The following is a 72,089-nucleotide window of genomic DNA, read 5'->3' as shown; positions in this document are numbered from 1 at the left end:
TCTGTGTTGTTGTCTGTTCACACTGCTACGCTTTATCTTGGCCAGGTCGCAGTTGTAAATTAGAACTTGTTCTCAACTAGCCTACCTGGTTAAATAAAGGTGTTCTTAACTAGCCTACCTGGTTAAATAAAGGTGTTCTCAACTGGCCTACCTGGTTAAATAAAGGTGTTCTCAACTAGCCTACCTGGTTAAATAAAGGTGTTCTCAACTGGCCTACCTGGTTAAATAAAGGTGTTCTCAACTGGCCTACCTGGTTAAATAAAGGTGTTCTCAACTAGCCTACCTGGTTAAATAAAGGTGGAATAAAAAAATACCTCTGGCTGTCTCTGTGGGGGTGCCACAGGGTTAAATTCTTGGGCCGACTCCTTTCTCTGTATATATCAATGATGTTGCTCTTGCTGCTGGTGATTCTGTGATCCACCTCTACTCAGACGACACCATTCTGTATACATCTGGCCCTTCTTTGGACACTGTGTTAACAAACCTCCAAACGATCTTCAATGTCGTACAACACTCCTTCCGTGGCCTCCAAATGCTTTTAAATGCTAGTAAAACTAAATGCATGCTCTTCAACCGATTGTTGCCCGCACCCGCCCACCCGACTAGCATCACTACTCTGGACAGTTCTGACTTAGAATATGTGGACAACTATAAATACTTAGGTGTCTGGTTAGACTGTAAACTCTCCTTCCAGCCTCACGTTAAGCATCTCCAATCCAAAGTTAAATCCAGAATCGGCTGCCTATTTCAGCACAAGCCTCCTTCACTCACGCCGTCAAACCCACCCTCGTAAAACTGACTATCCTACTGATCCTTGACTTCGGCGATGTCATTTACAAAATAGCCTCCAACACTCTAGTCAACAAATTGGATGGAGTCTATCACAGTGCCATCCGTTCTGTCACCAAAGCCCCATATTCTACCCACTACTGCGACCTGTATGCTCTCGTTGGCAGGCCCTCTCTACATATTCGTCACTAAACCCACTGGCTCCAGGTCATCTATAAGTCTTTACTAGGTAAAGCGCCGCCTTATCTCAGCTCACTGGTCACCATAGCAACACCCACCCGTATCCAGCAGGTATATTTAATGTGTCTTCCCCAAAGCCAACACCTCTGTAAATCTGTAAATAGCCCACCCAACTACCTCATTCCCATATTGTTATTTATCTTTTTGCTCTTTTGCACCCCAGTATCTCTACTTGCACATCATCATCTGCACATCTATCACTCCAGTGTTAATGCTAAATTGTAATTATTTCACCTCTATGGCCTATTTATTGCCTTACCTTCCCAATCTTCTACATTTGCACACAATGTACATGGAATTTTCTATTGTGTTTTTGACTGTACGTTTGTTTATGTGTAACTCTGTGTTGTTCTTTTTGTCGCACTGCTTTGCTTTATCTTGGCCAGGTCTCAGTTGTAAATGAGAACTTGTTCTCAACTGACCTACCTAGTTAAAAAAAGGTGAAATAAAAATAAATAAATAAAAATAAAGACGGGAGATGCAGGTTCAAACCTGGATTAAAACCCCGGTTGGTCACACCTGTCATTAGGGGTTAGCTAGGGGCTGCGATCTACCAACTACAGTAAAAAAACATCTGGTCATCTTGGTAGCTAGGTGCTGAGATCTACCAACTACAGTAAAAAAACATCTGGTCATCTTGGTAGCTAGGTGCTGAGATCTACCAACTACAATATTGACCTGTGGTCATCTTGGTAGCTAGGTGCTGAGATCTACCAACTACAATATTGACCTGTGGTCATCTTGGTAGCTAGGTGCTGAGATCTACCAACTACAATATTGACCTGTGGTCATCTTGGTAGCTAGGGGCTCAGATCTCCCAACTACAATATTGACCTGTGGTCATCTTGGTAGCTAGGTGCTGAGATCTACCAACTACAATATTGACCTGTGGTCATCTCGGTAGCTAGGGGCTCAGATCTACCAACTACAATGTTGACCTGTGGTCATCTTGGTAGCTAGGTGCTGAGATCTACCAACTACAATATTGACCTGTGGTCATCTTGGTAGCTAGGTGCTGAGATCTACTAACTACAATATTGACCTGTGGTCATCTTGGTAGCTAGGTGCTGAGATCTACCAACTACAATATTGACCTGTGGTCATCTTGGTAGCTAGGGGCTCAGATCTACCAACTACAATATTGACATGTGGTCATCTTGGTAGCTAGGTGCTGAGATCTACCAACTACAATATTGACCTGTGGTCATCTTGGTAGCTAGGGGCTCAGATCTACCAACTACAATGTTGACCTGTGGTCATCTTGGTAGCTAGTGACTGAGATCTACCAACTACAATACTGGCCTGTGGCCATCTTGGTAGCTAGTGACTCAGATCTACCAACTACAATGTTGACCTGTGGCCATCTTGGTAGCTAGGTGCTGAGATCTACCAACTACAATATTGACCTGTGGTCATCTTGGTAGCTAGTGACTCAGATCTACCAACTACAATATTTACCTGTGGCCATCTTGGTAGCTAGGTGCTGAGACCTACCAACTACAATATTGACCTATGGTCATCTTGGTAGCTAGGGGCTCAGATCTACCAACTACAATATTGACCTGTGGCCATCTTGGTAGCTAGGTGCTGAGATCTACCAACTACAATGGTGATCTGTGGCCATCTTGGTAGCTAGTGACTAAGATCTACCAACTACAATATTGACCTGTGGCCATCTTGGTAGCTAGGTGCTGAGACCTACCAACTACAATATTGACCTATGGTCATCTTGGTAGCTAGGGGCTCAGATCTACCAACTACAATATTGACCTGTGGCCATCTTGGTAGCTAGGTGCTGAGATCTACCAACTACAATGGTGATCTGTGGCCATCTTGGTAGCTAGTGGCTCAGATCTACCAACTACAATGTTGACCTGTGGCTAGGGAAGCTTTCTAGTGTTGAGTGGTTCGATTTGACCCTTTGGTAAACCCATCGATAGCAGTGAAATACTGCATTTTGCTAATGGAGGATGTCACGTTCTGACCTTAGTTCCTTTGTTATGTCTTTGTTTTAGTATGGTCAGGGCGTGAGTTGGGGTGGGCAGTCTATGTTCCTTTTTCTATAATTTGGTATTTCTGTGTTTGGCCTGGTATGGTTCTCAATCAGAGGCAGCTGTCAATCGTTGTGGGTGATTATATTTTCTTTATATTTTCTGTTTAGAGTGTTTTGCACCTGACAGGAGCTGTGTCGGTTGTGTTTTTTTGTTTCTTTGTTTGATAGTGTTCAGTTTAAATAAATAACATGAACACGTACCACGCTGCGCTTTGGTCCTCACCTTCTTCCACCGACAGCCGTTACACAGGAGTCTAGTGAGTTGTAAAATGGGTCTGCAAGTGTTTCCAAAAATTCCCTTTCTGATTTTTATAGTCTCCGTATTTTAGTGACAGTATTTTATTTTTTTGCCGTATACTGAAGTCTACGAGGGTGCGTTCCCTGAGGTATTCAGAGAACTGCACCCAACATCTGTTATTATTTATGTATTTAAGTCAGCATGTCTCGACTTCAAGCTCCTTTTTGATTTGGTGATGTTGTTCGAAAAACTGAAAAAACAATGAATACAACAGAAATCTGCTGACTTCAAAACCCTCTGAAGGTGAATCGTTGTTTACTTGTCCCAGATTCATGCAGCAACAGAGTGCTCCCGGATAGTCACCAGCTAAAGTATCATGTGGTAAGGAATGATAGTCACCAGCTAAAGTATCATGTGGTAAGGAATGATAGTCACCAGCTAAAGTATCATGTGGTAAGGAATGATAGTCACCAGCTAAAGTATCATGTGGTAAGGAATGATAGTCACCAGCTAAAGTATCATGTGGTAAGGAATGATAGTCACCAGCTAAAGTATCATGTGGTAAGGAATGATAGTCACCAGCTAAAGTATCATGTGGTAAGGAATGATAGTCACCAGCTAAAGTATCATGTGGTAAGGAATGATAGTCACCAGCTAAAGTATCATGTGGTAAGGAATGATAGTGACCAGCTGAAGTATCATGTGGTAAGGAATGATAGTCACCAGCTAAAGTATCATGTGGTAAGGAATGATAGTCACCAGCTAAAGTATCATGTGGTAAGGAATGATAGTCACCAGCTGAAGTATCATGTGGTAAGGAATGATAGTCACCAGCTAAAGTATCATGTGGTAAGGAATGATAGTCACCAGCTAAAGTATCATGTGGTAAGGAATGATAGTGACCAGCTGAAGTATCATGTGGTAAGGAATGATAGTCACCAGCTAAAGTATCATGTGGTAAGGAATGATAGTGACCAGCTGAAGTATCATGTGGTAAGGAATGATAGTCACCAGCTAAAGTATCATGTGGTAAGGAATGATAGTCACCAGCTAAAGTATCATGTGGTAAGGAATGATAGTGACCAGCTGAAGTATCATGTGGTAAGGAATGATAGTCACCAGCTAAAGTATCATGTGGTAAGGAATGATAGTCACCAGCTAAAGTATCATGTGGTAAGGAATGATAGTGACCAGCTGAAGTATCATGTGGTAAGGAATGATAGTCACCAGCTAAAGTATCCTGGGGTATGGAATGATAGTGACCAGTTGAAATATGTTTACATTAATTTATAAATATTGAAAAACATTAATATGAATAGTGAAAATATAGCATCTTTGATGTGGCTATATTTAAAAAATATCTAAATAATTTTGAATATAATATACTCTATGGGCACATCAACATTCCAGAGTCGGATCACTGCTTTGTAGCACTGAAATATGAAACATGATGGAGTCTTCAATAAGGTCTGGCCAAAATTGTATAAATATGCCAAGTGGAGCATGGACCTCCCACCCCATCTGTCTGAAGCAGAGCCACGTCCATACACTCCTCCTCCTCCCCCACCCTCCTTCTCCTCATCTTCCTTCTCCATCTCCAACTCCTCCTCCTCCCCCTCTCCTCCTCCTCCTCCTCTTCCTTCTCCTCCCCCTCCCCTCCTTCTCCTCCTCCTTCTCCTCCTCTTCCTCTACCTTTTCCTCCTCCTCTACCTTCTTCTCTTCTCCTCTTCCTTCTCTTCTCCTCTTCCTTCTCTTCTCCTCTTCCACTTCCTTCTCCTCTTCCTTCTCTTCTCCTCTTCCACTTCCTTCTCCTTCTCCTCTTCCTTCTCCTTCTCCTCTTCCTGCTCCTTCTCCCCTTCCTTCTCCGTCTCATCTTCCTTCTCATTATCCCCCTCCTCCTCCCCTCTTCCTCTTCCTCTTCCTTCTCCTTCTCCTTCTCCTCCTTCTCCTCCTCCTCCTCTTTCCCTACCTTCTCCTCCTTCTCCTCCTCCTCCACCCATCCTTCTCCTCCCACTCTTCCTCTACCTTCTCCTCTTCCTTGTCGCCCCCCTCCTCCTCCTCTTCCTTCTCCTCTTCCTTCTCCTTCTCCTCCCCTCCTTCTCCTCCTCTTCCCCTACCTTCTCCTCCTTCTCCTCCTCCACCACCCATCCTTCTCCTTCTCCTCCCCCTCTTCCTCTACCTTCTCCTCTTCCTTGTCGCCCCACCTCCTCCTCCCCTCCTTCTCCTCTTCCTCCTCTTCCCCTACCTTCTCCTCCTCCTCCACCCATCCTTCTCCTCCCACTCTTCCTCTACCTTCTCCTCTTCCTTGTCGCCCCCTCCTCCTCCCCTTCCTTCTCCTTCTCATCTTCCTTCTCATTCTCCTCCTCCTCCCCATCTCCTCCTCTTCCCCTTCCTTCTCATTCCCCTCCCCTCCTTCTCCTCCTCCTCTTCCTTCCCCTGTTCCTTCTCTTCTCCTCTTCCTTCTCCTCCTCCTCTTCCTTCTACTCTTCCTTCTCCTCCTCCTCTCCTCTTCCTTCTCCTCTCCTCTTCCTTCTCCTCTCCTCTTCCTTCTCCTCTCCTCTTCCTTCTCCTCTCCTCTTCCTTCTCCTCTCCTCTTCCTTCTCCTCCTCCTCTTCCTTCTACTCTTCCTTCTCCTCCTCCTTCTCCTCTCCTCTTCCTTATCCTCTCCTCTTCCCCTTCCTTCCACTCTTCCTTCTCCTCTTCGTCCTCTTCCTTCTCTTTCTCCTCTTCCTTCTCTTTCTCCTCTTCTTTCTCCTTCTCCTCTTATTTTCCTTCTCTTCTTCCTTCTCCTCTTCCTTCTCTTCTCCTCTTCCTTCTCTTCTCCTCTTCCTTCTCTTTCTCCTCTTCCTTCTCCTTCTCCTCTTCCTTCTCCTCTTCTTTCTCTTCTCTTCTTCCTTCTCCTTCTACTCTTCCTTCTTTCTGTTATTAAAAATTGATGGCTCAATTCAATAAACTTCAGTGGTGTCTTCAAAGCTTCAAAGTGAATAGATTCTTCTGTCTTTGTTGGCCTCAGAATAAATCCAACCCCTCTATGAAAGCTGTAAGATTATACAGTGCATACATACAGCATGCATTGCGACCGGCTTGCCAAAGGAGTCGCTAGAACGCGATGGGACAAGGGCATCCCGGGCCGGCCAAACCCTTCCCTAACCTGGACAACACTAGGTCAATTATACGCCGCCTCATGGGTCTCCTGGTCGCGACCAGCTGCGACACAGCCTGGGATCAAACCCAGGTCTGTAGTAATGCCTCTACCGCTGAGATGCAGTGCCTCAGACCGCTGCGCCACTCGGGAGGCCCTCACCCCCCCCCCCCACCATTACATCACTTTATATCCCTAGAAAGTCTGTGTGGTTAAGGGCAACTTACATTTCTCAGCGGGACAGTCAGAGCTTGGCAGGTAAAATACTTTAGTCTTTGAAATAAATAATAAATAAATATATTTATGAAAAATTCTGAAATATACAGCAGCTTTTTTCTTCAATTAATTATCAAGGTGAGATTTAATTTCATGGATCACCTGAAGTTAGAGAAATATCAGATGATGCTTCCGAAATTGCACCCAATTCCCTAGAAAGTTCCCTATTCCTTAGATAGTGCCCTATCCCAATAGTACCCTATTCCCTTGATGGTGCCCTACTTTTGATCAGAGCCCTTTGAGAATAGGGTGCACTACTTTTGATCAGAGCCCTATGAGAATTGGGTGAACTACTTTTGATCAGAGCCCTATGAGAATAGGATGTAGTTTGTGACGAAGCCTGAAAGATCTGATTCTGAACTTTTTCTGAGTGGAACAAGAACTAAAAACTCAGATAGCACAGATTGCATCAAGTGAGTTGTCCTATCAGTCATTAAATCTTTGGCTCCCACTGTTCCGAACATGGTGGTACCTTTGAGACAGTCTTAAACGTCAACACCAGTAAAAATCCACTTTTTTGAGCTAAAAGACGACGGCCAAAGCTTACCCATTTGGTATTTTATTAGGATCTTCATTAGCTGTTGCAAAAGCAGCTGCTTACTCTTCCTGGGCTCCACACAAAACATGAAACATGACATAATATAGAACATTAATAGACAAGAACAGCTCACGGACAGAACAACTACATTTAAAAATGGTACACATAACCTACACACCCACAAGATGGCGCCGATAGAGATGGCAGCTTCGATCCAAGTCCTTAGGAAACGGTGTAGTTTTTTAATGTATTATTTTATCCCAGAAAACCTTAAGTGTTATTAAATACAGGAGGGAAGAACTATTGGATATCAGAGAGATGTCAACTTACCAGCACAACCAGCACTACGACCAGGAATCCAACTTTCCCATAGCAGATTCTTTGTCTGCACCTCCCAGGGAATTTGAACTGATCCAGAGGCCAACCCAAAACAACATCTTCGATAGAGAGTTGTCCTGGAGCGGTCTTCTAGTGAGGCACACACACCATGCACTGCTTCCTAGTATATTAGGGCAAGATTTGCTTTCCAAAGAAATATCCGGGATTGTAACACAGCCATGTTTCCTTGAAACAGACAGAGTATCTTGGGACAGGCTGTCGAAGTCCATACAGCCTTATTCTAAAATTGATTAAATAGTTCAGTCTATACACAATGCCCCATAATGACAAAGAAAAACTGTTTTTTAGAAATCACCCACAATTTTCAGTGCTGTGTATATATCTCCGCAAGCGGAAACCAAAACAGCCATCAAGGAACTTCACTGGACTTTATGCAAACTGGAAACCATATATCCTGAGGATGCATTTATTGTAGCTGGGGATTTTAACAAAGCTAATCTGAGAACAAGGCTACATAAATTCTATCAGCATATCGATTGCAGTACACGAGCGAGTAACACACTCAACCACCGCTACTCTAACTTCCGTGATGCAAGACCCTCCCCCGCCCTCCTTTTGTCAAATCTGACCATGACTCCATCTTGTTGCTTCCCTCCTATAGGCAGAAACTAAAACAGGAAGCGCCCGTGCTTAGGTCTATCCCAACGCTGGTCTGACCCAATCGGATTCAATGCTTAAAGATTGCTTCGATCACGTGGATTGGGATATGTTCCAGGTAGCCTCAAACAATAACATTGACATATACCCTGACTCGGAGAGTGAGTTTATATGGAAGTGTATAGGAGATGTTGTACCCACTGTGACTAGGGGGCACTATTTTTATGTTTGGAAAAATAACGTTCCCAAAGTAAACAGCCTATTTCTCAGGACCAGATGCTAGAATATGCAGATTATTAAACACTAAAGTTTACAAAACTTTAAACTCCCGCTTTTCCCCAGTCTCTCTTTTCTCGTCCTCCTGGTTTTGACCCTTGCCTGTCCTGACCCTGAACCCACCCGCCTGACCTCTCTGCCTGTCCTGACCCTGAACCCACCCGCCTGACCTCTCTGCCTGTCCTGACCCTGAACCCACCCGCCTGACCGCTGACCCTGAGCCTGCTGTCTGTACCTTTGCCCCACCTCTGGATTATCGACCTCTGCCTGATCCTGACCCTGAGCCTGCTGTCTGCCGTCCTGTACCTTCGTCCCCTGTTGCTGTAATAAACATTATTACTTTGACATGGTCTGCATCTGGGTCTTACCTTGATACCTGATAGCAGAGCCGGGTCAGCTGTGCAACGCTATCTCCACCCAGGGAGATACCATCAGTATGCACGAGGAATTGCTTCGTGGCCTGGTTATAGAGAGTCCAAACATTGGCTGAATGCCTTGGTACCTGATAATACGGACCTTTATAGGATTTTATCAAACAAAACTATGCTACATTTTATCTCTGGGACCCTTAGGATGACAAATCAGAACACTATTTCAGAATGTAAGTAAGTTATTCACATTCAGAGGTGAATGTATCAAACCTGTCGAAGGTGAAAAAAGTGTTTTGTTGTTGTGCACTATTCTCAAACAATAGCATGGTATTATTTCACTGTAATAGCTACTATAAATTGGACACTGCCGTTAGATTAACAAGAATTTAAGCTTTCTGCACATGTAAGACACTTACATGTACCGATTGTTTTGTTGTTGTTTAAAACGACATTTTGATCACATTCTGCATATTGAGCACTAACATTGGACGGGACACTGATCCATAATACGTTTTTAAACTGTCTGTCTCTTCATTGTAATCGTATAATATAATAATATTATAATAATAATAATAATAATAGGGATAATATAAATACTATGCATACCAGTCTCTCTTGGATAAAAGCTGAGGAGAGACTGACTGCATCACTTCTTCTTCTTATAAGACACATTAATGTGTTGGAAATTCCAAATTGTTTGCATCGTCAACTTACACACAGCTTTGACACACACACACTTACCCCACCTGACACCAGAAGTATTTTCACTGTCTCCAATTCCAGAACAAATTCAAGAAAGCATACAGTATTATACAGAGACATTATTGTATGGACCTCTCTTCCATCTCATATTGTTTCAAATAACAGCAAACCTAGTTTAAAAAAACCCAGATAAAGCAACACCTCACAGCCCAACTCCTCTCCCATATTTTACCTAGATATTGCATGTATGTCTTGATATGTCAAATCAAATGTTATTGGTACACGTGGTTAGCAGATGTTATTGCAATGTGTAGCGAAATGCTTATGCTTCTAGATCCGACAGTGCAGCAGTATCCAACAAGTAATATCTAAGATATCTAAAATATCTAACAAATTCCAAAAAACAAAACCTAATACACACAATCTAGTAAAGGAAAGGGAAGAGAATTTCTAAGTATGAAATATATGGATTAGCAGTGACAGAGCAGCTATGATGCAATATATAGCAAATAATAGATAGTGAAGGATACTGTATACAGTATATACATATGAGATGAGTAATGCCAGATAAGTAAACATTCTTGATCCATGTATTAAAATGGTCATTGATATCAAGTCTGTAGGTAGGCAGCCACCTCTCTGTGCCAGTGGTGGCTGTTTACCAATCTGATGGCCTTCAGATAGACGCTGTTTTTGTCCTCACCTTCTGGGTGGAAACGGGATGACCAGGTAGTGGATTGGGTATTTTTTTGCCTTCCGGTAACATCGGGTGTTGTAGGTGTCCTGGTTGCCATACCACGCGGTGATACACCCCCGACAGGATGCTCTCAATTGTGCATCTGTAAAAGTTAGTGAGGTTTTTTGGTGACAAGCCACATTTTTTCAGCCACCTGAGGTTGAAGAGGCGCAGTTGCGCCTTCTTCACCACACTGTCTGTGTGCGTGGACCATTTCAGTTTGTCAGTGATATGATCACAGAGGAACTTAAAACGTTACACCTTCTCCACTGCTGTCCCATCGATGTGGATAGGGGGGGTGCTCCCATTGCTGTTTTCTGAAGTCCACAATCATCTCTTTTGTTTTGCTGATGACATTGAGTGAGAGGTTATTTTCCTGACACCACACTCTGAGGTCCCTCACCTCCTCCATGTAGGCTGTCTCGTCGTTGTTGGTAATCAAGCCTACCACTGTAGTGTCGTCTGCAAACCTGATGATTGAGTTGGAGGCGTGCATGGCCATGCAGTCATAGGTGAACAGGGAGTACAGGAGGGGCTGAGAACGCACCCTTGTGGGGAACAAGTGTTGAGGATCAGCGGGGTGGAGATGTTGTTTCCTACCTTCACCACCTGGGGGCGGCCCGTCAGAAAGTCCAGGACCCAGTTGCACAGGGTGGGGTGAGGTCGAGACCCAGGGTGAGTTTGATAAGTTTGGAGGATACTATGGTGTTAAATGCTGACTATAGTCAATGAACAGCATTCTTACAAAGGTATTCATCTTGTCCAGACGGGATAGGGCAGTGTGTTGGCGATTGCATCGTCTGTGGACCTATTGGGGCGGTAAGCAAATTGGAATGGGTCTAGAGTATAAGGCGGTGTGGAGGCGGTATGATCCTTGACTAGTCTCTCAAAGTACTTCATGATGATAGAAGAGAGTACTATGGGGCTATAGCCATTTATTTCAGTTATCTTAGCTTTCTTGGGAACAGGAACAACAGTAGTCCTCTTGAAGCTTGTGGGGACAGCAGACTGGGACACCTCAGCCAGCTGGTCTGCGTATGCTCTGAGGTCGCAGCTAGGGATACCGTCTGGGCCGACAGCCTTGCGAGGGTTAACACGTTTAAATGTTTTACTCACATCAACCACGGCGATGGCGAGCTCACAGTCTTTGGTAGCGAGACGTGTCGGTGGCACTGTATTGTCCTCAAAGAGCACAGAGAAGTTGTTTAATTGGTCTGGGAGCAAGGACGTCGATGTCCGCGACAGGGCTGGTTTTATTTTTGTAATCCGTGATTGTCTGTAGACCCTGCCAAATACATCTTGTGTTTGAGCCGTTGAATTGTGACTCCACTTTGTCTCTATACTGACGCTTTTCTTGTTAGATTGCCTTACGGAGTGAATAATTACACTGTTTGTCTTCGGTCATGTTTCCAGTCACCTTGCCATGATTAATTGCGGTGGTGAGTGCTTTCAGTTTTGTGCGAATGCTGCCATCAATCCACAGGTTTCTGCTTAGGGAAGGTTTTAATCTTGACACTACCCATCCCTTAAGCGGGATAATTGTCATCAGCAACCGCTGAATAGCATAGCGCCCCAGTCAAATAATATTGAAATCACAAGTGTAATATTGCAAAACACGGTTTAGCCTTTTGTTAATCCACCTGTTGTCTCAGATTTTGAAATTATGCTTTACAGCGAAAGCAATCCAAGCGTTTGTGAAAGTTTATCGATCGCATGACAAAACATTAAGTACACTTAGCATCAGGTAGCTTGGTCACGAAAATCAGAAAAGCAATCAAATTACCTTTGATGATCTTCGGATGTTTTCACTCAGGAGACTCCCAGTTACACAACAAATGTTCCTTTTGTTCCATAAAGATTATTTTTATATCCAAAATACCTCCGTTTGTTTGGCAATCAGAAATCCACAGGAAAGAGCGGTCACGACAATGCAGACAAATTCCAAATAATATCTGTAATGTCCACAGAAACATGTCAAACTTTTTTATAATCAATCCTCAGGTTGTTTTTAAAATATATAATCGATAATGTATCAACCACAAATGTCTTTATCAGTAGGAGAGGGAAAAACAATAGCTGTCCAAATTCTGTTGCGCGAGCAAAACTCATAGACCACCTGACGCGATGTTATCTTTCTGGCTTATTTTTCAAAATAAAAGCCTGAAACTATGTCTGAAGACTGTTGACACCTTGATGAAGTGAAAGGAAAAGGAATCTGGTTGATATCCCTTTAAATGGAGCAATGGGAGGCTATGGAACATGGAGTTTTCAAAATAGAAGCCACTTCCTGGTTTGATTTTTCTCAGGGTTTCACCTGTAATATCAGTTCTGTTATACTCACAGACATAAACGCTGGTTGGCTTGACAAAAAAGACGAACAACAATACATCTATAAACATATATTATATAGAGTGGAGAACACTGTGGAGAAGTGTGTGTACCCATTATTAAATCAAATCAAATTGTATTTGTCACATACACATGGTTAGCAGATGTTAATGCGAGTGTAGCGAAATGCTTGTGCTTCTAGTTCCGACAATGCAGTAGTAACCAACAAGTAATCTAGCTAACAACAGCTAACATCATACACACTTCCGGCGCCGACAGAGATGGCCGCCTCGCTTCGCGTTCCTAGGAAACTATGCAGTTTTTTGTTTTTTTACGTGTTATTTCTTACATTAGTACCCCAGCTCATCTTAGGTTTCATTACATACAGTCGAGAAGAACTACTGAATATAAGATCAGCATCAATTCACCATCAGTACTACCAAGAATATGTTTTTCGCGACGCGGATCCTGTGTTCTGCCTTACAAACAGGACAACTGAGTGGATTCCATGCAGCGACCCCAAAAAAAAACAACTCCGAAAAAGAGGGAAACGAGGCGGTCTTCTGGTCAGACTCCGGAGACGGGCACATCGTGCACCACTCCCTAGCATTCTTCTTGCCAATGTCCAGTCTCTTGACAACAAGGTTGATGAAATCCGAGCAAGGGTAGCATTCCAGAGGGACATCAGAGACTGTAACGTTCTTTGCTTCACGGAAACGTGGCTCACTGGAGAGACTCTATCCGAAGCGGTGCAGCCAACGGGTTTCTCCACACATCGCGCAGACAGAAACAAACAACTTTCTGGTAAGAAGAGGGGCGGCGGCGTATGCCTTATGACTAACGTGACATGGTGTGATGAAAGAAACATACAGGAACTCAAATCCTTCTGTTCACCTGATTTAGAATTCAAATGTAGACCGCATTATCTACCAAGAGAATTCTCTTCGATTATAATCACAGCCGTATACATCCCCCCCCAAGCAGACACATCGATGGCTCTGAACGAACTTTATTTAACTCTTTGCAAACTGGAAACCATTCATCCGGAGGCTGCATTCATTGTAGCTGGGGATTTTAACAAGGCTAATCTGAAAACAAGACTCCCTAAATTTTATCAGCATATCGATTGCGCAACCAGGGGTGGAAAGACCTTGGATCATTGTTACTCTAACTTCCGCGACGCATATAAGGCCCTGCCCCGCCCCCCTTTCGGAAAAGCTGACCACGACTCCATTTTGTTGATCCCTGCCTACAGACAGAAACTAAAACAAGAGGCTCCCACGCTGAGGTCTGTCCAACGCTGGTCCGACCAAGCTGACTCCACACTCCAAGACTGCTTCCACCACGTGGACTGGGACATGTTTCGTATTGCGTCAGACAACAACATTGACGAATACGCTGATTCGGTGTGTGAGTTCATTAGAACGTGCGTTGAAGATGTCGTTCCCATAGCAACGATTAAAACATTCCCTAACCAGAAACCGTGGATTGATGGCAGCATTCGCGTGAAACTGAAAGCGCGAACCACTGCTTTTAATCAGGGGAAGGTGTCTAGTAACATGACCGAATACAAACAGTGCAGCTATTCCCTCCGCAAGGCTATCAAACAAGCTAAGCGTCAGTACAGAGACAAAGTAGAATCTCAATTCAACGGCTCAGACACAAGAGGCATGTGGCAGGGTCTACAGTCAATCACGGACTACAGGAAGAAATCCAGCCCAGTCACGGACCAGGATGTCCTGCTCCCAGGCAGACTAAACAACTTTTTTGCCCGCTTTGAGGACAATACAGTGCCACTGACACGGCCGGCAACGAAAACATGCGGTCTCTCCTTCACTGCAGCCGAGGTGAGTAAGACATTTAAACGTGTTAACCCTCGCAAGGCTGCAGGCCCAGACGGCATCCCCAGCCGCGCCCTCAGAGCATGCGCAGACCAGCTGGCCGGTGTGTTTACGGACATATTCAATCAATCCCTATACCAGTCTGCTGTTCCCACATGCTTCAAGAGGGCCACCATTGTTCCTGTTCCCAAGAAAGCTAAGGTAACTGAGCTAAACGACTACCGCCCCGTAGCACTCACTTCCGTCATCATGAAGTGCTTTGAGAGACTAGTCAAGGACCATATCACCTCCACCCTACCTGACACCCTAGACCCACTCCAATTTGCTTACCGCCCAAATAGGTCCACAGACGATGCAATCTCAACCACACTGCACACCGCCCTAACCCATCTGGACAAGAGGAATACCTATGTGAGAATGCTGTTCATTGACTACAGCTCGGCATTCAACACCATAGTACCCTCCAAGCTCGTCATCAAGCTCGAGACCCTGGGTCTCGACCCCGCCCTGTGCAACTGGGTACTGGACTTCCTGACGGGCCGCCCCCAGGTGGTGAGGGTAGGCAACAACATCTCCTCCCCGCTGATCCTCAACACTGGGGCCCCACAAGGGTGCGTTCTGAGCCCTCTCCTGTACTCGCTGTTCACCCACGACTGCGTGGCCACGCACGCCTCCAACTCAATCATCAAGTTTGCGGACGACACAACAGTGGTAGGCTTGATTACCAACAACGACGAGACGGCCTACAGGGAGGAGGTGAGGGCCCTCGGAGAGTGGTGTCAGGAAAATAACCTCACACTCAACGTCAACAAAACTAAGGAGATGATTGTGGACTTCAGGAAACAGCAGAGGGAACACCCCCCTATCCACATCGATGGAACAGTAGTGGAGAGGGTAGCAAGTTTTAAGTTCCTCGGCATACACATCACAGACAAACTGAATTGGTCCACTCACACAGACAGCATTGTGAAGAAGGCGCAGCAGCGCCTCTTCAACCTCAGGAGGCTGAAGAAATTTGGCTTGTCACCAAAAGCACTCACAAACTTCTACAGATGCACAATCGAGAGCATCCTGGCGGGCTGTATCACCGCCTGGTATGGCAACTGCTCCGCCCTCAACCGTAAGGCTCTCCAGAGGGTGGTGAGGTCTGCACAACGCATCACCGGGGGCAAACTACCTGCCCTCCAGGACACCTACACCACCCGATGTCACAGGAAGGCCATAAAGATCATCAAGGACATCAACCACCCGAGCCACTGCCTGTTCACGTCGCTATCATCCAGAAGGCGAGGTCAGTACAGGTGCATCAAAGCTGGGACCGAGAGACTGAAAAACAGCTTCTATCTCAAGGCCATCAGACTGTTAAACAGCCACCACTAACATTGAGTGGCTGCTGCCAACACACTGACACTGACTCAACTCCAGCCACTTTAATAATGGGAATTGATGGGAAATGATGTAAATATATCACTAGCCACTTTAAACAATGCTACCTTATATAATGTTACTTACCCTACATTATTCATCTCATATGCATACGTATATACTGTACTCTATATCATCGACTGTATCCTTATGTAATACATGTATCACTAGCCACTTTAAACTATGCCACTTTGTTTACATACTCATCTCATTTGTACATACTGTACTCGATACCATCTACTGTATCTTGCCTATGCTGCTCTGTACCATCACTCATTCATATATCCTTATGTACATATTCTTTATCCCCTTACACTGTGTACAAGACAGTAGTTTTGGAATTGTTAGTTAGATTACTTGTTGGTTATTACTGCATTGTCGGAACTAGAAGCACAAGCATTTCGCTACACTCGCATTAACATCTGCTAACCATGTGTATGTGACAAATAAAAATTTGATTTGATTTGATTTGATTTGATTTGACTTTGACTAAAACGATGACTCATATCAGATTAAAGATATGACAGACAGAATTGGCCACAGAGTCAGCTAACATCCTCAGTAGCTTTCCATCTAAGTTGTCAATGCCAGGAGGTTTGTCATTATTGATCGAAAACAAAAATTCTCTCCCACTCTAATTTTACAAAATGTAAGAAAAAAAAACAACATTAATAGTTTTTTTTATGCATACATTCGATGTCTCACTGTTTGCTGTTGGCATTTCCTGCCTAAATTTGACCATTTTGCCAATGAAGTACTCATTAAAATAATTGGCAACATCAAATTATTTTTTGATGAATATGCCATTTGATTCATCCCCAATGTATTGATTTAAGTCACTAAGTCATCGTTTTAGTCAAAGTATGATGTTAGCTGTTGTTAGCTAGATTACTTGTTGGTTACTACTGCATTGTCGGAACTAGAAGCACAAGCATTTCGCTACACTCGCATTAACATCTGCTAACCATGTGTATGTGACAAATAAAATTTGATTTGATTTAATAATGGGTACACACACTTCTCCACAGTGTTCTCCACTCTATATAATATATGTTTATAGATGTATTGTTGTTAATTTGATGTATTACTAAAATAAAAGTTCAATAAAATAAGTAATACACTTAAATACTTATTTAAAAAAAAACATCAATAGTGGTAAAGACGGACTTCAAAGAGACCACATTCAAGTCCTCCATCCCCCCACTTAGTCTGACTGCTGCTCTCTCTGGATCCACAACAAACCTCCGCCCGGCCATCTCGAGGTATGAATACCCAGCAAGCCTACAAGTAGACGATGGTAAGTGCTTTACAGCAGAAAGAGACTTGGGACTTGGGACCAGCAGCACAATCTTGTGTAGAGGGTGTTCTAAATACTGTAATTGTAAATAGTGTACACATTTTATTGTTTATTACTTTGTTTGTGGTTTGTGTTGTGTTCACTTATGACATTAGATCAGTGTTGGGCTGCTAACTTGGCCCTTATCTTAAATATTTCACCTCTGTGTTTGGAGACATTGGATCAGCATTCTTGTTGTGTCTCCTGTTAGTACATTTTCTGTAGGGACGCTAATGATCCATAATGTATGATATTCCTGGGAGTGTGTAAACTTCTATTTTTTATTAGAATAGCATTTTTGTATGTTTTCTATCGTTGTTTTTTATTTATTTATTCATTTCGGCCACTTTGAGGCCACTTGGGTACATTTGGGCAAATCGTGAAGGACACCTGGGTGACTTCATACTAAATGTCATGTAACTTGCTCTTATCAGTTTGAAACTTTGCACAAACACTGTTGTCCTCGCGTGTAGATTTTCTAAATCACCTCCAGCTTCCTAGCTGAATGTGTGTGCTTTTCTATTGCATTTCAAAGATGGTTGTTTTTTTTCTTTGTATTATCTTTTACCAGATCTAATGTGTTATATTCTACTACATTCATTTCCCATTTCCACAAACTTCAAAGTGTTTCCTTTCAAATGGTATCAACAATATGCATATCCTTGCTCCAGGTCCTGAGCTATGCAAATTAATTACTTAAAAATCATACAATGTGATTTTCTGGATTTTGTTTTAGATTCCGTCTCCCACAGTTGAAGTGTACCTATGATAAAAATTACAGACCTCTACATGCTTTGTAAGTAGGGAAACCTGCAAAATTGTCAGTGTATCAAATACTTGTTCTCCCCACTGTATGTTTCCTCAAACAACAGGTTATGGTCAATAATATCAAAGGCTGCACTGACATCTAACAGTACAGCTCCCACAATCTTCATATTATCAATTTATTTCAACCAATCATCAGTCATTTGTGTCAGTGCAGTACATGTTGAGTGCCCTTCTCTATAAGCATGCTGAAAGTCTGTTGTTAATTTGTTTACAGAGAAATAACATTGTATTTGGTCAAACACAATTTTTCCCCAACAGTTTGCTAAGAGCTGGCAGCAAGCTGATAGGTCGGCTGTTAGAACCAGTAAAGGCCACATTTTACCACTCTTTGGTAGTGGAATGACTTTGGCTTCCCTCCAGGCCTGAGGACAAAGACTTTCCTCTAGGCTCAGATTAAAGATATGACAGACAGAATTGGCCACAGAGTCAGCTAACATCCTCAGTAGCTTTCCATCTAAGTTGTCAATGCCAGGAGGTTTGTCATTATTGATCGAAAACAAAAATTCTCTCCCACTCTAATTTTACAAAATGTAAGAAAAAACAACAATTATTTTTTGATGAATATGCCATTTGATTCATCCCCAATGTATTGATTTAAGTCACCAAGTGATATGATATATTTGGGCTTGAAATTACAAATCTGAACTGCCCACTTTGAGCAAATCCATTGTGAATGCGCTTTATTTTTCCATGATATGACATACAAATTATTTTCAGCCTACATTTAATTTCAGAAACCTAGAGATGAACCGGGCTCTGAGGAGTGGCATGTCCTCTTCTGGCTGTGATGGGTAAAGATTACAAGAGTACTTAAGGTTATTAAGGCCAGATTAGTCTTACAAATGTTGATAGATCACCAGCAGGGTCAAATAATAAATCACATTTGGTTGTAGAGGGTGCAACATGTCAAAACCTCAAGAGTGAATGTCAGACGGCGTTCATAGCCGAGCATTCAGAGGTCGAGACAGCAGGTGTGGTGTAGAGAGAGAGAGAGAGAGAGAGGAGAAAGCAGGTCTGGGGTAAGGTAACACATCCGGTGAGCAGGTCAGAGTTCCATGGCCGCAGGCAGAACAGCAGAAACTGGAGAGAGAGCATAACTACGATCACACAGGACACCAGATAAGACAGGAGAATTACACCAGATATGACAGACTGACCCCAGCCCCCCCGGCACATAAACTACTCCAGCAAGAGATACTGGGGACTGAGACACTGTGGCCCTGCCCCACGGTACCCCCGGAACAGGGCCAACCAGGCAGGACATAACCCCGTCCATTTTCCAAAGCACAGACCCCACACCACTAGAGGGATATCAACAGACCACTAACATCGGAGTATAGCCCACAAAGGCGGAGTTTAGCCCACAAATATCTCCACCACCACACGAGCCCAATGGGTGATTAAACAGGGTTAAAAAACTCAGGACAACTGAGTTTGGGAGAAGTACGCATGTTCAAAAGAGGAGTGTATTCTGCTTTCTAATTATCATGATCTCATCTTCAAAGAAGTTCATGGAATTCATCACTGCTGAAGTGAAGGTCATCCTCACTTGGGGAATGCTGCTTTTTACTTAGCTTTGCGACACTATCGAAAATACATTTTTGATTATTTTTATTCTCCTCAATCAGAATGGAAAAGTAGGCTGATCAAATAGCAATGAGGGCTTTTCGATATTGCACATTATTGTCTTTCCAAGCTAGTCGGAATACTTCCAGTTTGGTGGAGCGCCGTTTCTGTTCCAGGTTTCTGTAGCCTTGTTTCAGGGCTCTGGTATTTTCTGTAGGCTTGTTTCAGGGCTCTGGTATTTTCTGTAGGCTTGTTTCAGGGCTCTGGTATTTTCTGTAGGCTTGTTTCAGGGCTCTGGTATTTTCTGTATAGCTGGCATCTTGGTTCTTGTGACAAATGTTTTTAGCAGTGTTTAGGGTATTACGCAAAGTTAAGTTTAGACCCTGAAACTCTGACTTTCTTGGGTAATTGGAAGGAGTCTGGAAGCGCATCTTAGAATCTTTGCGTTGCCCAAGAATTTATAACGCACCTCTTGATAATCCTTGGTTGGGGTCTGAGACAATTATTTGCTGTGATTGCAAACATAACAACATGGTGGTGTGATAGTCCTGGATTATGAGAAAAACATTTAGATCTACAACATCCACAGAACAAAACTAGATCCACGGGATGACTTGGGCAATGCGTAGGTCCTGAGACATGTTGGATGAAACAAACCGAGTGATGATGGCTCCTAAAGTCTGGACTTCTCTATGTGAATATTGAAGTCTCCTAAAATGTGAATATTATCTGCCACGAGGTCCGATAGGAATTCGGGGATCTCAGTGAGGAACACTGTACATGGCCCAGGTTGTCTGTAAACAACAGCTGTAAAAAGTGTTTGATTAGGCTGCATAGATTTCATGACTAGAACCTCAAAAGAGGAAAACTGTCTATTTTTTTCTCCTCCGTGAATTGCAATTTGCTGTCATAAATGTTTAGTAACACCTCCACCTTTACGTGATGCTTGGGGGATATGGTAACTGGTGTAACCAGAAGGAGAGGCCTCATTTAAAGTATTAAATTCATCAGGCTTGAGACATGACTACAACTTAGTGGAGAAAACCAGTTGAATGTTTCTACCGACTGATTGAGCGACACCGGGTGAATATACCTACTGTATTTCTTCCCAGAAGCCATGAGAAAATTGTCCGGCTGTGGGTTGCTGGGGGGTTAACACTACGGGTTTCAACATTTTTAATGTCACCTGCAGTACAGTGAAGTACAGTGAAATGCCTTTCTTGCAAACTCAAAACCCCACAATGCAGTTGTAACGTTCGTCGTTGGTGGAATTAGACCAAGATGCAGCGTGGGGTAGGTTAATCATATTCTTTAATGAAAACTAGAAAAACAAGAACGCGAGCACCAACGAAATGTACAGCCTTGTAGGGCTCAACAGCAACAATACAAGGACAAGATCCCACAACTTAGCTGGGGAAAAAAGGCTACCTAAGTATGATTCCCAATCAGAGACAACGATAGTCAGCTGTCTCTGATTGGGAACCACACTCGGCCAAACACAAAGAAATACAACACATAGAATGCCCACCCAAATCACACCCTGACCAAACCAAATAGGGACATAAAAAGGCTCTCTAAGGCCAGGAGTAATCAATAACAATGTATTACTTGTAATCAATAACAATGCATTACTTGTAATCAATAACAATGCATTACTTGTAATCAATAACAATGTATTACTTGTAATCAATAACAATGCATTACTTGTAATCAATAACAATGCATTACTTGTAATCAATAACAATGCATTACTTGTAATCAATAACAATGCATTACTTGTAATCAATAACAATGCATTACTTGTAATCAATAACAATGTATTACTTGTAATCAATAACAATGCATTACTTGTAATCAATAACAATGCATTACTTGTAATCAATAACAATGTATTACTTGTAATCAATAACAATGTATTCGTTTTAAAAAAACACAGGGGAATTAATAAGAAATGTGTATTTACTGGTGACCCACTTTTTAAACCTTTCCTTACATTGACCTTGCTTTACGATTGCATCTGAAGCAGGGCTTGCAACTCGGCTATCCTCACCTTAAGGCAATAGTTCTCCTGTATATTACGAGTACAGCGACTGCCAAGAGATTATGTTACTTCGCTTTTCCAGCTGCAGGAGGTACTGCAGATCCAAGCCAGATAAAGCGTATGAGGTGAAAAAGTTTTATGAAAAAAAGACAATAGTAAACTTGTTTATAAATACAGAGTTTTATTTAAAACAGTTATTGAAAGTAAAAGGACAGAATGTTTGGCAGGTAGTCAAGTAGCAACAAAAAGACAATGTAGAAGAGTGTTACCACCTACGTGTACCAGCATGGCATTGGAAGGGGACCTGCGTAGTTCTGGTACCAGTTCCGACCGACATCCGCCTATAAATCGATCTGTGGACAACGTAAATCGAAAAGGCTCAAAGCGTTGAGCAGTAACCCTGACTGTCGTGGACACAGGAGTATGTCTTGCTTGCCTGTGTGAAGCAGGAAGCAGGATGTGAAGTCCGACAGCACTTGAAGCTGGGATGTCCCTCATACCATTTAATTTTCTCTTCCGACTGTCCATCAACTCCAGGCTGAACACTATGAAACTTGAAGCTGGGATGTCCCTCCTACCATTTCATTTGCTCTTCCGACTGTCCATCAACTCCAGGCTGAACACTATGACACTTGAAGCTGGGATGTCCCTCTTACCATTTCATTCGCTCTTCCGACTGTCCATCAACTCCAGGCTGAACACTATGACACTGGAAGCTGGGATGTCCCTCCTACCATTTCATTTGCTCTTCCGACTGTCTATTAACTCCAGGCTGAACACTATGCCACTTGAAGCTGGGATGTCCCTCCTACCATTTAATTTGCTCTTCCGACTGTCCATCAACTCCAGGCTGAACACTATGACACTGGAAGCTGGGATGTCCCTCCTACCATTTAATTTGCTCTTCCGACTGTCCATCAACTCCAGGCTGAACACTATGACACTTGAAGCTGGGATGTCCCTCTTACCATTTCATTCGCTCTTCCGACTGTCCATCAACTCCAGGCTGAACACTATGACACTCGAAGCTGGGATGTCCCTCCTACCATTTCATTCGCTCTTTCGACTGTCCATCAACTCCAGGCTGAACACTATGACACTCGAAGCTGGGATGTCCCTCCTACCATTTCATTCGTCTTCCGACTGTCCATCAACTCCAGGCTAAAAACTATGACACAGCCACTACCAACACATATGCCTGGAATCCTTACACCGTAGCTGAAAGAGTGGTTTTGTCACTGTAGCACATTCAGAGATCGGTTTATAGCCACAAATATAAAATGTATTCATAGATTTTTTATCTTTTTTAGATCTTTTTGTCTTAGCTGGACACAATTGACATGAGATGAAAGGTGAGTTCCTAATGAGTTCAGGAAGCCAAGCTAGAGCTCTGTGAGACATTCATAGCGATTTGGGCTGACGTTTTGATCAAGAGAGACCTTTAGAAAATATGCAGAATTTCTCTAAAACGAAATATACAAATATGTATTTGACAGTTATAAGGAAGGTGAAATCTTATAGATAGTTGTTTTGTAATGTAACGTCAAGCCTGGTTCATACAGTTTTGTTGAATAGGAAATACATCATACTTGCCTAGTTAAAGTAAGGTTCAATAAAATTTAAAATAAATACAATAAACATTAAATATTTCACCGTGTTCTGTCCTCAGCAATTGATAAAAACATGAATTAAATGGTGAGATTTTAACCTTTCTTGGAATATACAGCATTACTAGTTACTGTTTATGGTCCTCTCATGATAAAAACAAACTTTTGGGGATTAAGTAAATTACATTTCCAATTACCTTTAGGTACATATAAAAGATTCAGAAACGGTTGCGAAGTTCTTCCTCTTTGTGACTGAGATGAGCCAAACAGCCTTGTGTCCACTTGGCCTCCTGAGCCATGGAGCTAATTAAAATAGAGGGGGGAAATTTGTTTTTACACCTCCACTTACTTTTGACAGAAAAGCATCATAATCTACTGGATTATTTGTAAATTTTCACTTATTTTCTAGATAGTCTGTATATATATATATATACAGTGCCTTGCGAAAGTATTCGGCCCCCTTGAACTTTGCGACCTTTTGCCACATTTCAGGCTTCAAACATAAAGATATAAAACTGTATTTTTTTGTGAAGAATCAACAACAAGTGGGACACAATCATGAAGTGGAACGACATTTATTGGATATTTCAAACTTTTTTAACAAATCAAAAAATGAAAAATTGGGCGTGCAAAATTATTCAGCCCCCTTAAGTTAATACTTTGTAGCGCCACCTTTTGCTGCGATTACAGCTGTAAGTCGCTTGGGGTATGTCTCTATCAGTTTTGCACATCGAGAGACTGAATTTTTTTCCCATTCCTCCTTGCAAAACAGCTCGAGCTCAGTGAGGTTGGATGGAGAGCATTTGTGAACAGCAGTTTTCAGTTCTTTCCACAGATTCTCGATTGGATTCAGGTCTGGACTTTGACTTGGCCATTCTAACATCTGGATATGTTTATTTTTGAACCATTCCATTGTAGATTTTGCTTTATGTTTTGGATCATTGTCTTGTTGGAAGACAAATCTCCGTCCCAGTCTCAGGTCTTTTGCAGACTCCATCAGGTTTTCTTCCAGAATGGTCCTGTATTTGGCTCCATCCATCTTCCCATCAATTTTAACCATCTTCCCTGTCCCTGCTGAAGAAAAGCAGGCCCAAACCATGATGCTGCCACCACCATGTTTGACAGTGGGGATGGTGTGTTCAGGGTGATGAGCTGTGTTGCTTTTACGCCAAACATAACGTTTTGCATTGTTGCCAAAAAGTTCCATTTTGGTTTCATCTGACCAGAGCACCTTCTTCCACATGTTTGGTGTGTCTCCCAGGTGGCTTGTGGCAAACTTTAAACAACACTTTTTATGGATATCTTTAAGAAATGGCTTTCTTCTTGCCACTCTTCCATAAAGGCCAGATTTGTGCAATATACGACTGATTGATGTCCTATGGACAGAGTCTCCCACCTCAGCTGTAGATCTCTGCAGTTCATCCAGAGTGATCATGGGCCTCTTGGCTGCATCTCTGATCAGTCTTCTCCTTGTATGAGCTGAAAGTTTAGAGGGACGGCCAGGTCTTGGTAGATTTGCAGTGGTCTGATACTCCTTCCATTTCAATATTATCGCTTGCACAGTGCTCCTTGGGATGTTTAAAGCTTGGGAAATCTTTTGTATCCAAATCCGGCTTTAAACTTCTTCACAACAGTATCTCGGACCTGCCTGGTATGTTCCTTGTTCTTCATGATGCTCTCTGCGCTTTTGACGGACCTCTGAGACTATCACAGTGCAGGTGCATGTATACGGAGACTTGATCACACACAGGTGGGATTGTATTTATCATCATTAGTCATTTAGGTCAACATTGGATCATTCAGAGATCCTCACTGAACTTCTGGAGAGAGTTTGCTGCACTGAAAGTAAAGGGGCTGAATAATTTTGCACGCCCAATTTTTCAGTTTTTGATTTGTTAAAAAAGTTTGAAATATCCAATAAATGTCATTCCACATCATGATTGTGTCCCACTTGTTGTTGATTCTTCACAAAAAAATACAGTTTTATATCTTTATGTTTGAAGCCTGAAATGTGGCAAAAGGTCGCAAAGTTCAAGGGGGCCGAATACTTTCACAAGGCACTGTATACACTGCTCAAGAAAATAAAGGGACCACTAAAATAACACATCCTAGATCTGAATGAATGAAATATTCTTATTAAATACTTTTTTCTTTACATAGTTGAATGTGCTGACAACAAAATCACACAAAAATTATCAATGGAAATCAAATGTATCAACCCATGTAGGTCTGGATTTGGAGTCACACTCAAAATTAAAGTGGAAAACCACACTACAGGCTGATCCAACTTTGATGTAATGTCCTTAAACAAGTCAAAATGAGGCTCAGTAGTGTGTGGCCTCCACGTGCCTGTATGACCTCCCTACAACGCCTGGGCATGCTCCTGATGAGGTGGCGGATGGTCTCATGAGGGATCTCATCCCAGACCTGGACTAAAGCATCCGCCAACTCCTGGACAGTCTGTGGTGCAACTTGGCATTGGTGGATGGAGCGAGACATGATGTCCCAGATGTGCTCAATTGGATTCAGGTCTGGGGAACGGGCGGGCTAGTCCATAGCATCAATGCCTTCTTCTTGCAGGAACTGCTGACACACTCCAGCCACATGACGTCTAGCATTGTCTTGCATTAGGAGGAACCCAGGGCCAACCGCACCAGCATATGGTCTCACAAAGGGTCTGAGGAGCTCATCTCGGTACCTAATGGCAGTCAGGTTACCTCTGGCGAGCACATGGAGGGCTGTGCGGCCCCCCAAAGAAATGCCACCCCACACCATGACTGACCCACCGCCACACCGGTCATCCTGGAGGATGTTGCAGGCAGCAGAACGTTCTCTACGGCGTCTCCAGATTCTGTCACGTCTGTCACATGTGCTCAGTGTGAACCTGCTTTCATCTGTGAAGAGCACAGGGCGCCAGTGGCGAATTTGCCAATACAGACACATGCACATTTGTGGCCTGCTGGAGGTCATTTTGCAGGGCTCTGGCAGTGCTCCTCCTGCTCCTCCTTGCACAAAGGTGGAGGTAGCGGTCCTGCTGCTGGGTTGTTGCCCTCCTACGGCCTCCTCCACATCTCCTGATGTACTGGCCTGTCTCCTGGTAGCGCCTCCATGCTCTGGACACTACGCTGACAGACACAGCAAACCTTCTTGCCACAACTCGCATTGATGTGCCATCCTGGATGAGCTGCACTACCTGAGCCACTTGTGTGGGTTTTAGACTCCGTCTCATGCTACCACTAGAGTGAAAGCACCGCCAGCATTCAAAAGTGACCGAAACATCAGCCAGGAAGCATAGGAACTGAGAAGTGGTCTGTGGTCACCACCTGCAGAACCACTCCATTATTGGGGGTGTCTTGCTAATTGCCTATAATTTCCACCTGTTGTCTATTCCATTTGCACAACAGCATGTGAAATTTATTGTCAATCAGTGTCAATAGGTGGACAGTTTGATTTCACAGAAGTGGGATTGACTTGCAGTTACATTGTGTCGTTCTCTTTATTTTTTTGAGCAGTGTATATATATGTATATACAGACACTCAGCCCTCCATATATATATATATATATTTATATTATAAATGGTATAATTGCGTCATATGATAGAACCTTGCAAACTCACTCCCCCCGCCGCCCCAAAGATGAATGGTGTTGACCACTAAAGTTTCACCACACGCTCTACTACTTTGATTGGTGTAACTTTAGCTAGACAACACAAGTGTCTATCCACATAATGAAAAGGCACCGACAAAATAAAATTGAAGGAACTTATACTTGTCATTTTCATTGTGCATGATCATGGGCAAAGTCATTAACGCGTGCGGGCTACATCAAAGAAGATACCCTGGGTGCATCCCAATTATCACTCCTTTTCCCTGAAGTGTAGACTTGCACACTACTTCCAACTAATCTTAAAACATTGGAGGCTGGAGCAGGGTTTCCTAACAAAGTCCCCCTGGCGGTCTGGTTTCTTACCCTAGCCCTTCATAGAGGAATTAAATAATCAAATCTTGATGATGAGTTGGTTATTTGAATCAGCTGTGTAGTCCTATGTCCAAGACTGAGTTTGGGGAACACTGGGCTAGCGGGAGATTCTACCATTAATATTTCATATAAAAGTAATTTCCTTTCAAATCAGGGAAGGGAAGTGCCCTTGCTAACACATAACTATAAAATCGGAAGGGCACAATTGCCAATGTTAGGCTTTCAAAACACGAAGAAGATGCCAGATTCAACAAGCCATGCCACTGTTGTCGCAGAAGTTACAATGTAGAAGACAGAGGACAGGAGTTTCAAAGTCATTCCATGGAGGGACGATTTTTCTGCCTATTGTTATTTCCTTTGAAGTCGTGTCCAAATAAAAACTAGACAACTTGGTGAGGGGAGTTCCTAACTGATCAGTGACATTAATTCATCAATCAAGTAGTACAATCGGCCCTCCACCTCCAGACAATCGGCCCTCCACCTGCAGACACTCGGCCCTCCACAAGCAGACAATCGGCCCTCCACCTCCAGACAATCGGCCCTCCACCTCCAGACAATCGGACATCCACCTCCAGACAATCGGACATCCACCTCCAGACAATCGGACATCCACCTCCAGACACTTGGCCCTCCACCTCCAGACAATCGGACATCCACCTCCAGACAATCGGCCCTCCACCTCAAGACAATCGGCCCTCCACCTGCAGACAATCGGCCCTCCACCTCCAGACAATCGGCCCTCCACCTCCAGGCCTTCGGCCCTCCACATGCAGACCCTCGGCCCTCCACCTGTGATACTCGGCCCTCCATATGCAGAGAATCGGCCCTCCACCTCCAGACAATCGGCCCTCCACCTCCAGACACTCGGCCCTCCACCTCCAGACACTCGGCCCTCCACAAGCAGACAATCGGCCCCCACCTCCAGACAATCGGCCCCCCACCTCCAGACAATCGGCCCTCCACCTCCAGACAATCGGCCCTCCACCTCCAGACAATCGGCCCTCCACCTCCAGACAATCGGCCCTCCACCTCCATACAATCGGCCCTCCACCTGCAGACAATCGGCCCTCCACCTCCAGACAATCGGCCCTCCACCTCCAGGCCTTCGGCCCTCCACATGCAGACACTCGGCCCTCCACCTGTGATACCCGGCCCTCCACATGCAGAGAATCGGCCCTCCACCTCCAGAAACTCGGCCATCTACCACCAGACAATCGGCCCTCCACCTCTAGGCCTTCTGCCCTCCACCTGCAGACACTCGACCCTCCACAAGCAGACAATCGGCCCTCCACCTCCAGACACTCGGACCTCCACATCTAGACAATCGGCCCTCCACCTCCAGACAATCGGCCACCCACCTCCAGACAATCGGCCACCCACCTCCAGACAATCGGCCACCTACCTCCAGACAATCGGTCCTCCACGTCCAGGCAATCGGCCCCCCACCTGCAGACAATCGGCCCTCCACTTCCAGACAATCGGCCCTGCACCTCCAGGCCATCGGCCCTCCACATGCAGACACTCGGCCCTCCACCTGTGATACTCGGCCCTCCACATGCAGAGAATCGGCCCTCCACCTCCAGACACTCGGCCCTCCACCTCCAGACAATCGGCCCTCCACCTCCAGACAATCGGCCACCCACCTCCAGACAATCGGCCCTCCACCTCCAGACAATCGGCCCTCCACTTCCAGACAATCGGCCCTCCACCTCCAGACAATCGGACCTCCACATCTAGACAATCGGCCCTCCACCTCCAGACAATCGGCCCTCCACCTCCAGACAATCGGCCATCCACCTCCAGACAATCGGCCACCCACTTCCAGACAATCGGCCCTGCACCTCCAGGCCATCGGCCCTCCACATGCAGACACTCAGCCCTCACCTGTGATACTCGGCCCTCCACATGCAGAGAATCGGCCCTCCACCTCCAGACACTCGGCCCTCCACCTCCAGACAATCGGCCCTCCACCTCCAGACAATCGGCCACCCACCTCCAGACAATCGGCCCTCCACCTCCAGACAATCGGCCCTCCACTTCCAGACAATCGGCCCTCCACCTCCAGACAATCCGCCCTCCACCTGCAGACACTCGGCCCTCCACAAGCAGACAATCGGCCCTCCACCTCCAGACAATCGGACCTCCACATCTAGACAATCGGCCCTCCATCTCCAGACAATCTGCCATCTACCTCCAGACAATCGGCCCCCCACCTCCAGACAATTGGCCCTCCACCTCCAGACAATCGGTCCCCCACCTCCAACCAATCGGCCCTCCACCTGCAGACAATCGGCCCTCCACCTCCAGACAATCGGCCCTCCACCTCCAGGCCTTCGGCCCTCCACATGCAGACACTCGGCCCTCCACCTGTGATACTCGGCCCTCCACATGCAGAGAATCGGCCCTCCACCTCCAGACACTCGGCCCTCCACCTCCAGAAACTCGGCCCTACACCTCCAGACAATCGGCCCTCCACCTGCAGACACTCGGCCCTCCACATGCAGACAATCGACCCTCCACCTCCAGACAATCGGCCCTCCACCTCCAGACAATCGGCCATCCACCTCCAGACAATCGGCCACCCACCTCCAGACAATCGGCCCCCCCACCTGCAGACAATCGGCCCTCCACTTCCAGACAATCGGCCCTCCACCTGCAGACACTCGACCCTCCACAAGCAGACAATCGGCCCTCCACCTCCAGACACTCGGACCTCCACATCTAGACAATCGGCCCTCCACCTCCAGACAATCGGCCACCCACCTCCAGACAATCGGCCACCCACCTCCAGACAATCGGCCACCTACCTCCAGACAATCGGTCCTCCACGTCCAGGCAATCGGCCCCCCACCTGCAGACAATCGGCCCTCCACTTCCAGACAATCGGCCCTGCACCTCCAGGCCATCGGCCCTCCACATGCAGACACTCGGCCCTCCACCTGTGATACTCGGCCCTCCACATGCAGAGAATCGGCCCTCCACCTCCAGACACTCGGCCCTCCACCTCCAGACAATCGGCTCTCCACCTCCAGACAATCGGCCACCCACCTCCAGACAATCGGCCCTCCACCTCCAGACAATCGGCCCTCCACTTCCAGACAATCGGCCCTCCACCTCCAGACAATCGGACCTCCACATCTAGGCAATCGGCCCTCCACCTCCAGACAATCGGCCCTCCACCTCCAGACAATCGGCCATCCACCTCCAGACAATCGGCCACCCACTTCCAGACAATCGGCCCTGCACCTCCAGGCCATCGGCCCTCCACATGCAGACACTCAGCCCTCACCTGTGATACTCGGCCCTCCACATGCAGAGAATCGGCCCTCCACCTCCAGACACTCGGCCCTCCACCTCCAGACAATCGGCCCTCCACCTCCAGACAATCGGCCACCCACCTCCAGACAATCGGCCCTCCACCTCCAGACAATCGGCCCTCCACTTCCAGACAATCGGCCCTCCACCTCCAGACAATCGGCCCTCCACCTGCAGACACTCGGCCCTCCACAAGCAGACAATCGGCCCTCCACCTCCAGACAATCGGACCTCCACATCTAGACAATCGGCCCTCCATCTCCAGACAATCTGCCATCTACCTCCAGACAATCGGCCCCCCACCTCCAGACAATCGGCCCCCCACCTCCAGACAATTGGCCCTCCACCTCCAGACAATCGGTCCCCCACCTCCAACCAATCGGCCCTCCACCTGCAGACAATCGGCCCTCCACCTCCAGACAATCGGCCCTCCACCTCCAGGCCTTCGGCCCTCCACATGCAGACACTCGGCCCTCCACCTGTGATACTCGGCCCTCCACATGCAGAGAATCGGCCCTCCACCTCCAGACACTCGGCCCTCCACCTCCAGAAACTCGGCCCTCCACCTCCAGACAATCGGCCCTCCACCTGCAGACACTCGGCCCTCCACATGCAGACAATCGACCCTCCACCTCCAGACAATCGGCCCTCCACCTCCAGACAATCGGCCATCCACCTCCAGACAATCGGCCACCCACCTCCAGACAATCGGCCCCCCCACCTGCAGACAATCGGCCCTCCACTTCCAGACAATCGGCCCTCCACCTCCAGGCCATCGGCCCTCCACATGCAGACACTCGGCCCTCCACTTGTGATACTCGGCCCTCCACATGCAGAGAATCGGCCTTCCACCTCCAGACACTCGGCCCTCCACCTCCAGACAATCGGCCCTCCACATGCAGAAACTCGACCCTCCTCCTGCAGACACTCGGCCCTCCACCTGCAGACACTCGGCCCTCCACAAGCAGACAATCGGCCCTCCACCTCCAGACACTCGGCCCTCCACATGCAGAAACTCGACCCTCCTCCTGCAGACACTCGGCCCTCCACCTGCAGACACTCGGCCCTCCACAAGCAGACAATCGGCCCTCCACCTCCAGACACTCGGCCCTCCACCTCCAGACACTCGGCCCTCCACCTCCAGACACTCGGCCCTCCACCTCCAGACACTCGGCCCTCCACCTCCAGACACTCTGCCTTCTACCTCCAGACAATCGGCCCTCCACATGCAGAAACTCGACCCTCCTCCTGCAGACACTCGGCCCTCCACCTGCAGACACTCGGCCCTCCACAAGCAGACAATCGGCCCTCCACCTCCAGACACTCGGCCCTCCACCTCCAGACACTCGGCCCTCCACCTCCAGACACTCGGCCCTCCACCTCCAGACACTCGGCCCTCCACCTCCAGACACTCTGCCTTCTACCTCCAGACAATCGGCCCTCCACCTGCAGACACTCGGCCCTCCACCTGCAGACACTCGGCCCTCCACCTGCAGACAATCGTCCCTCCACCTGCAGACAATCGTCCCTCCACTTCCAGACAATCGGCCCTCCACCTCCAGACAATCCGCCCTCCACCTGCAGACACTCGGCCCTCCACAAGCAGACAATCGGCCCTCCACCTCCAGACAATCGGACCTCCACATCTAGACAATCGGCACTCCACCTCCAGACAATCGGCCCTCCACCTCCAGGCCTTCAGCCCTCCACATGCAGACACTCGGCCCTCCACCTGTGATACTCGGCCCTCCACATGCAGAGAATCGGCCCTCCACCTCCAGACACTCGGCCCTCCACCTCCAGAAACTCGGCCCTCCACCTCCAGACAATCGGCCATCCACCTCCAGACAATCGGCCACCCACCTCCAGACAATCGGCCCCCCCACCTGCAGACAATCGGCCCTCCACTTCCAGACAATCGGCCCTCCACCTCCAGGCCATCGGCCCTCCACATGCAGACACTCGGCCCTCCACTTGTGATACTCGGCCCTCCACATGCAGAGAATCGGCCTTCCACCTCCAGACACTCGGCCCTCCACCTCCAGACAATCGGCCCTCCACATGCAGAAACTCGACCCTCCTCCTGCAGACACTCGGCCCTCCACCTGCAGACACTCGGCCCTCCACAAGCAGACAATCGGCCCTCCACCTCCAGACACTCGGCCCTCCACCTCCAGACACTCGGCCCTCCACCTCCAGACACTCGGCCATCCACCTCCAGACACTCGGCCCTCCACCTCCAGACACTCTGCCTTCTACCTCCAGACAATCGGCCCTCCACATGCAGAAACTCGACCCTCCTCCTGCAGACACTCGGCCCTCCACCTGCAGACACTCGGCCCTCCACAAGCAGACAATCGGCCCTCCACCTCCAGACACTCGGCCCTCCACCTCCAGACACTCGGCCCTCCACCTCCAGACACTCGGCCCTCCACCTCCAGACACTCGGCCCTCCACCTCCAGACACTCTGCCTTCTACCTCCAGACAATCGGCCCTCCACCTGCAGACACTCGGCCCTCCACCTGCAGACACTCGGCCCTCCACCTGCAGACACTCGGCCCTCCACCTGCAGACAATCGTCCCTCCACCTGCAGACAATCGTCCCTCCACCTGCAGACAATCGTCCCTCCACTTCCAGACAATCGGCCCTCCACCTCCAGACAATCCGCCCTCCACCTGCAGACACTCGGCCCTCCACAAGCAGACAATCGGCCCTCCACCTCCAGACAATCGGACCTCCACATCTAGACAATCGGCCCTCCATCTCCAGACAATCTGCCATCTACCTCCAGACAATCGGTCCCCCACCTCCAACCAATCGGCCCTCCACCTGCAGACAATCGGCCCTCCACCTCCAGACAATCGGCCCTCCACCTCCAGGCCTTCGGCCCTCCACATGCAGACACTCGGCCCTCCACCTGTGATACTCGGCCCTCCACATGCAGAGAATCGGCCCTCCACCTCCAGACACTCGGCCCTCCACCTCCAGAAACTCGGCCCTCCACCTCCAGACAATCGGCCCTCCACCTGCAGACACTCGGCCCTCCACAAGCAGACAATCGACCCTCCACCTCCAGACAATCGGCCCTCCACCTCCAGACAATCGGCCATCCACCTCCAGACAATCGGCCACCCACCTCCAGACAATCGGCCCCCCCACCTGCAGACAATCGGCCCTCCACTTCCAGACAATCGGCCCTCCACCTCCAGGCCATCGGCCCTCCACATGCAGACACTCGGCCCTCCACTTGTGATACTCGGCCCTCCACATGCAGAGAATCGGCCTTCCACCTCCAGACACTCGGCCCTCCACCTCCAGACAATCGGCCCTCCACATGCAGAAACTCGACCCTCCTCCTGCAGACACTCGGCCCTCCACCTGCAGACACTCGGCCCTCCACAAGCAGAAAATCGGCCCTCCACCTCCAGACACTCGGCCCTCCACCTCCAGACACTCGGCCCTCCTCCTCCAGACACTCGGCCCTCCACCTCCAGACACTCGGCCCTCCACCTCCAGACACTCTGCCTTCTACCTCCAGACAATCGGCCCTCCACCTCCAGACACTCTGCCCTCCACCTGCAGACAATCGGCCCTCCACCTGCAGACAATCGTCCCTCCATCTGCAGACACTCGGCCCTCCACCTCCAGACACTCGGCCCTCCACCTCCAGACACTCGGCCCTCCACCTCCAGACACTCGGCCCTCCACCTCCAGACACTCGGCCCTCCACCTCCAGACACTCTGCCCTCCACCTGCAGACAATCGGCCCTCCACCTGCAGACAATCGTCCCTCCATCTGCAGACACTCGGCCCTCCACATGCAGACACTCGGCCCTCCACATGCAGACACTCGGCCCTCCACATGCAGACACTCGGCCCTCCACATGCAGACACTTGGCCCTCCCGCTATGACACTCGGCCCTCCTGCTATGACACTCGGCCCTCCACATGCAGACACTCGGCCCTCCACCTGTGACACTCGGCCCTCCACATGCAGACACTCGGCCCTCCAAATGCAGACACTCGGGCCTCCCGCTATGACACTCGGGCCTCCCGCTATGACACTCGGGCCTCCCGCTATGACACTCGGGCCTCCCACTATGACACTCGGGCCTCTACATACAGGCACTCGGGCCTCCCGCTATGACACTCGGGCTTCCACATTCAGACACTCGGCCCTCCCGCTATGACACTCGGCCCTCCACATGCAGACACTCGGCCCTCCACCTGTGACACTCGGCCCTCCACATGCAGACACTCGGGCCTCCCGCTATGACACTCGGGCCTCCTGACACAGAAAAACAGTGGTGCTCCTGACCTGATTAGAATACCCCTGCTCTATGTTTTATAAACACGTCGTTATTGGTGGGAAAGAAAATTGTTTCTTTTTTGACTGCCATGTCAGGACTCTGTCTGAGTGAACTAATATAGGGTGATGGAGAGGAGTATTTCATGTTTGTTTACGTGTGTGTGTGTGTGTTTACGTGTGTGTGTGTGTGTAGGTGATTCTGAGGACATCAAGAAATAGGTAAACAAATATACCACTTATCTACTTTTAACACCTTGCTTTACTCACTGTGTGTGTGTGTGTGTTCTCCATTTTAAGAGTTCAAACACTCTCGCCTCTTCCTGAGAATTTCCATGTTCAAGAAATGTATATCTCCCTCTCTTTTGACAACCGTAGAAAAACACCTCACTGGAAAAGGAAGGGAAAAGCTAAGTTTACGACATCTAAGTTCAATTCTAATGACAGTGCCAATCTCCAGGCTTTAACTTTAGAGCCGACCACAAAGGGTATCAGTTCTGTGCTACCAAGCCGCTATTGGCAATCCTTTCTGCGTCTCAAACAGCATCCTGTTCCCTCTATAGCCAACTACTTCAGACCAGTGCCCGTAGGGAAACCCAAAGGGAAACCTGTAGGGTTCTGGTCCAAAGTAGGGGGCACTGTAGAGGGAATAGCATTTGGGAGGCATTCTCCAGTCTTTCAATCCAGTGTTTCTGGGGACTGAAAACCTGATTGATCCTGTATCGCTGAGGGTATTATTTAAAAGGGGTTGGGGGGGGGGGGGGTTGGAGCTTTATCTCTGGACCGTGTAATAGAAGCTGAAGAATTTCACTTGTTCAATACTCTGAGATACTCTTCTCCTCTCTCCCTGTCCTTTGTCTCCTTTCTTCCCGGGCAGCCAGACTGAGTTAGTGATGTCACAGTAGAGTCTGCGTCCCAAATGGCACCTTATTCTCCATGTAGTGAACAACATTTCACCAGGGCCCACATGGCTCTTGTTAAAAGTAATTCACTATGTTAAGGAATAGGGTGCCATTTTTGGACTTAAGCTAGGAGTTTAAAGGGTTTTCTAGCTTTTTCATCTGTGGAAAAAGGTTGCCGTAGATGTAAAATTACCCCCTCTAAGGTTATTACCTGAATCCCTCAAAGATTCATTACCCCCTCTAAGGTTATTTCCTGAATCTCTCAAAGATTCATTACCCCCTTTAAGGTTATTACCTGAATCCCTCAAAGATTCATTACCCCCTCTAAGGTTATTTCCTGAATTTTTCAAAACCTTTGCTGTGTAGAGACAAAACTAGTGACCCTACTGAGTGGGAACAGTTTCTCTTGTTTTAGAAGCAGAAATTGCTATTTCATTCTTATACTCTGTGCTTTTACTCTGGGTGACATTTTCTACGTGGCATTTTGAGAGAAAAAAAGGACGGCAACAGCTTTTGATTTTAGGAGTCTTTAAGTTTCAGGCATATTACACTATTCATTCATTCCAACACTTCTTCCTCTTCTTCCTCTTCTTCCTCTTCTTCCTCAGATTGAACACAAATGTTTTCCATTTTTGGTGAGTCAACCGTTATGAATTACTTCTACCATATCCAAAGGAAAACAGCAGACATCCAAAACTGAGGTTGAAAAGGACATGTAAATATGTCTTTGGCAGTAGCAGGCAGGCCTGAGCATGTAAGCAGATTTTAGTCATGGATCTTGTTCTGGAAGCAGCTTTGCCCCAAAAGCAAAAAATATTTGTTTGGTTGCTTCATTGGTGAGTTATTTATGGTGTCGTTAGATGCTGTTGTCATAACAACCTACCTGTTATTTATGGTCTCATTATATACTGTTGTCATAACAACCTACCTGTTATTTATGGTCTCATTAGATACTGTTGTTATAACAACCTAGCTGTTATTTATGGTCTCATTAGATACTGTTGTCATAACAACCTAGCTGTTATTTATGGTCTCATTAGATACTGTTGTTATAACAACCTAGCTGTTATTTATGGTCTCATTAGATACTGTTGTTATAACAACCTATCTGTTATTTATGGTCTCATTAGATACTGCTGTTATAACAACCTACCTGTTATTTATGGTCTCATTAGATACTGTTGTTATAGCAACCTAGCTGTTATTTATGGTCTCATTAGATACTGTTGTTATAACAACCTACCTGTTATTTATGGTCTCATTATATACTGTTGTCATAACAACCTATCTGTTATTTATGGTGTCGTTAGATACTGTTGTTATAACAACCTACCTGTTATTTATGGTCTCATTAGATACTGTTGTTATAACAACCTATCTGTTATTTATGGTCTCATTAGATACTGTTGTTATAACAACCTAGCTGTTATTTATGGTCTCATTAGATACTGTTGTTATAGCAACCTACCTGTTATTTATGGTCTCATTAGATACTGTTGTTATAAAAACCTAGCTGTTATTTATGGTCTCATTATCTACTGTTGTCATAACAACCTACCTGTTATTTATGGTCTTTATATACTGTTGTTATAGCAACCTACCTGTTATTTATTTTCTCATTAGATACTATTGTTATAACAACCTAGCTGTTATTTATGGTCTCATTAGATACTGTTGTTATAACAACCTACCTGTTATTTATGGTCTCATTAGATACTGTTGTTATAACAACCTACCTGTTATTTATGGTCTCATTAGATACTGTTGTTATAACAACCTAGCTGTTATTTATGGTCTCATTAGATACTGTTGTTATAACAACCTAGCTGTTACTTATGGTCTCATTATATACTGTTGTCATAACAACCTACCTGTTACTTATGGTCTCATTATATACTGTTGTCATAACAACCTACCTGTTATTTATGGTCTCATTAGATACTGTTGTTATAACAACCTAGCTGTTATTTATGGTCTCATTAGATACTGTTGTTATAACAACCTAGCTGTTACTTATGGTCTCATTATATACTGTTGTCATAACAACCTACCTGTTACTTATGGTCTCATTATATACTGTTGTCATAACAACCTACCTGTTATTTATGGTCTCATTAGATACTGTTGTTATAACAACCTAGCTGTTATTTATGGTCTCATTAGATACTGTTGTTATAACAACCTAGCTGTTACTTATGGTCTCATTATATACTGTTGTCATAACAACCTACCTGTTACTTATGGTCTCATTATATACTGTTGTCATAACAACCTACCTGTTATTTATGGTCTCATTAGATACTGTTGTCATAACAACCTACCTGTTACTTATGGTCTCATTATATACTGTTGTCATAACAACCTACCTGTTATTTATGGTCTCATTAGATACTGTTGTCAAGGCCTCACCACAACGCTTTAAAGTGGTGACTCTTACTAATTAGTGGAAGAATGAATTAGAATGTATCGCCTCGGAATTTTTGTGTTTAAAAAGTCTATAAATATTCATCTTAATAAGAATTATATTATGGAAAATGTATTAAACGTTGTACTTTACGTATGTTGTATGCTAGCAGCATGTATAAGACTGTTAAGTGCATTTTATGGATAGATTACAGAATTTGTTCTAAACTTTTGTTGCCTTCAGAGGGATATTCTGGAACATCACCATTTTATACGTGCTAGATATGAGGTTATTACCTGGAATAACCCCCCCAAAACCCCCACCATTTTACTGTAACAGGATTTGAGATTGTCATTGGATTTGTTTCTTCTTTTCGATAGCAGTATGTTATGTTGTTATGCTGATATTTTTTTTTTTACAGTGATCTATGACTCATGAAAAACTGTTTCCGGATTCTTGATAGAGCCATTACCCCTTGATATGATTGTATTGGCTGGGCCTGCATCCCAAATGGCACCGTATTTCCTACATAGTGCACTATTTTTGACCAGAGACCTAAGTGCCCTTGTTAAGGAATAGGATGCCATATGGGAGGAAGCCTGGCTGTGATGTTTTGATTTTGTCTATAAAACACACCTTAGTTGGTTTTTGCAATCTGCTCATCTCAGGTGATCCTTCCCCTGGTAATTACAGAAAAACGGTCTCCCTCCGAACCCCATATAAAGTACCAGTCAAATGTTTGGACAAACCTATTCATTCCAGAGCTTTTATTTTTTACTATTTTCTAGAATAACAGTGGACACATCAATACTATGAAATAACACATGAAATCAAGTAGTACCTAAACAAGTGTTAAAAAAAGTCGAAATATATTTTATATTTGCGATTCTTCAAAGTAGCCACCCTTTGCCTTGATGACAGCTTTGCACACTCTTTGCATTCTTTCAACCAGCTTCACGAGGTAGTCACCTGGAATGCGTTTTGATTAAAGTTAATTTGTGGAATTTCTTTCCTTTTTAATGCATTTAAGCCAATCAGTTGTGTTGTGACAAGGTGGGGTGGTATACAGAAGATAGCCCTATTTGGTAAAATACATATTATGGCAAGAACAGCTCAAATAAGCAAAGAGAAACGACAGTCCTTCATTACTTTAAAACATGAATGTCGGTCAATACAGATTTCTTCAAGTGCAGTCGCAAAAATATTCAAGTGCTATGATGAAACTGGCTCTCATGAGGACCTGCCACAGGAAAGGAAGACCCAGAGTTACCTCTGCTGCAGAGGATACGTTCATTAGAGTTAACTGCACCTCAAATTGCAGCCCAAATAAACGCTTCACAGAGTTCAAGTAACAGACACATCTCAATATCAGACTGCGTAAATCAGGACTTCATGGTCTAATTGCTGCAAAGAAACCACCACTAAAGGACATCAATAAGAAGAAGATACTTGCTTGGGCCAAGAAACACGAGCAATGGACATTAGACCGGAGGAAATCTGTCCTTTGTGTTGATGAGTCCAAATCTGAGATATTTGGTCCCAACCGGCGTGTCTTTGTGAGAAGCAGAGTAGGTGAACAGATTATCTCCGCATGTGTGGTTCCCACCATGAAGCATGGAGGAGGTGGTGTGATGGTGTGAGGGTGCTTTGCCGGTGACACTGTCTGTGATTTATTTATAATTTAAGGCACACTTAACCAGCATGGCTACCACAGCATTCTACAGCGAAACGCCATCCCATCTGGTTTGCGCTTAGTGCGACTATCACTTGTTTTTCAACAGGACAATGACCCAAAACACACCTCCAGGCTGTGTAAGGGCTATTTGACCAATAAGGAGAGTGATGGAGTGTTGCATCAGATGATCTGCCCTCCACAATCACCCAAACTCATCCCAATTGAGATGGTTTGGGATGAGTTGGCCCGCAGAGTGAAGGATTTGGTTTTTCTAATTGTGTTGTGTTGTAATAAAGGTGTTGCTGTCCTGGTGCTCTGTGGGGTCTGTTGGTGATGGTGAACAGAGCCCCAGGACCAGCTTGCTTAATTAAGGGGTTCATCTCTCTGTAGTTGATGGATTTGTTATGGAAGGTTTGGAAATCACTTTCTTTTAGGTGGCTGTAAAATTTAATGGCTCTTCTCTGTATTTTGATAATTAGCGTTTATCAGCCTAATTCTGCTCTGCATGCATTATTTGGTGTTTGACGTTGTACACGGAGGATATTCTCAATTCTCAACTTGCATGCAGTCTCAATTTGGTGTTTGTTGCATTTTCTGAATTCTTGTTTGGTGAGTGGACCCCAGACCTCACAACTATAAAGGGCTATGGGTTCTGCAACTGATTCAAGCATTTTTAGCCAGATCCTAATTGGTATGTTGAATCTTATGTTCCTTTTGGTGGCATAGAATGCCCTTATTGCCTTGTCTCTTAGATCGTTCACAGCTTTGTGGAAGTTTGTGGCGCTGATGTTTAGGCCAAGGTATGTATAGTTTTTTGTGTGCTCTATGGCAACAGTGTCTAGATGGAATTTGTATTTGTGGTCCTGGTGACTGGAACTTTTTTGAAACACCATTATTTTTGTCTTACTGAGATTTACTGTCAGGGCCCACTTCTGGCAGAATCTGTGCAGAAGATCTAGGTGCTGCTGTAGGCCCTCCTTTGTTGAGGACAGAAGCACCAGATCATCAGCAAACAGTAGACATTTGACTTCAGATTCTAGTAGGGTGAGGCCGGGTGCTGCAGACTGTTCTAGTGCTCTCACCAATTTGTTTGTATATATGTTGAAGAGGGTGGGGCTTAAGTTGCATCCCTGTCTCACCCCACGGACCTGTGGGAAGAAATGTGTGTTTTTTTTGCCAATTTTAACTGCCCACTTTTTGTTTGTGTACATGGATTTTATAATGTCCTATGTTTTTCCCCCCAACACCACTTTCCATCAATGTGTATAGCAGACCCTCATGACAAATTTTGTCAAAGGCTTTTTTTTAAATCAACTAGGCATGAGACGACTTTGCCTTTGTTTGGGTTTGTTTGTTTGTCAATTAGGGTGTGCAGGGTGAATACGTGGTCTGTCGTACGATAATTTGGTAAAAAGACAATTTGACATTTGCTCAGTACATTGTTTTCACTGAGGAAATGTACAAGTCTGCTGTTAATGATAATGCAGAGGATTTTTCCCAAGGTTACTGTTGACGCATATCCCATGGTAGTTATTGGGGTCAAATTTGTCTCCTTTTTTTTGGATTGGGGTGATCAGTCCTTGGTTCCAAATATTGGGGAAGATGCCAGAGCTAAGGATGATGTTAAAGAGTTTTAGTATAGCCAATTGGAAATTGTTGTCTGTATATTTGATCATTTCATTGAGGATACCATCAACACCACAGGCCTTTTGGGGTTAGACGGTTTTTATTTTGTCCTGTAGTTCATTCAAGGTAATTGGAGAATCCAGTGTGTTCTGGTAGTCTTTAATAGTTGATTCTAAGATTTGTATTTGATCATGTATATGTTTTTGCTGTTTGTTCTTTGTTATATAGCCAAAAATATTGGAGAAGTGGTTTACCCATACATCTCCATTTGGGTAGATAATTATTTGTGTTGTTGTTTGTTTAGTGTTTTCCTATTTTCCCGGAAGTGGTTAGAGTCTATAGATTCTTCAATTAAATTAAGCTGATTTCTGATGTGCTGTTCATTCTTTTTCCGTAGTGTATTTCTGTATTGTTTTAGTGATTCACCATAGTGAAGGCGTAGAGTCAGGTTTTCTGGGTCTCCATGTTTTTTTGTTGGACAAGTTTCTCAACTTCTTTCTTAAGTTTTTGCATTCTTTATCAAACCATTTGTCATTATTGTTAATTTTCTTCGGTTTTCTGTTTGAAATTTTTAGATTTGATAGGGAAGCTGAGAGGACAAATATACTGTTAAGATTTTCTACTGTCAAGTTTACACCTTCACTATTACAGTGGAACGTTTTGTCCAGGAAGTTGTCTAAGAGGGATTGGTATTTGTTGTTGCCTAACTGTTTTTTGGTAGGTTTCCACGTTACATTCCTTCCATCTATAGCATTTCTTAATGTTACTCAGTTCCTTTGGCTTTGATGCCTCATAATTGAGTATTGCTCTGTTCAAGAAGACTGTGATTTTGCTGTGATCTGATAAGAGTGTCAGTGGGCTGACTGTGAACGCTCTGAAAGACTAGGTTGATATCAGTGATAAGCTATAGGTGTACCTACCATAGGAGTCCCCTCGAAGCCTACCATTGACTATGTATGTAACGGATGTGAAACGGCTAGCTCAGTTAGCGGTGGTGCAGCGCTAAATAGCGTTTCAATCGGTGACGTCACTTGCTCTGAGACCTTGAAGTAGTTGTTCCCCTTGCTCTGCAAGGGCCGCGGCTTTCGTGGAGCGATGGGTAACGATGCTTCGTGGGTGTCAGTTGTTGATGTGTGCAGAGGGTCCCTGGTTCGCGCCCAGGTATGGGCGAGGGGACGGTCTAAAGTTATACTGTTACATGTACATACCCAGCGTGCGACAGAGCTGCAGGAGTTGTGACCTGTTTTTGTTGGTTGTGTTGTCATACTGTAGTTGTGCCTAGCGGGGCATATGGGGGAGGGAATGCTGTCACCTCCAGGCAGGTGTTGTCCCCCTGTGTGTTGAGGGTGTCAGGTTCTTGTCCGGTTCTGGCATTTAGGTCGCCACAAACTAGTACATGTCCCTGGGCCTGGAAATTATTGATTTCCCCCTCCAGGATGAAGAAGCTGTCTTCATTAAAGTATGGGGATTTTAGTGGGGCGATATAGGTAGCACACAGGAGGACATTTTCCTCTGTTAAGATCATTTCCTCTGCAAATGTAAAATGTTCCTCTTTTGATTAATTTAATGGAGTGAGTTAGGTCTGCTCTATACTAAATTAGCATACCCCCTGAGTCCCTTCCCTGTTTCACACCTGGTAGTTTGGTAGATGGGACTACCAGCTCTCTGTAACCTAGAGGGCAACCAGTGGGTCCGTCTCCTCTATACCAGGATATCAATGTCTGTATTTACGATTTCTTTGAGTCCAGGTTCATGCAATATAGGCCAAAGGCAGATGACCTCAGGCCTTGGATATTCCAGGATGAGATAGTACAAGATTTGTGTTCCATAGTATCTAGTGTTGTTTTCTGTGTGGTTTAGGCCCCAGACCATCACAGTAGGTGTGAGTGGAGCATTTTGAGTATCTCATACATACCTCTTAGGTCGCAGGGCGGGGCTTGGGCTGGTATAATATTGGGGTTTATGTTGAGGTTGGGGTCATGGGGTGGGCAGAAGGGCCATAGGTCTGATATTTTTTTTTACCTTTATTTAACCAGGTACGCAAGTTGAGAACGCAAGTTGAGAAGTTCTCATTTACTATTGCGACCTGGCCAAGATAAATCAAAGCAGTTCGGAGTAAATCAAACATACAGTCAATAATACAGTATAAAAATATGTTTTTATACAATGTGAGCAAGTGAGGTGAGATAAGGGAGGTAAAGGCAAAAAAAGGCCATGGTGTCGAAGTAAATACAATATAGCAAGTAAAACACTGGAATGGTGGATTTGCAGTGGAAGAATGTGCAAAGTAGAGATAGAAATAATGGGGTGCAAAGGAGCAAAATAAATAAATACAGTAGGGAAAGAGGTAGTTGTTTGGGCTAAATTATAGATGGGCTATGTACAGGTGCAGTAATCTGTGAGCTGCTCTGACAGCTGGTGCTTAAAGCCAGTGAGGAAGATGAGTGTTTCCAGTTTCAGAGATTTTTGTAGTTCGTTCCAGTCATTGGCAGCAGAGAACTGGAAGGAGAGGCGGCCAAAGGAAGAATTGTTTTTGGGGGTGAACAGAGTGATATATCCAGATATACCTGCTGGAGCGCGTGCTACAGGTGGGTGTTGCTATGGTGACCAGCGAGCTGAGATAAGGGGGAACTTTCCCTAGCAGGGTCTTGTAGATGACCTGGAGCCAGTGGGTTTGGCGACGAGTATGAAGTGAGGGCCAGCCAACGAGAGAGTACAGGTCGCAGTTGTGGGTAGTATATGGGGCTTTGGTGACAAAACGAATGGCACTGTGATAGACTGCATCCAATTTATTGAGTAGGGTATTGGAGGCTATTTTGTAAATGACATCGCCGAAGTCGAGGATTGGTAGGATGGTCAGTTTTACAAGGGTATGTTTGGCAGCATGAGTGAAGGATGCTTTGTTATGAAATAGGAAGCCAATTCTAGATTTAACTTTGGATTGGATATGTCTGGAAGGAGAGTTTACAGTCTAACCAGACACCTAGGTATTTGTAGTTGTCCACATATTCTAAGTCAGAGCCGTCCAGAGCAGTGATGTTGGACAGGCGGGCAGGTGCAGGCACTGATCGGTTGAAGAGCATGCATTAAGTTTTACTTGTATTTAAGAGCAATTGGAGGCCACGGAAGGAGTGTTGTATGGCATTGAAGCTCGCCTGGAGGGTTGTTAACACAGTGTCCAAAGAAGGGCCAGAAGTATACAGAATGGTGTTGTCTGCGTAGAGGTGGATCAGAGACTCACCAGCAGCAAGAGCGACATCATTGATGTATACAGAGAAGAGAGTCAGTCCAAGAATTGAACCCTCTGGCACCCCCATAGAATCTGCCAGAGGCCCGGACAACAGACCCTCCAATTTGACAATCGTAGCAATCGATATAAGGGGGTCTATATAGGGTGTGGCCAGTGTTTGCTCAGGGCGGTCTTAGCTGGTTGGGGTGTGGCTGGTGATGCTAAGAGTGTAAGTCTTCTTGGTGTGTGTTTTCTTGGTGCAGGTCAGGAGGGGGTCTTGCAGGTCTGGGAGGGTGTCTCGCAGATCTAGGTGGGGTGTCCGTTGCTCTGTTGCTCCTGTGTGAGGGCTGGGGGCGATTGAGGGTGACGTTCTTCATGGTGGAATTGGAGAGTTGGAATTGTTGCCTTGTAGAGATGGACCTGGTCGTAAAGGCTGTTCAAGTCCAATCAGTTTTCTGTTCTTTTCTTTTCATTACACAGAAAGTAAACCAAGTCTTGTTTTTTTTAAAGTTTTTTTTACATCGATTGTGAACGACAACTGTTCCTCTCTCAATCTCAATGCGAAAAATCTTTCCAATACCCCTCCTCGATAACCACTAAGCCTCGATGTGAAATAGAGCATCGTCTATATTCCATATCTCCACGTGGTTTTGTGAACAGGCGTGCTCACAGTGGATGTGGTTTGATGTAGTTAACAATCGAACTTACCTGCTGCAGTGTGTCTCTGAGATCTGTGCTCAGCTTATTTGCCGCCAGTGCAACATACAATATGTCAATATGTTAGAGGGAGAGACCTTCATAACTGGAGTGCAGAGGCCGTCCCGACATAGATGGAGCCCCATCTGTGCAAAAGCCAACCATTCGATCCCATAGAATCGTTTTTTTTCATCAATATAGCACACTGAACATTCCCTATTCCGTTTCATGCTCAGGAATCGTGAGACAGAACAATGTGTCCTTGTGAATAACATCCCCCGACATGTGTAGTGAACAAATTTAATGCACTCGGCCCTCACAGCTAACAGCCATTTGGAGAGCATCAACTGGGGAGTTTGAGTCATTTAGTCTGAGCATAAATTCTAGGTTTAACAGTGTCATCTGACAAAGGTATTTGATGTGAGTTTCTGTGTCTCCCCACACATTGTGCCTCTGCCTCCCTACGAATTGTATTACCCCTCTTTACACTACTGCTACTCTCTGTTCATCATATCTGCATAGTCACTTTAACCATATCTACATGCACATACTACCTCAATCAGCCTGACTAACCGGTGTCTGTAGGTAGCCTCTCTACTGTATATAGCCTCCCTACTGTATATAGCCTCTCTACTGTATATAAACTCCCTACTGTATCTAGCCTCCCTACTGTATATAGCCTCTCTACTGTATGTAGCCTCCCTACTGTAAATAACCTCTCTACTGTATATAGCCTCACTACTGTATATAGCCTCCCTACTGTATATAGCCTCTCTACTGTATATAGGCTCTCTACTGTATATAGGCTCTCTACTGTATATAGGCTCTCTACTGTATATAGCCTCTCTACTGTATATAGCCTCTCTACTGTATAAAGCCTCTCTACTATATATAGCCCCCCTACTGTATATAGCCTCTCTACTGTATATAGCCTCGCTACTGTTTATAACCTCTCTACTGTATATAACCTCTCTACTGTATATAGCCTCTCTACTGTATGTAGCCTCCCTTCTGTATATAACCTCTCTACTGTATATAGCCCCTCTACTGTATGTAGCCTCCCTACTGTATATAGCCGCATTTTCCGGTCGATTTCTCAGCCAAACGTGAAGAACAAACGCAGCTATTTCGCCTACAAAAATAATATTTTTAGAAAAAAGGAACATTTGATATCTAACTGGGAGTCTCCTGAGTGAAAACATCCGAAGTTCTTCAAAGGTAAATTATTTAATTTGGTTGCTTTTCTTATTTTCATGAAAATGTTGCCTGCTGCCAGCAGAGCCTAGCATAGCATTATGTCATGATAAACTTACACAAATGTGTCACGACTTCTACCGAAGTCGTTGCCTCTCCTTGTTCGGGCGGTGCTCGGCGTTCAACGTCACCGGTCTTCTAGCCATCATTGATCCATTTTTCATTTTCCATTGGTTTTGTCTTGTCTTCCCACACACCTGTTTTCAATCCCATTCATTACCTGTTGTGTATTTAACCCTCTGGTGTGCGACGGGTCCTCGTACCCGCGTTTTTTTCATGTCTGTACTTTTTAGTGTTATGGAGCATGTTCTGTTGACATTTATTAAAAGACTCCATTTACACTCCATTTTGACTCTCCTGCGCCTGACTTCCCTGCCACCTATACACATGACGCTGACAGAATCTCAGACTAAAAAATATGAAGTCAGCAGGAGAGGACACTACGCCCATGGAGGTGCAGGAATGTGTCCGGGAACAAGCGGAGGCGATTGACTGTTTGAGCACTGTAATGGATCACATTGTCCAGAATATGGATCGCTGGGAGAGACAGGGAGTTTCTCCAGTGCCACCACCACCACAACCGGAATCTCCCTTGAACGCTTTTTCCCCTCCGGAACCGAAGATCCATTTATCCCTACCCACGGGATACAATGGAGATACTGCCGGCTGCCAGGGTTTCCTCCTTAAGCTGAACTTGTATCTGGCCACGGTCTCCCCAGTACCATCTGACCGTGAGAAGAGTTACGCCCTCGTCTCATGCCTCACGGGAAAGCCCTGGAATGGGCCAGCGCTGTGTGTAGAAAGGAGGATGCGGCGTTGGACCATTTTGAAGAATTCACCCGCCAATTCCGGATAGTATTCGACCATCCACCCGAAGGCAAAGCAGCGGGTGAGCTCCTCTATCATCTGAGGCAGGAGACGAGGAGTGCACAGGAGTTTGCTTTGGAGTTTAGGACCTTGGCTGCCGGCGCTGGATGGAGCGACAGGGCCCTGATCGACCATTACCGTTGTAGTCTACGTGAGGACGTCCGTCGGGAGCTGGCCTGTAGAGACACCACCCTCACCTTCGACCAGCTGGTGGACATGTCCATCAGGCTGGACAACATGCTGGCTACTCGTGGACATCTAGATCGGGGTCTGGTTGTTCCATCCTCCCGCACCCTCTCTCCCGAACCTATGGAATTGGGAGGGATGGTGCGCAGGGAGACCGGAGGGGGTTCCCGCTCAAGCACCATTCATGGTCGCAGAGGTCACACTGCTGGTCGGTGCCGGTTTGGTTCCTCTGGGAATAGAGAAGGCAGGCAGGGCATTCTGGCATCACCCCAGGTGAGTAGGCACCATTCTCATCCAGAGCCCTCTGTTGCACTAATGTTTGTCTCTGTCTCTTTTCCTGATTTTTTTTCCCTGCATTCCCAGTATAAGCCGCTAGTAGATTCAGGTGTGGCTGGGAATTTCATTAATAAAAGTTTAGCTCATAGTTTAGGGATCCCTATTGTTTCTGTGGATATGCCTTTCCCTATTCATGCCTTAGATAGTCGACCATTAGGGTCAGGGTTTATCAGGGAGGTAACCGCACCTTTGTGTATGATAACGCAGGAGGGTCACAAGGAGAACATTAGTCTTTTACTTATTGATTCTCCTGCGTTTTCTGTGGTACTAGGCTTACCCTGGTAAGCTTGTCATAACCCCACTGTTTCTTGGCCACAGAGGGCTCTCACGGGGTGGTCGCGAGAGTGCTCAGGTAGGTGTTTAGGGGTTTCCGTTGGTGCTACTACGGTGGAAAGTCCAGACCAGGTCTCCACCGTGCGCATTCCCCCCGAATATGCCGATTTGGCTCTCGCCTTATGTAAAAAGAAGGCGACTCAATTACCACCCCATCGACGGGGGGATTGTGCGATAGAGCTCCTGGTCGACGCTGCATATCCCAGGAGTCACCTGTCGCAAGCGGAGACGGAGGCTATGGAGACATGTGTCTCTGAATCCCTGCATCAGGGGTTAATTCAGCCATCCATTTCACCCATCTCTTCGAGTTTATTTTTTGTAAAAAAAAAAGGATGGCGGTTTACGCCCGTGCATTGATTATGAAGGTCTTAATAAAATCACAGTGAAATATAGTTACCCGCTACCTCTGATCAATACGGTTATTGGGGCACGCTTTTTATTGGGGCACGCGCCGAGCATGTGTCCCTGGTGCGCAGGGTGCTTGGTCGCCTGTTGGAGCATGATCTATATGTCAAGGCTAGGAAATTGTTGTTCTTCCAACAATCCATCTCCTTCCTAGGGCATCGGATTTCCACTTCAGGAGTGGAGATGGAGAGCGACCGCATTACAGCCGTGCGTAATTGGCCGACTCCAACCACGGTAAAGGAGGTGCAGCGTTTTTCAGGGTTTGCCAATTACTACCGGAGGTTTATCCGGGGTTTTGGTCAGGTGGCTGCTCCCATTACCTCACTGCTAAAGGGGGGCCCGGTGCGCTTCCAGTGGTCGGCTGAGGCGAACAGGGCTTTTGAGCACCTGAAGACTCTGTTTACCTCGGTGCCTGTGCTGGCTCATCCGGATCCCTCTTTGCCATTCATTGTGGAGGTGGACACATCCGAAGCTGGGATAGGAGCAGTGCTCTCTCAGCGTTCGGGTACGCCACTGAAGCTTCGCCCCTGTGCTTTCTTTTCGAAGAAGTTCAGCCCGGCGGAGCGAAACTATGATGTCAGGAAGCGAGAGCTGTTAGCTGTCGTAGAAGCCTTGAAGGTGTGGAGGCATTGGCTTGAGGAGGCTAAACACCCATTTCTCATCTGGACTGACCTCCGCAATCTGGAGTACATCCGGCAGGCGAAGAGACTGAATCCTCGCCAGGCAAGGTGGGCCATGTTTTTCACTCGTTTGTGTTTACTCTTTCTTACAGACCAGGCTCCCAGAACGTTAAGGCAGACGCATTGTCTCAGCTGTATGAGACAGAGGAGCGATCCATGGATGCCACTCCCATACTCCCAGCTTCGTGTTTGGTGGCGCCTGTAGTGTGGGAGCTGGACGCGGACATTGAGCGGGCGTCACGTGCAGAGCCCTCTCCCCTTGATTGTCCAACTGGTCGTCTGTACGTTCCGTCTGCTGTCCGTGACCGATTGATCTATTGGGCTCACACGTCACCCTCCTCTGGTCATCCTGGGATGGGTCGGACGATGCGCTGTCTTGATGGGAGGTACTGATGGCCCACTTTAGCTGAGGACGTGAGGATTTATGTTTCCTCCTGCTCGGTGTGCGCCCAGTGCAAGGCTCCTAGACACCTGTCCAGAGGAAAGCTACAACCTCTACCCGTTCCTCAACGGCCGTAGTCGCACCTGTCGGTGGATTTTTTGACTGATCTTCCACCTTCACAGGGTTACACCACGATCCTGGTCGTTGTGGATCGGTTTTCGAAGTCCTGTCGTCTCCTCCCTTTGCCCGGTCTCCCTACGGCCTTACAAACTGCAGAGGCTCTGTTCACACACTTTTTCCGGCACTATGGGTTGCCTGAGGATATAGTGTCTGATCGGGGTCCCCAGTTCACATCAAGGGTCTGGAAGGCGTTCATGGAGCGTCTGGGGATCTCGGTTAGTCTTACCTCAGGTATTCACCCCGAGAGTAATGGGCTGGTGGAGAGAGTTAACCAGGATGTGGGTAGGTTTCTGCGGTCTTATTGCCAGGATCGGCCGGGGGAGTGGGTGAAGTTCGTGCCCTAACCTTACCCCTTTTCAATGTGTATTAGGGTATCAGCCGGTTCTGGCTCCTTGGCATCAGAGCCAGACCGAGGCTCCTGCAGTGGACAATTTGGTTTCGGCGCGCTGAGGAAACTTGGGAGGCAGCCCACGTCCACCTTCAGCACGCCATAAGGCGCCAGAAAATTGGTGCAGACCGTCGCCGCAGTGAGGCCCAAGTGTTCGCACCAGGGGACAGGGTCTGGCTCTCGACCCGAAACCTGCCCCTCCGCCTGCTCTGTCGGAAGCTGGGTCCGCGGTTTGTGGGGCCGTTTAAAGTCCTGAGGAGAGTGAACGAGGTATGTTATAGTTTACAACTGCCCACTAATTACCGTATTAACCCCTCGTTCCATGTGTCTCTCCTCAGGCCGGTGGTGGCTGGCCCGCTCCAGGAGGCTGAAGTGCGTGATGTTCCTCCGCCTCCTCTAGACATCGAGGGGGTCCCGGCGTACTCTGTTCGATCCATTTTGGATTTGAGACGTCGGGCGAGGGGCCTTCAGTACCTCGTGGACTGGGAGGGTTACGGACCTGAGGAGAGATGCTGGGTTCCGGTGGAGGACGTGTTAGATCCTTCCATGTTATCAGAATTCCACCGTCTCCATCCGGATCGCCCTGCACCTCGCCCTCCGGGAGCCGCGCGTCATGGGTGGGGGGGGTGGGTGGGGGGGTACTGTCACGACTTCTGCCGAAGTCGTTGCCTCTCCTTGTTCGGGCGGTGCTCGGCGTTCAACGTCACCGGTCTTCTAGCCATCATTGATCCATTTTTCATTTTCCATTGGTTTTGTCTTGTCTTCCCACACACCTGTTTTCAATCCCATTCATTACCTGTTGTGTATTTAACCCTCTGTTTCCCCTCATGTCTTTGTCAGAGATTGTTTCATTGTCAGTGTTGTTTATTTGTTGTGTTGGTGCGCGAGGAGCATGTTCTGTTGACATTTATTAAAAGACTCCATTTACACTCCATTTTGACTCTCCTGCGCCTGACTTCCCTGCCACCGATACACACGACGCTGACAAAATGCGTCTAGCGTTAGCTGTAAAGCATATTTAGAAAATCTGAGATGAGAGTGTGATTAACAAAAGGCTAAGCTGTGTCTCAATATATTTAATTTGTGATTTTCATGAATAGGAACATTTTCCAGGGACATTTATGTCCGCCGCGTTATGCTAATTCGTTTGAGGCGATGATTACGCTCCCACATGCGGGATGGGTAGTATCAAGAAGTTTTAACAGGTAGAAACAGAGAGACAGAGTGAACATTAACAGGTAGAAACAGAGAGACAGAGTGAACATTAACAGGTAGAAACAGAGAGACAGAGTGAACATTAACAGGGAGAAACAGAGAGACAGAGTGAACATTAACAAAATCAAATCAAATCAAATCAAATCAAATTTTATTTGTCACATACACATGGTTAGCAGATGTTAATGCGAGTGTAGCGAAATGCTTGTGCTTCTAGTTCCGACAATGCAGTAATAACAAGTAATCTAACTAACAAACAACAGGTAGAAACAGAGAGACAGAGTGAACATTAACAGGTAGAAACAAAGACAGAGTGAACATTAACAGAGAGAAACAGACAGAGTGAGTATTAACAGGGAGAAACAGAGAGACAGAGTGAACATTAACAGGTAGAAACAGAGACAGAGTGAACATTAACAGGTAGAAACAGAGAGACAGAGTGAACATTAACAGGTAGAAACAGAGAGACAGAGTGAGCATTAACAGGGAGAAACAGAGAGGACTGTTGATTCTAACTTTCTAGAGTCATCCATACTGACACACGACAGGAGAGAGTCGGGAGGTCAAACACGACACGTCAGGCACAACGTTGGTCACTGTTGATCATGTGAGCCCGGCACTACTGGAAACAAACGTGGCAGAAACATGGATGGAAAAACAAGATGAAATGAAGGATGGAAGGAAGGATGAAAGGAAGGATGGAAGGAGGGATGAAGGGAAGGATGGAAGGAAGGATGGAAGGAAGGAAGGATGGAAGGAAGGATGAAAGGAAGGATGGAAGGAAGGATGGAAGGAAGGATGGAAGGAAGGATGGATGGAAGGATGGATGGAAGGAAGGAAGGAAGTATGGAAGGAAGGATGGAAGGAAGGAAGGATGGAAGGAAGGATGGAAGGAAGAATGTGATATAAATACTAAACTTCAATTCATTGTCAGCATCGGTATCTGTCTGCACATCTGCGTCTGTCTATATTGCAATGAAGTTAAAATTCTAGACATCCTGTGAAAATCTCGTACCACATGTTCCCTCTTTCTGAACACAGCGAATGATATACTGTAGGTCAAACAGATTGAATGATGTTACGCAGGTGATGCGTCCCAAATAGTGCCCTGTGGGCCCTGGTCGACAGTAGTGCACTAAATAAGGAATAGGGTCCCATTTGGGATGTAAATTTAACTAGCAGAGCCACCTTCTCGTCTTGACAAGGTAAAACTGCAATATGGTTCAATAATATCACTGATGAGTTCTCTGCTAGCATTGGGTTTGATGGATGATTTCTCTCTATCATTGATTGGTTTTCTCACTGCAATGCCAACTGTGTGTCCCAAATGGCACCCTATTCCCTATGTAGTGCACTACATTTCACAAAAATAATTTTGATATGTATATCAAATTTCTTGGAACAAGATTGCATTTCTGTACATTGAAATACCACAACCATTTTTTTTTTTTTTTTTCAATGGCCGACAGTTTTGCATGGTGTCCTCTCCAATTCCTCTCTCTGTCTCTCCCCTTCTCTCTCTTCCTCTCTCTCTCCCTCCTTCTCTCTGTCTCTCTCCCTCTCAACACATCTCTCAGTTTTGCTTGGTGTTCTCTCCAATACCCATCTTTCTCTCTTTCCTTCTCTCAATTCAATTTCAATTCAATTCAAGGGGATTTATTAGCATGGTAAACATATGTTTACATTATCAAAGCAAGTGAAGTAGATAATAAACAGAAGTGAAATAAACAATAAAAATGAACAGTAAACATTACACTCACAAAAGTTCAAAAAATAAAGACATTTCAAATGTATAGTGTTGTAACGATGTGCAAATACGTAACGGCTTTCTTCTGTGGACGAAGGAGAGGACCAAAGCGCAGCGTGGTTAGTGTTCATCATGTTTAATAAAGACCATAAACATGAACACTACAAAATACAAAACAACAAATGTGGAAAAACCGAAACAGTTCTGTCTGGTGCAGACACACGAAGACAGAAGACAACCACCCACAAAAACCCAACACAAAACAGGCTACCTAAATATGGTTCCCAATCAGAGACAATGACAAACACATGCCTCTGATTGGGAACCATATCAGGCCAAACATAGAAACGGGAAAACTAGACACACAACATAGAATTCCCACTCAGCTCACGTCCTGACCAACACTAAAACAAAGAAAACACAAAACAACTATGGTCAGAACGTGACAAAATAGTTAAAATACAAAAGGGAAAATGCCATTTTCTTGTGGCAACAGTTCGCAAATATTGCTGCTGCGATAGCTGGTATTTCACCCCAAATATATGGGAGTTTATTCAAATTGGATTTGTTTTCAAATTCTTTGCGTGTCTGTGTAATCTGAGGGAAATCTGTGTCTGGTGGTCATATATATGGCATTTGGATTGGGTTAGGAAGTGCAGCTCAGTTTCCACCTCCTTTTGTGGGCAGTGAGCACATAGCCTGTCTTCTCTTGAGAGCCATATCTGCCTATGGCGCCATTTCTCAATAGCAAGGCTATGCTCACTGAGTCTGTACATGGTCAAAGCTTTCCTTAAGTTTGGGTCAGTCACAGTGGTCAGGTATTCTGCCACTGTGTACTCTCTGTTTAGGGACAAAATGCATTCTAGTTTGCTCTGTTTTTTTGTAAATTCTTTCCAATGTGTAATAATTATCTTTTTGTTTTCTCATGATTTGGTTGGGTCTAATTGTATTGCTGTCCTGGGGCTCTGTGAGGTCTTATTGTGTTTGTGAACAGACCAGCTTGCTTAGGGGACTCTTCTCCAGGTTCATTTCTCTGTAGGTAATGGCTTTGTTATGGAAGGTTTAGTAATCACTTCCTTTTAGGTGGTTGTAGAATTTAACGGCTCTTTTCTGTATTTTGATAATTAGCGGGTATCGGCCTGGCTCTTCATACATTATTTGGTGTTTACATTGTACAAAGAGGTATTGTTCCAGAGTTCTGCATACAGAGTCTCAATTAAGCGGACCCCAGACCTCACAACCATAAAGAGAAATGGGTTCTATAACTAATTCAAGTATTTTTTGCCAATTCCTAATTGCTATGTCAAATTTGATATTCCTTTTGATAGCATATATGACCCTTCTTGACTGGTCTCTCAGATCGTTCACAGCTTTGTGAAAGTTACCTGTGGGGCTGATGTTTAGGCCAAGGTAGGTATCGTTCTGTCTGTCTGTCTGTCTGTCTGTCTGTCTCTCTTTCTCTGTCTCTCTCTTTCTCTCCCTCAGTCACTCTCTTTCTCTCCCTCAGTCACTCTCTCTTCTTCTCTCTCACAGGCTTTTTCTCTGTCTCTCCTTCTCCACTTCTCCTCCTCTTCTCCCTTTCCCTCACTTTCATTCCTGATTGACTGTAATGCACATCATGTTCACATTCTCTGGTCCACCCAGGGTCTCTGACTGTTACTACACGGCAGGGCCATCCTGCCCCTCCCCTGACCCCCTGATCCCCTGAAATCCTACTACTACATGGCCATCCTGCCCCTCCCCTGATCCCCTGACTCCCTACTACTGCATGGCCATCCTGCCCCTCCCCTGATCCCCTGATCCCCTACTACTACATGGCCATCCTGCCCCTCCCCCGATCCCCTGAAATCCTACTACTACATGGCATGGCCATCCTGACCCTCCCCTGACCCCTGATCCCCTGAAATCCTACTACTACATGGCATGGCCATCCTGCCCCTCCCCTGACCCCTGATCAACTGAAATCCTACTACTACATGGCCATCCTGCCCCTCCTGCCCCTCCCCTGACCCCCTGACCCCCTTTTACTACATGGCCATGCTGCCTCTCCCCTGATCCCCTGACCCCCTACTACTACATGGCCATTCTGTCTCTCCCCTGATCCCCTGACCCCCTACTACTACATGGCCATCCTGTCTCTCCCCTGATCCCCTGACCCCTACTACTACATGGCCATCCTGTCTCTCCCCTGACCCCCTGACCCCCTACTACTACATGGCCATGCTGCCTCTCCCCTGACCCCCTGATCCCCTACTACTACATGGCATGGCCATCCTGCCTCTCCCCTGATCCCCTGACCCCCTGCTACTACATGGCATGGCCATCCTGCCTCTCCTCTGAACACCTCTGCTCCCCTTGGCACATGATCTGGGGCAGGAGAAATCAGGTCTTTGGGTCAAAGACAGACCTTGACTGCTACCAACGTGCAATAGGATGACCTAGACAGGCCTACCTTGTAAACCAGTAGGCTAACCTAGCCAAATGTTTGTATCAATAGATTTGTGTGCTAATAAATATTCCTAATGTGTTACAGGTTTTGAACTAGTGAAGGACACTTATTGACAGCTTTATATATATATAAAAAGAGACATCTACTAAATATCTGCAGTTGGGCTGAACTTCTTTATGGCCTCCCATCAAGACTTAAAAAACAAAACAATCGTTACTCAGTCTACTCAGTCCTGGTTTGTCCCTGGGTGGGAGACCAGATGCTGCTGGAAATGGTGTTGGAGGGTGTTATGATTATTATGAATAATGACTAAATGATGTATACATTTAACGTAGAATTATAACTAATATAATTCTTCCCTGTCTTTCTATAATGATAAATAATGTCTGTTCATTAGGAAGAGGTTATGACCTAGGAAGAAAGGAATGTATGTGTGTCGAAAGAGAACGAAGAGGTTCATTAACCTATGTTTGAACCGACCCAGCTGTAACTCTGGAGAGATAAGATAGGACAGGGAGAGCCCCTCCAGAGTTCTAGTATCTGGGGGAGACTGGAACTGTCAGCTGAGTGGTAATCAACTGTGGTGAGACTCATGAGAAAATCCCTGTGTTGTTGTGTATGTACTGTATGTGTGTAGGGTAAGAGAAAGCTATAAAATGGAATGTCTTTGTATATGTACAGCAGCTCTCTCGTAAATAAACCATACTGACTACGGTAGACTGGCCCCTGCATACGTCCTTTCAGTAAGAACCTTACACATTCTTAAGTAACAGACAGAGTAATTTAAGTGAAGTTCAGTTTATGAACATTGAGAACAAAATTCTCATAACAGAGGGCCAGTAGTAGGCACACTTTTTCCTCTGGTCTAAAAAAAAAATAGCCCAATTCCCCAGGGCAGTGATTGGGGACACTGCCCTGTGTAGGGTGCCGTCTTTCGGATGGGACGTTAACGGGTGTCCTGGCTAAATTCCCAAGCTAAATTCCCAAGCTGTCCCTCATACCATCACTGTCACCTAATCATCCCCAGTTTACAATTGGCTCATTCATCTCCTCTCCTCTCCTCTGTAACTATTCCCCAGGTCGTTGCTGTAAATGAGAATGTGTTCTCAGTCAACTTACCTGGTAAAATAACGGTAAAATAAAAATAAATAAATAAATAACGCAAATATAAGAAAATATTATTTAGCTAGATTTACAGTCTGATAAAACACATTCGGTATAATTCTGCATTAGCTACATTCAACTCCAAATGATACATTTACATGCAGGATAATCAGACAGCGTTAGCTGTGTCTGTGATTAAACCATTGATTCCTGTTTTCTTTCCTCGTGATGAAGCGAGCCTGATGAACGACATCAAGTCTAATCAATACAGAAGTTTGTCTCTACACCTAAAAACCAATCTGCTTTTTTTTTGTGAGCCATTTGTAAAATACATTGAACCCAGGGCATTAACTTAACTCTCCCTATTCCTTCACTCAATACTCTATGCAAAACCCTGTTAGTTCGGAGACCCGAGGAAAAAAACTGCTTTTCATTTATCTCGTTCATTTATCTGCAAATCAAATAATTTTTGAGAGAAATATTTCAAAAATTATACAAAAATAACAGTCTCCAGAACAGACTACGGGAGGCGCACAGTACCACATGTTTACAAGGAACTCTATTCCACATCAGGTAACTCATGCCAGCAGTAAAATTAGACTTTAAAAAAATAAGATAAATATACACCTTATGGAAGAGTGTGGACTGCGAAGCAACACAAACATAGACACATGCATACCAAACACATGATAACATACACACTACACACACGTACACATGGATTTTGTAGATATATACATATAGGTAAGTGACTAGGCACATGGATATATAATAAACAGTAGCAGTAATGTATGTGATGATTTTCAAAGAGTTAGTTGAAAAAAGGGTCAATGCAGAGGCTTCAGGAAGCTATTTGATTAACTATTCAACTAACTAACTATTTTGCAGACTTATGTCTTGGCGCCTGTAGTCCACGATCAGCTCCTTTGCCTTGCTGACGTTGAGGGAATGATTGTTGTTTTACCAATCCTGTAGAGGTTAACCTGCCCCCCCCCCCCTTCATCTATTAACAACTGATATCAATAAGGGAGCATAGCCTTCACCTGGATTCACCTAGTCAGTCTATGTCATGGAAGATAAGGTGTTTTGTACACTCAGTGTATATTATCCAATGTCCTTGTTCATTCAAGACTCTGATAAACATAGAATACTACATTTCTTCAGGTCCCATTGATTTGAAAGTCTTCTTTCGAGACCCGGGGATTAGCCCCAGAGTAAACAGAACGCCCAGAGCTGCAGAATCGTTGAAGTAGAAATCTTTATCCAAATCGAGGTTAGTGATCCCTGTTCTGCTGTCCAGAAGCCAATTTGCATTGTAGGATATTATGATGGGGACATAAAGTTAAAAACAGCATAGTAAAAACCTACCATCCACCATCCCTTTTCAATGAAGTGTTTAACCTTTTTATTTTTTTAGGAAAACCAGGGCTGCAAGTATATCACAAAACAATTTGACATAAGCAGTTGCATTCATTAGTTTTATTGACAAATATCAATAATAATTAAAAAAAGGTCATAAAAAATCAAGAACCTGATTTAAAAAATAAATGTTTTCCTCGTTGTAAAATATATACCTAACTAGTCAGTGATAACTGTGTGGAGTTTGGAGTTTGTGACAGTAACTATGTGAGCTTATTACAGTATCATGGACACCATGTCCTGGGATTTCCTATTATCTTCTATGTAGAAGAACTCCTTACCTTCTAAGGACTCTTGCGTAGCTTGTGAGTGGCATGGAGCAAAACATGTCATGTGCGTGTTCATGAGAGTCTCCGCTTCTCATAGATAGCTTTTAAAATAGTTTATAGCTCAAACCATTCTGATTCTAAAGAAGTTATTGTAAAATAAATAGCCGGCCCCTTTCGGTTCAGCCTTTGTCTCACAAACACCGCTCTAGCTCAGCACCTGTTAATCACACAGACTAATGGTTGGTACCAATGGATGCAGAAGAAATAGTCAGATCCCAACCTACAAAGTCTGCAGCTCAAAAAACACAATTTTTGGATTTGGCAAATTTTTCAAATATATTGTTGAAGATGATACTCTACAGGTATGTCAACGTTCCAAAGTGGGAGGAGCTCTTTTACTGTATGAGTCTATGTGTAAGCGCGACCAACAGAGTGAATGTGAAAATTGTGTTAAAATGGCCGCCCTCAGCTTGGTGATTTGCACGATGTGCAATGATAGAAGGAAAAAAGGAGGGCCTGTGATTGGTTACATTGCCTACAATGCCGATGTCTCAGTTTGAATTAGGCCATAACTTTAAAACTAGCAGAGATAAATAAGCTTAAATAAAGTAAAGTATATTATGTTCAACAATATGTTCAACAATTTGCCAAATCAATAAAAAAAATTTAAAAAAATTTATTCATGTATTTTCAATATTCATCTATTCATGTTAAAATACAATAATTCAATAAAATAAAAATACTGCTTTTATTACAGAGCAAGTGGCAAAGCTTCATATGATATATTGAACTTACGAAAGATTTCCTTAATTTTGGGTCAGTCACAGTGGTCTGGTTTTCTGCCACTTATGGCCAACTAGAATTCTAGTTTGTTTTGTTTTTTTAATAAATTCTTTCCCATGTGTCAAGTAGTAATCTTTTAGTTTTCTTATGATTTGTTTGGGTCTAATTGTGTTGCTGTTCTGGAGCTCTGTGGGGTGTGATTGTGAACAGAGCCTCAGGACCAGCTTGCTTAGGGGGACTCTTCTCCAGGTTCATCTCTGTGTAGGTGATGACTCTTCTCCAGGTTCATCTCTCTGTAGGTGATGGATTTGTTGTGGAAGGAGTGGAAATCGCTTCCTTTTAGGTGGTTGTAGAATTGAAAGGCTATTTTCTGGATTTTGATCATTAACGTGTATCGACCTAATTCTGTTCCGCAAGCATTGCAGTGTTTTATGTTGTACACAGAGGAGTCTCAATTTGTTTCTTTTGTCCCGTTTTGTGAATTCTTGGTTGGTGAGCGTTCCCCAGACCTCCCAAACATAAAGGACAATGGGTTCTAGAACTGATTCAAGTACTTTTAGCCAGATCCTAATTGGTATGTCAAATGTTATGTTCCTTTTAATGGCACTTCTTACCTTGTCTCTCAGGTTGTTCACAGCTTTGTGGAAGTTACCTGTGGCGATGATGTTTAGGCCGAGGTATGTACAGTTTTTGTGTGTGCTCTAGGGAAATGGTGTCTAGATGTAATTTGTATTTGTGGTCCTGGCAACTGGACCTTTTGTGGAACACCATTATTTATGTCTGTCTCTCTGTCTCTTTGTCTCTCCGTCTAGTCAAACGCAATGCAGTATATAGTGAGTAGGGTGACATAGAGACAGAGAGAGACGCAACCTGAGGGAGACGACACTTCTAAGAACTGACAACAAGTCAGACCAGACTGATTTGGCTCTGACAAGACCAACAAAGGATGAGAGATGCCAACACATGCCAACACAAAGGATGAGAGATGCCAACACAAAGGATGAGAGATGCCAACACAGAGGACGAGAGATGCCAACACATGCCAACACAATGGATGAGAGGTGCCAACACATGCCAACACAAAGGATGAGAGATGCCAACACAAAGGATGAGAGATGCCAACACAAAGGATGAGAGATGCCAACACATGCCAACACAAAGGATGAGATATGCCAACACAAAGGATCAGAGATGACAACACATGCCAACACAAAGGATGAGAGATGCCAACACAAAGGATGAGGGATGCCAACACATGCCAACACAAAGGATGAGAGATGCCAACACAAAGGATGAGAGATGCCAACACATGCCAACACATGCCAACACAAAGGATGAGAGATGCCAACACAAAGGATGAGCGATGCCAACAAATGCCATCACAAAGGATGAGAGATGCCAACACATGCCAACACAAAGGATGAGAGATGCCAACATAAAGGATGAGAGATGCCAACACAAAGGATGAGAGATGCCAACACATGCCATCACAAAGGATGAGAGATGCCAACATAAAGGATGAGAGATGCCAACACATGCCATCACAAAGGATGAGAGATGCCAACACAAAGGATGAGAGATGCCAACACATGCCAACACAAAGGATGAGAGATGCACAATTGAGAGCATCCTGTCAGGCTGTATCACCGCCTGGTACGACAACTGCACTGCCCACAACCGCAAGGCTCTCCAGAGGGTAGTGAGGTCTGCACAACGTATCACCGGGGGCAAACTACCTGCCGTCCAGGACACCTACACCACCCGATGTCACAGGAAGGCCAAAAAGATCATCAAGGACAACAACCACCTGAGCCACTGCCTGTTCACCCAGTTATCATCCAGAAGGCGAGGTCAGTACAGGTGCATCAGAGCGGGGACCGAGAGACTGAAAACAGCTTCTCTCTCAATGCCATCAGACTGTTAAACAGCCATCACTAACATTGAGTGTCTGCTGCCAACATACTGACTTGAAATCATTGACCACTATAATAAATGATCACTAGTCACTTTAATAATGTCACCTTAATAATGCCACCTTAATGATGCCACTTTAATAATGTCACCTTAATAATGCCAATTTAATAATGCCACCTTAATAATGCCACTTTAATAATGCCACCTTAATAATGCCACTTTAAAAATGTCACCTTAATAATGCCACCTTAATAATGTCACCTTAAGGTAGTTTTTGTGGAATTGTTGGATTACTGTTAGATATTACTGCACTGTCGGAACTAGAAGCACAAGCATTTCGCTACACTCGCAATAACATATGCTAACCACGTGTATGTGACCAATAAAATTGTATTTGATTTGATCAGGTAGCATGACGAGGCTACTTTAAAACCATGTTCCATTGCAGAGGCCTACTTCTGATTGTTTTCAGATATATTAAACATGAATGCCCCATGTTGGTGTTCTAGTTATCCTTGAAATGTGAGATCAGATGTTAGATATTGTGTGCTCTGAATCCATGTTTATATTCAAACCACAGCGCTTATTTTGCCCGAGAAGGAGTCAGCAAACATGCCGACCACACCGGTTGCATTGGGAGCATTTCAAAATGGATTTAGACGTACATGTTATCGAATCATTTCATTGAAACCGCTCGTTTGCATCCATGAGCATTTGCGTAGCCTGGCGCTAAAATATAACTTGGTTCTAAAAATAGAACTTGGAACTTGAAAGATGAATGAGGTCCACACTCCAGTCCAGTTGGTTGCAGTAATGACCTTAGTTGGTTGCCAACCTCCATATAAATTCCACAGAAGAAGAAGGCGACTGAACAAGGAGAAATTACAAGAAACTAGGTTTCCCCTTTTATTTGTGTATTAATTGTCAGAGTAGAGAACGCACGATTTTGTCTGACTCAAAATGGGTCCTATATTCTACAAATATCCAGGGGGAAAAAAGGACCTTGTGAATTTCAGGTAACAACCCAATGTTTATCTCCCAGGACAAATGAGCTAGCAACAGCAAGCTACCTACATGTCCATGAATGTTTCATGTGTTTCGACCTGTCCTCAAATGAATACACTTGGTTCAGAGTTCGTTTTGATATTTCAACCTGCGTGTCCTGATCACGTCTGGTGGGGATAGACAAACTCCACATGCAGACGATCGAGCACGTGGAAGGTCTCTATACCAGAACTCTACTAGTTTGTGATGAAACTACGGAACTTAATACAGGTCCCTCCATAGAAGAGAGTTATTAGAACTCTGACAGTTTGTGATGGAACCTAATACAGGTCCCTCCTTGGCAGAGAGTTAATAGAACTCTGACAGTTTGTGATGGAACCTAATGCAGGTCCCTCCTTGGCAGAGAGTTATTAGAACTCTGACAGTTTGTGATGGAACCTAATGCAGGTCCCTCCTTGGCAGAGAGTTATTAGAACTCTGACAGTTTGTGATGGAACCTAATGCAGGTCCTTCCTTGGCAGAGAGTTAATAGAACTCTGACAGTTTGTGATGGAACCTAATGCAGGTCCCTCCTTGGCAGAGAGTTATTAGAACTCTGACAGTTTGTGATGGAACCTAATGCAGGTCCCTCCTTGGCAGAGAGTTATTAGAACTCTGACAGTTTGTGATGGAACCTAATGCAGGTCCCTCCTTGGCAGAGAGTTATTAGAACTCTGACAGTTTGTGATGGAACCTAATGCAGGTCCCTCCTTGGCAGAGAGTTATTAGAACTCTGACAGTTTGTGATGGAACCTAATGCAGGTCCCTCCTTGGCAGAGAGTTAATAGAACTCTGACAGTTTGTGATGGAACCTAATGCAGGTCCCTCCTTGGCAGAGAGTTATTAGAACTCTGACAGTTTGTGATTGAACCTAATGCAGGTCCCTCCTTGGCAGAGAGATATTAGAACTCTGACAGTTTGTGATGGAACCTAATACAGGTCCCTCCTTGGCAGAGAGTTATTAGAACTCTGACAGTTTGTGATGGAACCTAATACAGGTCCCTCCATAGCAGAGAGTTATCAGAACTTTAACGACTGAGAAAAACCCTAGATAGCTGTGCTCTGGAGCTGTGAGGCAGGATCTGTAGAGAACATTATCTATGTCAGGGGAACAGTCATCTGATGCCAGGCCCAGGAGAGAAGCGTGTGACGCAAAATAACATCTCTTTTAGAATTGTATGAATTTAAACTAGATCCATCTGTTTGGTTGATCACTCTCATGAGGCGACTGTTTCCACTGCAGTGGAGTTCTAGAGCTTTGAGGTGACATGCTGGAACTTCTAAAGCATGTCACTGTGTTCCATATTCCTGCCAGAGCTTCAGTTTGAACAATCTGTAGTCAGTCTCTGCTTGTTTTTCAAAAAAATATTTTACCTTTACGTAACTAGGCAAGTCAGTTTGAGAACAAATTCTTATTTACATACGCCCTATGGGACTCCCGATCACGGCCGGTTGTGAACCAGCCCAGGATCGAACCAGGGTCTGTAGTGACCCCCTCTAGCACTGAGATGCAGTGCCTTAGACTGCTGCGCCACTCAGGAATGGAAGGAGGAATAACTACTGGTTATATCCTTAACTCAACCAAAATATTCTAAAAAGGCTTCTCTGAGATCAAATATAAAGACACAGATTATGGTTCACTCTCATGGAATTACATGGGCCTTAAAATGACAAGCTCAAATTGCTCCTTCTCTCAGGACTTCTGTACCTCTCTGTATGTCTCTCTCTCTCTCTCTCTCTCTCTCTCTCTCTGTGTGTCTCTCTCTCTCTCTCTATCTCTCCCTCGCTCTCTCTCTCTCTCAATTCAATTCAAGGGGCTTTATTGGCACGGGAAACGTGTTAACAATGTAATATACATATCTCTCCTCTCAGGACCTCTCTGTCCGTCCGTCCGTCTGTCTCTCTGTCTCCCTTTATCTCTCTCTCTCTCTCTCTCTCTCTCTCTCTATCTCTCTCTCTCTCTCTACCTTCATCTCTTTCTCTCTAAATTCAAATTCAACTTTATTGGCTTGGGAAACATGTATCTCTCTCCCTCTACCTCTACCTTCGTCTCTCTCTCTCTCTCTCTCTCTCTCTCGCTCTCTCTCTACCTTCATCTCTCTCTCTCTCTCTCTCTCTCTCTCTCTCTCTCTCTATCATATCTCTCATTTCAATTCAAGGGTTTTATTGGCATGGGAAACACGTGTTAACATTGTCAAAGCAAGTGAGGTAGACAATATACAAAGTGAAATAAACAATAAAAATGAACAGTAAACATCACACACACAGAAGTTTCAAAACAATAAAGACATTACAAATGTCGTATTATATATATATATATACAGTGTTTTAACAATGTACAAATGGTTAAAGGACACAAGATAAAATAAATAAGCATAAATATGGGTTGTATTTACAATGGCATTTATTCTTTACTGGTTGCCCTTTTCTTGTGGCAACAGGTCACAAATCTTGCTGCTGTGATGTCACACTGTGGAATTTCACCCAGTAGATATGGGAGTTTATCAAAATTGGATTTGTTTTCGAATTCTTTGTGGATCTGTGTAATCTGAGGGAAATATGTCTCTCTAATATGGTCATACATTGGGCAGGAGGTTGGGAAGTGCAGCTCAGTTTTCACCTCATTTTGTGGGCAGTGAGCACATAGCCTGTCTTCTCTTGAGAGCCAGGTCTGTCTATGGCGGCCTTTCTCAATAGCAAGGCTATGCTCATTAAGTCTGTACATAGTCAAAGCTTTCCTTAAGTTTGGGTAAGTCACAGTGGGCAGGTATTCTGCCACTGTGTACTCTCTGTTTAGGGCCAAATAGCATTCTAGTTTGCTCTGTTTTTTTGTTAATTCTTTCCAATGTGTCAAGTTTTATCTTTTTGTTTTCTCATGATTTGGTTGGGTCTAATTGTGCTGCTATCATGGGGCTCTGTAGGGTGTGTTTGTGTTTGTGAACAGAGCCCCAGAACCAGCTTGCTTAGGGGACTCTTCTCCAGGTTCATCTGTAGGTGATGGCTTTTTTATGGAAGGTTTGGGAATCGCTTCCTTTTAGGTGGTTGTAGAACAGCTCTTTTCTGGATTTTGATAATTAGTGGGTATCGGGCTAATTCTGCTCTGCATGCATTATTTGGTGTTCTACGTTGAACACGGAGGATATTTTTGCTGAATCTCAATTTGGTGTTTGTCCCATTTTGTGAAGTCTTGGTTGGTGAGCGGACCCCAGACCTCACAACCGTAAAGGGCAATGGGCTCTATGACTGATTCAAGTATTTTTAGCCAGATCCTAAATGGTATGCTGAAATTTCTGTTCCTTTTGATGGCATAGAATGCCCTTCTTGCCTTGTCTCTCAGATCGTTCACAGCTTTGTGGAAGTTACCTGTGGCGCTGATGTTTAGGCCAAGGTATGTATAGTTTTTTGTGTGCTCTAGGGCAACAGTGACTAGATGGAATTTGTATTTGTGGTCCTGGCGAGTGGACCTTTTTGACTGGACCTTTTTTGGAACACCATTATTTTGGTCTTACTGAGATTTACTGTCAGGGCCCAGGTCTGGCAGAATCTGTGCAGAAGTTCTAGGTGCTGCTGTAGGAGATGGGGTGGAGAAGAGATGGAGAAGAGATGGGGAGGAGGTGGGGTGGAGAAGAGATGGAGAGTAGAGGAGATGGGGTGGAGAGGAGATGGAGAGTAGAGGAGATGAGAAGAGAGGAAATGGGGAGGAGATGGGGAGGAGATGGAGATGGGGAGTAGAGGAGATGAGAGGAGATGGAGGGCCTCTACCTCCATCTCTCTCTCTCTCACATTCTCTACCTTCATCTCCCCCCTCTCTCTCTCTCTCTCTCTACCTTTATCTCTCTCTCTCTCGCTCTCTCTCTCTCTCTCTCTCTCACTCAACCTTGATCTCTCTCTCTCTCTCTCTCAACCTTGATCTCTCCCCCTCTCTCTCCCCCCCCTCTATCTCTCTCTCTTCACCCCTCTCTCTCTCTCTCCCTCTCCCCGTCTCTCTCCTCTGACTCTGTTTTCCGCCTCTCTTCTCCGACTGCAATGAATGCCAAATTAGGACCATATCACAATCAAGGCCTCATGGCTCTGAACTTTATTCCTCTGTTATCTGTATTATATGTTAAAAAGGCCACTCAGAGTGGGTACACCGTGCCCTACTTTTGACCAGAGCTCTATGGACTTAGGGTGCCATTTGTGACTAAGCCTATGAGAAAGAAAGGGTCTCTTCGTGCTTCGCTATACCAGGGCTGTAGCAGTCATTAATGAATGGAGCGCTGAACACTCAACATTTCTGACACTTTAATTTAACTTTTTACTTCAGAATGGAAAGATGGAAAAAAAATGGAAAGGAAAGAAGAGAAGACAGGAGATGGGGAGGAGAGAAAATGGAGAAGAGATGGGGAGGAGAGGAGATGAAGAGGAGAAGAGATGGGGAGGAGATGAGAGGAGATGGAGAGGAGATGGAGAGGAGAAGAGATGGAGAGGAGATGGAGAGGAGATGGAGAGGAGAGGAGATGGGGAGGAGAGGAGATGGAGAGGAGATGGCGAGGAGATGGAGAGGAGAGGAGATGGAGAGGAGGAGATGAAATGGGGAGGAGAGGAAATGGAGAGGAGAGGAGATGGGGAGGAGAGGAGATGGGGAGGAGATGGGGAGGAGAGGAGAGTGGGAGGAGAGGAGATGGGGAGGAGAGGAGATGGAGAGGAGGAGATGAAATGGGGAGGAGAGGAAATGGAGAGGAGAGGAGATGGCGAGGAGAGGAGATGGCGAGGAGATGGAGAGGAGAGGAGAGTGGGAGGAGAGGAGATGGGGAGGAGAGGAGATGGGGAGGAGAGGAGATGGGGAGGAGAGGAGATGGGGAGGAGAGGAGATGGGGAGGAGATGGAGAGGAGATGGGGAGGAGAGGAGATGGGGAGGAGATGGGGAGGGAAGGAGATGGAGAGGAGATGGGGATTAGAAGAGATGGAGATGGAGAGGAGATGGAGAGGAGATGGCGATGAGATGGAGAGGAGAGGAGAGTGGGAGGAGAGGAGATGGGGAGGAGAGGAGATGGGGAGGAGAGGAGATGGGGAGGAGAGGAGATGGGGAGGAGATGGGGAGGAGATGGGGAGGGAAGGAGATGGAGAGGAGATGGGGATTAGAAGAGATGGAGATGGAGAGGAAAGGAGATGGAGAGGAGATGGGGAGGAGAGGAGATGGGGAGGATATGGGGAGGAGATGAGGAGGAGACGAGATGGGGAGGAGATGGAGAGTAGGAGATGAAATGGGGAGGAGAGGAAATGGAGAGGAGAGGAGATGGCGAGGAGAGGAGATGGCGAGGAGATGGAGAGGAGAGGAGAGTGGGAGGAGAGGAGATGGGGAGGAGAGGAGATGGGGAGGAGAGGAGATGGGGAGGAGAGGAGATGGGGAGGAGAGGAGATGGGGAGGAGATAGGGAGGAAAGGAGATGGAGAGGAGATGGGGAGGAGAGGAGATGGGGAGGAGATGGGGAGGAGATGGGGAGGGAAGGAGATGGAGAGGAGATGGGGATTAGAAGAGATGGAGATGGAGAGGAAAGGAGATGGAAAGGAGATGGGGAGGAGAGGAGATGGGGAGGATATGGGGAGGAGATGAGGAGGAGACGAGATGGGGAGGAGATGGAGAGTAGAGGAGATGGAGAGGAGAAGAGATTGAGTGGAGAGGAGATGGAGAGGAGAGGAGATGGGGAGGAGGTGGGGAGGAGAGGAGTTGGAGAGTAGATAGAGAGGGGAGTTGTGTAGTGACACACATTGGAAGGGGGTACCTCAGGAGGGGGAGGAGGTACCTTAGGAAAATCTAAAGATAGAGAGGAGGGATGAGAGCACGGGCGAAAGTAAGAGAGAGAGAGAGATAGAGAAAGCTCGCGAGAGCGTGAGAGAGAAAAAGAGAGAAGGAGGAATTGAGAAAGGAGGCGAGAGAGAGAGAGAGAGAGAGAGAGACAGATGCTAGGCTGCTTTCATGGACACAGTAAATCATTTTGCAATTTTCTCTTTATGTCCATGTGTTGTCTGTTACGCAGGCTCTCTCCTCTGAGATGCTGAAGGCTCTCTCCTCTGAGACGCTGAAGGCTCTCTCTTCTGAGACTCTGAAGGCTCTCTCCTCTGAGACGCTGAAGGGTCTCTCCTCTGAGATGCTGAAGGCTCTCCTCTGAGCCGCTGAAGGCTCTCCTCTGAGATGCTGAAGGCTCTCCTCTGAGGTGCTGAAGGCTCTCTTCTGAGACGCTGAAGGCTCTCTCTTCTCAGACTCTGAAGGCTCTCTCCTCTGAGACGCTGAAGGCTCTCTCCTCTGAGACGCTGAAGGCTCTCTTCAGTAGAATATCTTCTCTCACTAGCTGACAGTTATACTCATACAGTAGAATATCTTCTCTCAATAGCTGACAGTTATACTCATACAGTAGAATATCTTCTCTCACTAGCTGACAGTTAATCTCATACAGTAGAATATTTTCTCTCACTAGCTGACAGTTATACCCATACAGTAGAATATCTTCTCTCACTAGCTGACCGTTATACTCATACAGTAGAATATCTTCTCTCACTAGCTTACAGTTATACTCATACAGTAGAATATATTCTCTCGCTAGCTGACAGTTATACTCATACTGTAGAATATCTTCTCTCACTAGCTGACAGTTAATCTCATACAGTCGAATATCTTCTCTCACTAGCTGACAGTTATACTCATACAGTAGAATATCTTCTCTCAATAGCTGACAGTTATACTCATACAGTAGAATATCTTCTCTCACTAGCTGACAGTTAATCTCATACAGTAGAATATTTTCTCTCACTAGCTGACAGTTATACCCATACAGTAGAATATCTTCTCTCACTAGCTGACAGTTATACTCATACAGTAGAATATCTTCTCTCACTAGCTTACAGTTATACTCATACAGTAGAATATATTCTCTCGCTAGCTGACAGTTATACTCATACAGTAGAATATCTTCTCTCAATAGCTGACAGTTATACTCATACAGTAGAATATCTTCTCTCACTAGCTGACAGTTAATCTCATACAGTAGAATATTTTCTCTCACTAGCTGACAGTTATACCCATACAGTAGAATATCTTCTCTCACTAGCTGACAGTTATACTCATACAGTAGAATATCTTCTCTCACTAGCTGACAGTTATACTCATACAGTAGAAAATCTTCTCTCACTAGCTGACAGTTATACTCATACAGTAGAATATATTCTCTCGCTAGCTGACAGTTAATCTCATACATTAGAATATCTTCTCTCACTAGCTGACAGTTATACTCATGCAGTAGAATATCATGTCTTCTCTCACTAGCTGACAGTTATACTCATACAGTAAAATATATTCTCTCACTAGCTGACAGTTATACTCATACAGTAAAATATCTTCTTTCACTAGCTGACAGTTATACTCATACAGTAGAATATCTTCTCTCACTAGCTGACAGTTATACTCATACAGTAGAATATCTTCTCTCACTAGCTGACAGTTATACTCATACAGTAGAAAATCTTCTCTCACTAGCTGACAGTTATACTCATACAGTAGAATATCTTCTCTCAATAGCTGACAGTTATACTCATACAGTAGAATATCTTCTCTCTCTAGCTGACAGTTATACTCATACAATAGAATATATTCTCTCGCTAGCTGACAGTTATACTGATAAAGTAGAATATCTTCTCTCACTAGCTGACGGTTATACTCATACAGTAGAATATCTTCTCTCACTAGTTGACAGTTAGACTCATACAGTAGAATATCTTCTCTCAATAGCTGACAGTTATACTCATACAGTAGAATATCTTCTCTCACTAGCTGACAGTTATACTCATACAGTAGAATATCTCCTCTCACTAGCTGACAGTTATACTCATACAGTAGAATATCTTCTCCCAATAGCTGACAGTTATACTCATACAGTAGAATATCTTCTCTCACTAGCTGACAGTTATACTCATACAGTAAAATATCATATCTTCTGTCACTAGCTGACAGTTATACTCATACAGTCATATCTTCTCTCACTAGCTGACAGTTATGCTCATACAGTAGAATATCATATCTTCTCTCACTAGCTGACAGTTATACTCATACAGTAGAATATCATATCTTCTCTCAATAGCTGACAGTTATACTCATACTGTAGAATATCTTCTCTCACTAGCTGACAGTTATACTCATACAGTAGAATATATTTTCTCACTAGCTGACAGTTATACTCATACAGTAGAATATCTTCTCTCACTAGCTGACAGTTATGCTCATACAGTAGAATATCATATCTTCTCTCACTAGCTGACAGTTATACTCATACAGTAGAATATCATATCTTCTCTCAATAGCTGACAGTTATACTCATACAGTAGAATATCTTCTCTCACTAGCTGACAGTTATACTCATACAGTAGAATATATTCTCTCACTAGCTGTCAGTTATACTCATACAGTAGAATATCTTCTCCCAATGGCTGACAGTTATACTCATACAGTAGAATATCTTCTCTCACTAGCTGACAGTTATACTCATACAGTAGAATATCTTCTCTCACTAGCTGACAGTTATACTCATACTGTAGAATATATTCTCTCAGTAGCTGACAGTTATACTCATACAGTAGAATATCTTCTCTCAATAGCTGACAGTTATACTCATACAGTAAAATATCTTCTTTCACTAGCTGACAGTTATACTCATACAGTAGAATATCTTCTCTCACTAGCTGACAGTTATACTCATACAGTAGAATATCTTCTCTCACTAGCTGACAGTTATACTCATACAGTAGAATATCTTCTCTCACTAGCTGACAGTTATACTCATACAGTAGAATATCTCCTCTCACTAACTGACAGTTATACTCATACAGTAGAATATCTTCTCCCAATAGCTGACAGTTGTAGTCATACAGTAGAATATCTTCTCTCACTAGCTGACAGTTATACTCATACAGTAAAAGCTCCTTCCCTGTTTTTCTCATTTGACCTTTGGACTCTTGATGACCAGATGTTGAGAAAGTCTATGCTGTGATGAACATGTATGGAGCGTGTTATTTGTTTTTAAGAGATGAAGGTGAAGCCAATCCCAGTAAAGAACAGATAAACACGGGTCAGTAAGAGGAATATAACGTTTCTTAGCTTCTTGAGTCGATGTAAAGGGAAAAGGCAATGATCACTTAGACAGCAAACACACAGCCTGAGTCCCAAATTGCGCCCTGTATCCTGAGTAGTGAATTATTGGCTCTGGTTAAACATAAGAAATAGGGTGCCATTTTGTGCCTAGGCACACACTTCAATGTGTCCCAGGGTCCATAGGAAATAGGGCGCCATTTTGTGCCTAGCCACACACTTTACTGTGTCCCAGGGTCCATAGGAAATAGGGTGCCATTTTGTGCCTAGCCACACACTTCAATGTGTCCCAGGGTCCATAGGAAATAGGGTGCCATTTTGTGCCTAGGCACACACTTCAATTTGTCCCAGGGTCCATAGGAAATAGTGTGCCATTTTGTGCCTAGCCAAACACTTTAATGTGTCCCAGGGTCCATAGGGAATAGGGTGCCATTTTGTGCCTAGCCACACACTTTACTGTGTCCCAGGGTCCATAGGGAATAGGGTGCCATTTTGTGCCTAGCCATACACTTCCATGTGTCCCAGGGTCCATAGGGAATAGGGTGCCATTTTGT

This window comes from Oncorhynchus mykiss, chromosome 7, assembly GCF_057628025.1.
Source record: "Oncorhynchus mykiss isolate SJ-2025 chromosome 7, ASM5762802v1, whole genome shotgun sequence".
NCBI lineage: Eukaryota > Metazoa > Chordata > Actinopteri > Salmoniformes > Salmonidae > Oncorhynchus > Oncorhynchus mykiss.
This window is presented reverse-complemented; position numbering follows the sequence as displayed.